Raw genomic sequence first — 72089 nt, 5'->3', positions numbered from 1 at the left:
AAATAAAGACTCTGTTGCTTTGTTTTTAAAATCATTTTTTATTATATATACGTTTTATTACAAAATTAATATGTGAGATTAACTTTGAGGTTCTAATTATTTTAGTAGTTTAAAATTAGAAATAATTTTATTTAACTAAAAAAAATAGATGGTCCAAACATCAACTAGAAAGTTAGCTCCAACGAGTAGCCCCACTTTGAACTACGTAGCCATCCCATCATGAAACAGATGCTTATTTTCTTCCATTGCACCGTAAACAATAAAAATGCATCTAAAGAAATCTACTAATGCAGCATCGAAGCATATACACAAGCATCAAATTCCACTTTCATGGCTACCATTTTTGCATTTGGGTACGCCATATATGGCCTCTTTTAATTTTTAATGTTTATTTGTAGTCGGGGTTTCACTTTTTTTGCCGCGTTCTTTGCCACTTATTTTTCTTTATTTGACCATAACAAATCTAATTATTATATTCGTACAATAATAAATATGTATAACAATCCATATACATAAAAGAGAGAAATATAAGATACATTATGGAGAAAGAAAAAAAAAGGTATTATATAAGTTATTGCATAATTTTATCATACAAATATAATATAATATCTGTCCTGTATATTCTCTCTCTTTTTTTCTCTCAATAATTAGGGAAACTTCCACGTCTATGTCCCACCAAATTTAGGTCTATTTGTTTAGCAATGGAAACATTCTTAAATATGTGCAAAATTGGATTTGCTAAATGGAAATGGTACTAATTCAGCTTAGAATAAATTCCGTATCAACCAATAGCGGATAATAATTAAATCAAGACGCACTTTCGAAACCTTTTTCTTTTTGTATTTTTGTTTTTGGTTGTCAGATGCACTTTTGTTTTAGCTTATGATATTGTATATTCTCCTTATTAAAATAAAAAATTATCCTTCTGGACGATCCTAAAAGCACATTTATACACGGAATAGAAAGTTGAATAACATAAATTGTTATTTTTTTATAATTGAAAAACATAATTATATTTTACCTTCTAAAATGTACACCGATCACCTACAATAAAATGCTACGAATACACTATTAGAAAATATGGATTTAACATCATTTTTTGACAAAATCGATGTGAACATAAATATGGTGACATAATTGTAAATAATGTGTATTTGTTAACATCGATTTTCTAAAAATCCGATGTTAATGAACTGAAGTTAATATCGGTTCTTGAAAAACCAATGTTAACATTACTTCGTTAACATCGGTTTTTCAAGAACTGATGTTAACTTCAGTTAATTAAGATTTGGTTTTCAAAAAACTGATGTTAATGTATGATAAGTTAACATCGGTTTCTTCCAGAAAACCTTCCAGAAAACCAATGTTAAGGTTAACATCATTTGATTAACATCGGTTTTGTATTGAAAACCGATGTTGGACTTACATTTAAAAATATTAGAACGCGAGCCCTATTTTGCTCGCACTCTCTTTTTTTTCGTCTAAGGTTCTTCTTCGCGACTATATCTCTCTGTCTCTGCAACCTTATCGAGACATTGACAACCCGCCACTTTTCACAACTCTGTCTTAGGTACTTTTTGCAACTCTGTCTCAGGTATTTCTGATAATGAATGTAGCAAACAATGCCCCAGTGAGAGGGGCTAGCGCTAGCTAGATAGGGTTGTGTTGCTGAGCTTGTAGATTTTGTGCATGTTTATAACTTGCTTTCTGGGGATTGATTTATTTGGGGAAATTTCTGGGGTTTCTTTGAGCCTTGATGATAAGTGTATGTATATTGGAATTTGGGACGGAACTTATGCAAGCTTGCTTCAGTATAATAGGAAGCACCAATATAAATATCTTGATGCCTACTATTAATATATAGCATTGACCATACATGAAACTAGCTAGAGAGAACAAAAACTGCTGATAATAGTACACTCCATAGGTAGTCATGTTGTGTAAACCACTACTACAAGAAAACACTTTAAATTATAGTATTAGATAGTAATTTCTGTGGTTGTGTTGATCATGCTTGCCCTCACATGACTAACAGGTGCCCTCACTTTAAATTGCCAATTGGTTGGTGCCACATTGAAGCTTGTCACAATTCTGCCATCACTGGTGGTGACTTGAAAAGAGAGGGATTGTCCATTGAGGTATAAGTTGCTCTACGAATTTTGCCCCCAATTCATCAACATGGGTTGCCACCCAATTTTGGACCCTTTGATGGACACTGAATTCACATCACCAACTCCACCCACATTGGTGATCAAAACTAGGTTGAAGTATGAGTGGCCATTGATTGTGAACCTTATTTCTCCCCTTTTTCACACAAGGAACCCTGCCATCATCACCAAAAGTATAGTTTAGTTTTGTAGTAGTTAACCATATGAAAATTGAAAATTTGAATTCTTTAGTGAGAAGTCTATGATTCACTTACCAATATTAAATCAGCATAACAGTAGAGTCCAATTCTATTTTAAGCACTTTGTTTACTTCTCGTGGCCTTTGGAAAACATGGTCAACTGAATGGCCAATCTTTTAATTTCGATTCATGGTTATCAATAGCAGTGTTTTCACAATGTAGTGTTGCATTGCAGCCATTCCCTGCTACAGAAACTACATCACCAGAAGGTTATTGTGTCGTGTGTCTTACCCATAATCATGCTTAAAATCGTGGCAATTCACAGTTGTTGCAGCCACTGCTAAATAAGGGGTGAAAAAAGTCTTTGCCCCTTGCCCAATCTTTTGGGATTATTTTCATGATTTCATCCCTTTTTTCATAAGAACAACATTCAAAACCTTCTTTGAAGCTTTATTCACACAACATACACTACTCTCTCACCTGTTTCAATAAGAACCACCCAGACCAAGTGTTTGCCAAAACATACCTACTTCTCGATTTTGCACAAAATGTTATGTTGATAGTTTGCACATCCTTTACTGCCAATTCTCACAAAAAGTCTTCTGAGAAGTGACAAAAAGGTACATCCCTTTCTCTGACTCTATTTGGTCACTCACACTTTTTTCTTTTCTAAATCCTCATTCTGTTGTACTTGCTCACCACTATACCCTATCTTCATTGGTCAAAGATCTGAGTCTTCTAACTTTTTTTAACTTCATTGGTTACCCTTGACACAATTCTTATATCATCCACTTGGAGGCTTAAATTTATTTGACTTAAGACTTATTGTTACTAACTTGTGTGAATATTGTATAGCTTAAGAATTTGACTTTTGATTATATAACTTTCACTTTGTGTAACTTTTTATATTTGAGTGTTTATATAAGGGTAATATAAATTATAAAGCGCCAAATAATATGTTTTTTAAATAAAAAACTGGTTGAGAATTTAGTCTATAATGTTCCTCCAATTGCCTTGGCAATGTATCCTTAGTTATGCAATAAATGAAGACAAACAGTCTAAGCATAGTGTGGTTAAGATTTTGATTTTGAACTCATCAATGTTGAAGCAAAATTGGAACTGCATAATCCCTTAAAAATTGCCACTTCTGTTCTTTCCTTTTGTTTTACCCTACAATCTACAAGTCTGCTAGCAAATTTGAGGTCAAGTCTTACAACAAGTGATTCATCATTTTAAACTATTTTAGAAAAAAATCTTAAATTGATGACACATTGTTTGATCATTTAGAATAAAGCAAAGGATATTATGGAAAGCCAATCATGTCTTCCAATTCACTTGAATATATGAAAGCAGAATTAGTGAGATAATATCAAATAACTTGTATTTCCATTCAGGATCCTGTTAGTGGGGGTGCACATTGTGCATTGGCACCCTACTAAAGTAAGAAGCTAGGGAAGTGTGATTTCAAAGCTTATCAAGTACTCTCCTTCTCCTTATTGGGATTAAGGATTATCTTTATCACTAATCAATATCATATTAACATGTACATTACATGTGTGCAAGCATCAGCCAGAAGGGGAGTTCTGAATGTTCATCTTGATGAGCAGAACCAAAGGGTGCTTTTGCGTGGGAAGGCTGTTAAAGTGATGAAAGGGTATGTTCTGGTCTAGTCCTGTTCTTAGCATTGTAGATTATATTATTGCATCAAAGTATGTTTCAGATGACTAGAATTGTAATTGAAATTCTAAAGTGTTACGATACTTTATTTTATCACATAAAATAGGCAACCTCCGAGCATTATGTGTTTTAGTGTTTGATGTCCACAAACATGGTATAATAATAATACTTGTTGATTTGAATAAGATGGTCAGGTCAATGCTTCTTTAGTTTGCAGAGTGATAATCATGCACATGAATATATCAGAGTGAAAGGAATCAATTTGAGTGGTGGACAAAAGCAAATATGGTATAATAATAATACTTGTTGATTTGAATAAGAAGGTCAGGTCAGTGCTTCTTTAGCAAGAGAAAAAAATACTGAGACAATAGTAAATTGACTAAATGCTGGTTTTTGAATTCTTTAGTGAGAAGTCTTTGATTCACTCACCAATATTAGATCAGCATAACAGTAGAGTCCAATCCTGTGAGGCTATAGCTGTAAACAATATAATCTGTAGCAAAACAATATAGTTTTGGTAACATAGTACCTTAAAGAGATGGGATCTTGTATGAGCATCCAATGCACTGAAGGGATCATCAAACAGATATATATCACAACCATGGTATAGGGCACGGGCTATTTGCACTATTTGCTTCTGTCCACCACTCAAATTGATTCCCTTCTCTCTGATAGTGGTTTGATCACCAAATGCTAGAACCTCAAGGTCTTTTGTCAAGGAACATGCTCCTAGCACCTTATCATACAATTCAAACACCATAACAAAAGGAATTTCCCTCAATTTTGTATTGTTGTGCACTTGCACAAGTTCATATTCCAAACAACATCCGTCTCTTCATCACCACACATCAAGTCAGAAAAAATAGTACAATTACCGCTTAAGACCCATATATTCATGTGCATGATTATCACCCTATAGAAATATGCTACATAATAGAACATTTATTTTTAAAAAATAATAGAATTATAGAACATCTATACATAATTTACCATGCCAAAATTTAAATTGTGGAAATTTTTTATTTGAATTTCTTTGACTGTGTTTATTGCAATGTATGTGTATTTCCCTCATGTTCCTCAATATCTGACTTTTAATTGAAATATTTAATTTGTAGGCACTATTTGTGTTAGTGCTTGCATCGTCATCACAACATTCATTGTTCGACATTATAATGATCATCATCACAAGTACGAAAGTTTTTCATCAACTTTTGATGTTCATTTTTGTTATCAATGCTTTTGTACATTGTTGTGTGTGTTTAATGACCAATGCATCAAATATACAAGTTTTGTTCATCATGAGTGAACCTTAGATTCCTGTTTGAGATTGAATATAATGATTCTTGCGGATAGTTTGCATTAATCATTGTATTCAATCTTAAATTGTCTGTTTGGACAGTTTAGGAGACTTATATTTTTATGGTAGATTCATGTGTTAAGGTTAACATTATTTTGTTTAATTTGATAAAATTTCGGTACAATGCATTTCTAGTTGTTCTCTGAGTGCATACTTGATTATCGAGAAATTAATGTCACCGATTTCATGTTATGCGAAATGTTGCTGAAATTTTATCAAATTTAATAAAATAGAATAACCTTGACGTATGAAGCTACCATAAAAAAAATGTCTTCCTGAATGGGATAGGGCCACACCAATAATGAAAAAGTGAGATTTTCATGCATCGAATAACTTTGTTAGTATGACAGAGTTATTATTTGGATGGATCGAAGTTGGATGAACGAAAGTCAAATGAGCTCTGCATATGAGGAAGGTGTCGAAGAGTTCTTGCAATTTGCTTCCGAAAGAAGTCGATCGGATGAGGACGAAATTTTTTTTATCCTTGTATAAACTGTTTGAACGGGAGACGACATACGGGAGCATATGTTGTGTGATGGGATTAAGAAGAATTATACAATGTGGATATGGCATGGTGAATTGACAGACATGCAGAGTGGGTCCCAATCTGAACCGTTTGATGTAGAAATGGGAGATCGCTTAGAGGATATGATTCGTGACCTTAGACAATAGTCTTTTCTGCAAGCACATGCCCCTATGTGTGATACATTGCAAACTGATTCAAAGAAACCTTTGTATCTGAGGTGCAAGAATTCCTTGACGTTGTTGTCAACGGTGTTAAGTCTGGTTAATGTGAAGGCCAGATATGAGTGGAGTGCCAAAAGCTTTAGTTCACTGCTTCAAGTAGTGCATGATATGCTTCCAAAGGAAAACACGTTGCCTAAAAATTACTATCAGGCCAAGAAGATACTGTGTCCGATGGGTATGGAATATCAGAAGATTCATGCTTGCCCGAATGATTGCATACTGTACCAATGGGCATGGATTGTTGTTAAAGTAAGTCATTTAAACAATGCTTCTAGTTATATTTTAAAATTGTGTAGACTAATTTGTACTTAACATTGAATATCTAAATTACATAATGTATTTAGTGTAAAAGACAAAAAGGAAGCACTCAGTGTGGGTATTACGTCATGCACTGGATGTCAACTATGATCTTAAGAAGTTTCAAGAATAATTAGGAAATGGTAATTGTTTGATTCAAACTAATTTCATTTTGTTATGATTGGTATTATATTATTAACTTATATTTTATTATATCATGCAATATTTCAATTATGCTAAACCATTGGAACCAGAGAGATTGAAGGCGTTTCGCATCCAGTGGGCAAAATATTATTTGAAAGTTAAAAATGAAACAATTAGGAAGTGTTTGGTTTGGTTGTTTTCTGTTTTCATTTTCACTAAAAATAGAAAATGGTGATGGAAATGTGTTTGGTTGGATTTCTGTTTTCATTTTCAGTAAAAATATTTTTCCAAACGAACCAAAAACTGAAAATAATAAAATCTCATTTTCAGTGTTTTCAGTTGAAACCAGGAACCTCATTTTGGGTAAAATGAAAATGCGGTGGCAATGAATGTAATTTTAAGCAAATCTAAAAATACATTTTCTTTTGAAAACGCATTTTCAATGTTTTGATTTCTTGAAAGTAGAAAACAAGAAGCCAAATCAAACATATTTTTAGAATTCTAATCTTTTGAAAATGAAAACAGTTTTCAGAAAATGAAAATAGGAAATGAAAATAGAAAAGGAAAATGCAAACTAAACACACCTTAAAAGTTTTTAGGCAATTTTGTAATTGTAGTTTAGTTACTTTACAATTTTTTACAATTCATGTCTCCTTAACATTAAATATTTTTTTAATTCATAGTAAATAATAAATTTATGATGGAATTTCTAAAAAAAAAAATTTGTTTCAAAATAGAATGAAAATTATATTCTATGATTCTACTTTTAAAATTTGCAGATTAATTTTGGGGTTATTAAAAAAATAGACAGCATATTAAAAAAATCCTAAAAAATAACATTGGTTTTAATAAATAAAAAATCAATGTTGTTTATTATATTAACATCGGTTCTTTTAAAATTTGATGTCAAGCTTTATCAATAACATCGGTTTTTAATAAAAACTGATGTTGCTGGTAATAAAATAACATCATTTTTTTAAAAATCGATGTTGTTTTATTACCAGCAACATCGATTTGTACAAAAACCGATGTTAATATAGACATACAACAGATGTTGTCTTCATATAATTTTTTTTTATTAAAAATCGATGTTGATATGAATATATATTACTTTTTTATAATTCTTATTATATAACATTGGTTATTTAAATAATCGATGTTGTAATTTTATACTAACATCGGTTTTGAAAAATCAATGTTAACGATATTACTTTTAATGTTGATACTTTTAACATCGATTAATAATCGATGTTAAAAGTCTTTAATAATCGATGTTGAAACTCTATTTTTTAGTAGTGATAATAATATTGTCAAAGCAAAGAGGCTACAAACAAAATTAATTATTCAAAGTAGTCATGTCATCAATTTTAATAAAGAGTGGTGTGGATGCATCATTCATCTAAAAGTTCACAAGCATATGTTTACTTTTACTTAAAAAATCTCCAAAATAAGTCTAATTGTGTGCGTTTAATTTAATTTATTTTCAAGGAATGCTTATTTTTATATTCTATTTGTAAAAAAAATAATGATTATCTATGCGAAGAAATTCTAACCAATTAACTATGCGCCTAATGCTTGAATTTGACTAAAAAATAATGTTTAAATGCTAAAAGTTTGAAGAACTATTTATCTGACACTGATTTATAAATTCGTAACTATGTTTTTGCTCTAAAGTAACTTTCATAAACTTTCAATCTTTTTTTTTTAAGAAATAGACGTTCAATCTTAAAAATATAACTTTTTAAAACGACACCACCAAATCTAACTTATATTTATTAAAGACTTTTAGAATATTTGATTGGCCTCTAATTTACGATTCATATTACATCTCATATCAATCAATGTACCTTAGACTCACCAAAAAAAAATGTACCTTAGACTAATTAGTGAGCCTTGGACTACGTACACCTTGGACTTTTGGACTAATAAATACACCTTAGACCAATTCTAAGATGTTTAAGGCAGCCTCACCCCATCTAACAAGACTCGTATAAACACACATTACAAGAACAATCTTACTCTGTTTAAGAGGTAATAATATCTACTCACAAAAGTTAGTAACCGTCATTAGCCTTAAAGTCAATCATCTAGCCGGAGAAACCTCCACATTTGAGTGTGGGTCAAACATCTAAATTTGACCTTAGATTTCATATTATAAGTTTTGGATCAGTGCCTGTGAGAAACAATGAATGTATTCCCACCTGTACCTCTTTCAGTTATCAAGCTTTTGCCTTTTTCACTACAATAAATAATCAAATTCGCAATGACTTTTCTGAGCCACAATTAAATTGTTGACAAAGATAAATATTTGATAGTGACATTTGATTGTTGTTAGGACAATTTTTTTATTTTGTCAAGAATAATTTTGTAGGAAAAATTATACTTGTTTTAGCAACAAAATTTATCACTACGAAAAGAGTTTTTCTATTCTAATGATATTTACTATCGCGGCAGACAATACTACTTAATGTCAACAATGATTATTATCGTTATGAAAAGTTAAAATCATTATATGATCCCAAAACATCACAAATTTATCACTAATCCAACAATTGCCTCCGTAATAAGGGCTTAACTACCTTTATTCCTAATACTCCAATAGTCTCCAAAGCCATATTTCCACATACTCCAGGGGCATGGGGGAGCCAAGTCACAAAAGGACCCTACACCCACATTGTGAATACAAAAAGGGTTAATGTGTACTCAAAAAGATTGAATACTTCAAAAACAATTTTGAATCCCCTAGAAAACTTTTTTTAAAAACAGATTGCAAAACACTCCAGTCTTTCATTTTTAATGGATCGTTAATAATTGTCTTTGAGGTTACAATAGGATATTTTGAATATAATCTTAAGTCTTAACGTATAACTCAAAATTCTAATGCAATTTCAATGTATGATGACACAAACTTATGCATATATGTCTATCTAATAATTATATGATATGTAATATGTGGTCAATTGAAATAATGTAGTAATTGTATGATAGTAAATTTGGTACAAGATAAGAGCCAATTTTACATATTTCTTTATGTTACAGTTTAGCACTTATCTTTTTCTTGCTTTTGACACTTGTTTGACCTTAATTTTGTTAATAATTTATCCTTAATTTTGTTAATAATTTGTCCTGTAGAATTAGGAAGTTGTCATTTAGTTAGCTTTTTCATAAAACTGCATATCCTAATAACCAGCCACCACTTCTTATCTTTTTCCTTCGTGCAATCACCACTGTCGCCTCCATTTTTCATACCAACTCTGCCTCCATGCTCTGCAACCATGCAACTAAGTCCCGCACCATTACTGGCTCCACTTTCTATGGCGACAGTGCCTCCATGCCCATGCCGATGCAACAATGCCAAGCACCCATGCTTGCTCCTCACCTTGCCACCAACAGCAAGCACCACGTGCCTCATGCGTTGTCCTCTGTCTTCAACCAACTCGGTCACGCTCGTGCCGTTGTTTCCCGCGACAACCTCTTAAGTGTTGTTGTTCATTATGGTCATGCAATGGCTCCTCATGACAAGCTTTTGGAAAATAGAGACATGACACTGTTTAAGATGGGAGTTGAGTCATATGGGTCTGCCATGGTCGCACGCAAGCGCCAACCAGGTGCTTTTGCACTATGGACAACTGCTAAACAAAGTGAGTTTCATCGGGACAGACCTTGGGATCCTGGTATTATTTTTGGAAGCCATGGTTTGAAGCCCTAACACCTTGAGGACAATGTGTTTTTGATGGGCCAAGAAATGTTAGGAATTAGGAACCAAGCTCTAAACGTGCCACTCAGAACATGCACCAACAACCCAAATGCAGGAGCAACCCACCCAAGCACTTGAAGGATTACATCTAACCGAATCTATTAGAAGCGCTGAGTTGGCAGGTCCTTATTGGTGGAAGGAACCATGATGTATGCTGCTTGTCTCCATCTTCTTTGTCGCGCCATGCATTCTGTTATTTCATGTCTATACTTTATGTTATTCCATTTCGTGTATTCCTTATCTCAGCATTCTTGTATGATGCTTATAAATACCACCTAGTATGTAATGAAAAGACAACAAATGAATTAGAAAATCTCTTTTTTCTCCCTTTCTTTTTTTGGGAGGTCCCTGATCCTCGAATTCTAGGATTATCCTTTGCTATGTTCATAACATTTCATGTATTCCTTATCTCAACATTCTTGTATGATACTTATTAATACCACCTAGTATGTAATGAAGAGGCAGCAGATGAATAAGAAAGATATTTTCTTATTCATCTGCTGCCTCTTCATTACATACTAGGTGGTATTAATAAGTATCATACAAGAATGCTAAGATAAGGAATGCACGAATTGGAATAACAAAAAGTATAGACATGAAATAACATAATGCATGGCGCGACAAAGAAGATAGAGACAAGCATCAGACAACATGGTTCCTTCCACCAATAAGGACCTGCCAACTCAGTGCTTCTAACAGTTCGGTTAGATGTAATCCACCAAGTGCTTAGGTGGGTTTCTCCTGCGTTTGGGTTGTTGGTGCATGTTCTGAGTGGCACGTTTAGAGCTTGGTTCCTAATTCCTAACAACTTTAGTCTTAATTTTCAGGAAAATAAGAAGAAAAAGAAGTCATTCTTGAGGAGATTAGAGAATACAGATACTTAGCGCAAGAAAGTCACACTTAATGTCAATTTTCAAGATAACTAATATGAAAAGTATGATCCATGTTTATTCCACATATTATTTGTAAGTCTGTAACAATTTGAGTCTCAATCATATTATCTATAATTGGTGGCAACAACCTGCATTTAACAAAAAAATATATTCATAGAATTAAATGAATGACTTAAAAGGAAATTTTTACAAATTTCATTGATGAATTACAAAGAAGTTATCTTGGAGGACTGTAATTAATAAGCGTTAATATTTGAAATACCAAAGTATGAATCATATGATTGTGAAGGTTTCACAAATCATAATCAATTATGGTTAGAAAAAGAAATAAAGATAAATAAAAAATAAAATAATATTTATAAATAAATAAAATAACTAATAAAATATATTTTTATCTTATTCTTCACGTATATTCTTTTTTTATTAAGTTATTGGTCTGACAGGTACTGGGATTGATCATCAACCAAATTGATAAATACTCTACACTAATATCATGGTAATTCAAAACATATCCTTAATTTTTTTCCTTCAAAAATTGCTCTAGTGACTATTTAATTGATCGAAATAAAATATAAAAATATCAGTAGACTTAGTTACATTTTTATATTTTTTTTAGCTTGACATTTTTAATCCAAACTTCATAAGAGTCCAAAACTTGACGTAAGAACCGGAATTGGAATTGGTACGTAAGTGAATATGATAAAATAATATACATCACAATCGCAAAACTTTTAGTTTAAATGTATTATATTATAATATGAATATGATAATATATCTTGGCCGTTTGACCTTTTCTTGACCAAAAAAAAAGGACGATAATGTAAATTTATTTATTTTTAAATTAAAATATAGATGATTTAATTATACATGGAATTAAATTAATTTCAAAACATTAATAAAATGATATCATACTACATTTATCGCAAAGTCTCCAAGCTTCCTACTTTTGATATTCTTCAAACCGTTTCCAAGTATGATGAGGAATTGGATTGCTTAATTACTATTCAGAAGTTTTGTAATTTGTTTTAGGATTATCCGTGCATTTCGTCTTCACTGAGTTAACAAAATTAATTTCAAAGGTCAAAATTAGAGCGTTTAAAAAATATAAAGAACGCCTAAAAAATATAAAGAATTTTTTTTTAATTAAAGTCAAGAACAAAATCTAAAATTTAAATATTTTCATGGACCAACATTATCTTTTGTTTATGTTGTCTTAAAAGTGGTGTAAGAACATGAAGATGAAAGTATGGTAACTTTAGTATGATTTTTAGGTGGTCATTCAAAAATTGAGGATTGAACATCTTTTTCATTATTTTATCATAAATATAAATATGAAAAAGTTTTTTTTACTTCTTTATTTCTTAATTATAGATTTTCCATTAACAAATTATCGATTTTTCATTTTTTATTTTTTAAAATGTGTCATATTTTAACCTAATTTTTAACTTGATCAATACCATCTAATAGTGAGGTCCAATCAATAAATGACACATCATCTCTCCCCTTCCTCTTTTTATATCATACATGTATGATGCGTTGATTAATCTTATTTAAGTTGGATAAAATTATTATTAGAGAAAAATTCTCCTTTTAAGTATTTAATTTTGCTGAATATTCATAATTTAAACTCAGTTATAAGTTGAGTTAAAATCTTTTCCTAATTAAAACTAACATTTAATATTATACCCGCACAGGGATAAATAGGTCATCTTCTTTCCTAGCTTGCTTCTTTCTCCAAGTCCATTTCTTCTAATAACCTATCAAAGATATTTTGACGCTCAAGTCAATTCCTGGACGAAAGTAATAAACAAGTGTTTAATTCAATGAACAATGTCTTATCTTACTTCAATATTTTCCTTGTTATTTATGCATATCTTCGTGGACTTTGGACCTTATGGGCCTTTGTACATTATTACCATATTAGGTAATTCTTACATAATTGTGATTACTGATCTTGTAACCGTCTTAAAAGTCTTGTGATAACCTTATCTTATTACTCTTAATTATGTTTTACTCATTCTGGACTGTTCGAGAACTCGATTTGGTTGAGTACCTAGATGCTTTTAGAAGGGATACATTATATATGAGATATTTGGATATTCAGCTAGATCTAGATCGAGTACGTGAATACCTATTATAAGAAAATATGCACGGTATGGTATTCAGATATTTGGCCTAGCCAAGTATTCTAATATTACATATGGTCATGAATCCTGTATACAATGGTTCTCTAATATTTGGCATGTATGCCTACTTGAACACTTGTGCTTTGATTCTTCAATCTTGAGAATGCTTTAAGTATTTAAGTACTTGGTCAAATCGAATACTTGATGTATTATCACAAGGTCATCATGCTTCAATGACTTAAGGGTATATCCGATACTTGGCTTATCCAAATGGTATAAAATATTATTTGTCCATAAACAAAAATTAGGTTAAATTAGTTTTTTTCTCTAATTTATTATTTAGATTTAATTTGATCCTTTATTTTTTTTGGTTTGATTTTATCTTCTAATTTTTAAAGTCAATTCAATTTAGTCATTCAGTCTAAATTGTAAAAAAATTATATTTAATGACGGTTCAAAAACTGTCACTAAGTGATTTTAAATTGTTACAAAATATATATTAAAAAAATAAATAAATTTTAAAAATTAGAAGATCAAATTAAACCTACAAAATTAAAGAATTAAATTAAACTTGAATAATAAATTAGAAAAAAATAATTTAACCTAAAAATTAACCTGCAATCACGAACTCGGTGGTCATCCCACCTCTTCTAATGCTCTTCCGTGGCGTTACATGTGTATTACAGACTTCATCCGTGCTAAACGGTACTTGTAAAACGATAAAACCGACAAAATAGTTACCACAGTTGTCAACAAGAGAGAGGCTCTCTGGCCTCTGCACATATGAGGCATAAAATCACTTTCACAAAATCCACATAACATCAGTTTTGCAATACTGATTGTGTAAAACATCATCATAAAACTTCAGACTCATTAAATTGAGACGAAGAAACATCCCGTGCACCACATCAATTGTGTCCAACACTTGTAGGTGTGTGGAGAACATTAGTTTTAACTCTTGTATTTTTTTTAAATGCCTTTTCAATATTATGTAAAAAGAAAAAAGTATAAAGAAACTAAAATTTAAATATTTTCATAAATTCTAAAATAAAAACTAGTAGACTTAAAAATTAAGAACAAAAAAAATACTATTTCATTAATTCAAAATTATATATCGGTTATGTGGCTTCTCATTAATCCAAGAGGCAAGTCTTCCCACACATAAAAGAGAAAAGAAAATAGAAAATTCATTATTTTTTTTAGAGACAGATTGTTTTTTATTTGAAAAAATATGTTAGCCACTTAGCCGCCAATTCTTTTTCCAATTCTCTTTCTTTTTTGCTTCCTTTTTTTAAAAGTAAAAGTTAAATTAGCATTACAATAGAATTCCTGCCTACAAGTTAAAGCAAAGAATATTTTCTGAACCAGTAAGTATTGGTAGGAAAAAGGTTTATTGAAAACAAAATTATTTTAGCTTTAATATTTAGTAAATTAAAAAAATTACAATATGTTCCAAATTAAAATAAAAATAAATACTCCTGTTAGACCTTTTATTGAATTCAAACTTATCTTATATTAGACCGAATGCAGTTTTTAATTTTAATTAAATTGTCCACACTTAGAGTATATAAAAATGCGTGCCTGTGAGCCTGTCACGACCTAGTTGTATTACTTACCCCACGTGTTGCCATTTCACAGTGTTAACACACACGTGTATCACTCACGATGCTGACGGTGTAGTTGCAGCAACATTCTGTCTTCGTAATATCAGAAGCTTCCGAGTTTCATAATATGCCCACCATTTTTGGTTTTAATTACACGATGCCACACTCACCGTTTCATTTAAGCATTTTTTTTCAATAGAATTTATAAATATGTTATATGTTTAAGCAAAGTGTTTTATGTTTAAAATTGTAATTTAATTAGAATACATACAGAGTATAATTTTCTTAGCACACTCATTCAATTATAAACAATCATATATATATATATATATATATATATATAATAAAATTATTAATTTTATAATAATTAATTAATAAATTATATCCAAGACAATTTATAACTGATTCAATGTTGTAAATAATAATGATTAATACACTAGTACATAAATTTTATTAAGATACTAATTTATAATCAAATTATGAAAAATACTTTGTCAATAAACATTTAACTAAACTTGGTAGTTCTGCCATAATTAAAGCAACATAATATTATACATTTGGTGTCACTGTGTAAGAAGAATAAACGAAAATAGAAAATTGAATTCTCTATTCATCGTTTGATAAAATAGAAATATTAATGAGTGGCATAGTATTTTTTTTTTCTCATTGACAAAATGAGAGCAATTAAGATAGTTCCACGTTACAATAAAGATAAATAAATGATAAATTTAAAAAGAATTGATTGTCTCTTGACCACCTTTTACATAAATTTTACTTTTTTTTTCACAAAGGTCTTGCCAATCAGGCACCGGTCAAAAACTAAAAGGATTTTTTTAATTAAAATTTACATGATAACACATTTAAAAATTACAGGAAGTGCATTTTGTACATTTATAAAATATTTTTTTTCTTATACTTATATTTGAGTGAATTTAGAGTATTTCTTGATCAAAAGTAAAAGACTAATTTTTTGTTATAGGAACTCCTAATCAGCATACTTAATGAATAAAATTAGCTTAATCAGCATACTTAATGAATAAAATTATTTGTCAACCATGAAAGTTATAACATCAGGTTACTCAACCTTTTTCCTTATTAAATGGAAACTGATTGGCTATATAAGAAAAAACAATATCTCTTCTCAACATCCTCTTGGAAAAACAAAAGGTATATGAAAAATAATAAAAATTGAAGAAATATTTAATTCTATATGCTCGGAAGTCATAATTCATAAACAGAAGTGGTTGTTCCTGATACCGAAGGTGTCGGTGGCATCCTGGTCTGGAACGCAGACTCCGTGGATGCTATTTCTTTAGTTTCTACTTTCAAGAGGTCTCCTAATCATGGTTTTTACCAAATCAAAGTCTTTGCAGCTGTCTCAACTCATACCCCATACTTTTCTTTATTTTACTTCTACACGTACTTTATTATATTTTATGTCATCTATGATTCTTTACCTCTATTTAGAAAAAAAAAATAAACATTTATTTGAGAAGGAAATTACAGATATTTTTTTTCTGATAAATTCAAATTCAGCTTTAATATATTTTTTATTTCTATAATTTAATTTTTTTTTTTATATTTGTTCCTATAATTTTTATTTATTTATTTTAATCTTTATAAAATATGTTTGTTTTATTTTTTTTAAATATTTAAGAAAGCATTTTAAACCGTAAAAACAGTATTTTTAACGGTAAAAAAAAATACTATTTAAAGCATTTTAAAAACAAAAAACAAAACAAAATATTTTATAAGGAATAAAACCATTTTTTTTAAGGATGAAAATAAAAAAATATTAAATTACAAAAAAAAATATATTTAAACCTTAAAATTAATTTATTCATATTATGCATTTTTTATTTACAAATATTACTTATTAATTGTTAGTAAGAAAATTTAAACTCATGATATTTATCATGTTTTTTTATCATCAAATCAATCTTATATTTTTAGTTTTAATTTGATCGGATAAGTAAATTTATAAAATAAATGCAATATATAACACTAAATACATATACTAGATTATTCAAGTTTTCAATATATGATTTTATGTTAAATATTTAAAAAATATTTTCTACAATGATGTTACTTAGTTTCAACAAACTCATCTCTCGTAAAAGATATATGGACGTAGTTTTAAGAAAAAAATGTAATAGCTAATGAAGCCGTAAATGCATGTTGGTTATTATAATTTAAGAAGAAATTTGACAAACTTGTATTAATTAATGACATCTATTCCCCTAAACGCAAGTTATTAAATACTAGTTGGTCGTTGAAGTCGTTGTTGCATGCCGCGAGGGCAAGATTGGGAATGGTGAAGTTTGACACATAACAAAAATCACCAAAAATAATCATTTGCTACAATTTATTTTTAGAGAAAAAAAAATTACATGATATAAATTTTTTTATACAATCATCAAATTACAATTTATTATATATAATAAATTTATTAATTTTTAAAATAATTTAAATAATAATTTGTGATTAAATTATTACGTAAGGTTTATATTAGTTTTATTTTAAAATATATTAAAAATAAAATAAATTTATATTTTCTTTTTTATCTCATCCTAAAGACGGATATCTTCCTCTCTTGCTCGTTCAAAGTCACTGAACAAATAAAAACATATACAATATGGCAATGCAAGTAAACAACAAACATCAAGATAAAATGTCAGATATATATGTATATGTAAAGAATAAGACAACACAATGTAGCATAGACTTGCTATATCGCTATCCACGGTCAAAATCAACCGCTGTCTATAGATTAAGAAAAACGAAAGAATTTCTTAGAGTATGTTTTCTTTATAATCAATTAAGTTTTGCGAATACTATTTGGTTAATATGGTGTGGGGTTATAAAACCTAATTAATAAATATTTCTATTTTTATAAGCCAAACTAATAAGTGTTGATAAGTGGGAAAAGGGTGTTATTTACGTACACTGTAATTGGTGAAAATAATAATAAATGTAATACTTTAAAATAGTATTAAATTATTAATAACAAAAACGAAACGGCATGCAATCTATAAATACTAGTGTGATACATGGTAGGTTTTCTTTATCAACAATCTATAAATAAAGAAAAACGAAAGAATTGCAAATGGTAGGTTTTCTTTATATACTAGTTATTAAATACATCTGTTCCCCTAAAGGTAAGTTATTAAATACTAGTGTGATAAACCATTTGGTACGTTTTCTTTATAAACAATCTATAAATAAAGAAAAATGAAAGAATTTCAAATGGTGGGTTTTCTTTATAATCAATTAAGTTTTGCGAATACTATTTGGTTAATATGGTGTGAGGTTATAAAACCTAATAAATATTTTTTTTATAAGCCAAACTAGTAAGTGGGAAAAGTGCATTATTTACACTGTAATTGGTGAAATTAAATATTAATAAATGTAATACTTTAAAATAGTATTAAATTATTAATAACAAAAAAATATGAAAGTATGGAGATACGAGGGCAATAGGTAGAATCATTGCTTTTTTAGCAGCCCTAGCCTTGAAAGAAATGTTGATTCTTCGTTTAAGAAACGCAGACATATAGGAACCGTTCTTTAATTTCTTTCTTTGCTTATATTTACCAAGTCAACTTGTTCGAGTTGGTAAGGTAACATTACTTCAAACATAGATAAAATAATTTTTTTTAAAAAGGAATAAAAGAACATTAAAGCAACACTTTTAGATTTTACGAAAATACATATTAGCATTTTCTTCTTCTTTAGAATAGGAATGTTTGAGTGCTCAAGTTTTATTTACTGTGAGTCTGAAATTTCCTTATACATACTTTTCATTGAATTATATATTCAATTATTAATGAAATATTATTTCTAACATAAATATTTGAGAAGGAAAAATTCTTTTAATAATATGTTAATATAGTAATTAAGTGAAAATTCTATAGACAATAAATCAAATATAAACTATTTTAAAACCATTTTCATTCTTATAAATGCTACTTAAATAGATTGAAGACTCATTTTAGGAGAAATACAAAAGTCCAAAACTTAATTTTAAAATCTGTTCTTCATTTATCTTTTTTTACGCACTTCATTTATCTTCTTTTGTCATGATCGAGTTTAGTGATCTGAGTCAATATGAGTTTAGTGTGATAATAAGTACTCTTAAAGACCATTTTAGAAATTAATTAAAATACCACAATGTAATATAATTTATAAATAATATTTTTTTTTCTATACCATTGATATCCTCTATTGGAGAGACATTCATGTTAAGTTGTTGGTATTATTATGAGTAATAAAGTTTTTTCTCTAAGTATTTAATGTAATTACATACCAGAATTTAAATTTGAAACCTTTGATTAAACTAAATAATTCTACATTAATTGATCTACACATTTGATGCTTCATATAATATATCATTTTTTTTAATGAAATTACATTTAATTTAGGAATTGAATAAGATGATATATATATATATATATATATATATATATATATATATATATATATATATATTATAATATAAGTGTAATTAATTACTCAATTTTACCTAATTTAGATTAGATAAAAAAGTTATACATTGATAATATAAAATGTTTTGCACAATTATTTAATTATAGTCTATTATGTATAATAAATTTATTAATTTTTAAAATAATTATCTTAAAGTAATTGAAGTAGTAATTTGTGATTGAATAATAGTATAAATTTTTTACACAATAGTCAATGCACAGATATTATACTCATTTTTTATAATTGTTTCAACTAACTTATTATTTTTTCCTGTTTTAGATTAATAGATTCACTTTTAATAAAAATGATAAATCTCTCTTTCATTTATTAAATAGATTCATGTCCAGACACACAAAAAAATCATTTCCTATAATATTTTCTCCCAAAATAATTAATATCTCTCTTTTCTAAAAAAATATATTTAAATAACGTAATTATATTTATGGACTTTTTATTTCCTATAGTATTTTACCTCCAACAAATAATAATTTTCCTACTTCTGAAAAATAACATTGGAAATGATAATTATTTTTGGTATTTCCTATAATTTTTACTATCTCAAAATTATTTTTGAAATAGGAAAAATTATTTGTTTTGGTGGGAAAATATTATAGCAAATAAAAAATTCATGAATATAATTATGGTATTTAAATATTATTTTTATTTTTTTCAGAAATGGAAATTATTTTTTGAGGAAATGATATTATAGAAAATGAATCTATTTAATAAATGAGAGAGATATTTATTATTTTGTTTTAAACGAATCTATTAATTTTAAAAGAAAAAATAAATAATTTAAAAATCATTAAAAATAAGTATTAATCTAAATTAGTTAAAATTAAATAATTAATTATTTTTCTTGTGTACAATGTTGTACGTGTTTGAAAAATCATTTAAAAAATTATACCTTTGTTTATATAGGCAAGTCTATGTAATATAAAAATAGACTTGAATAATAAAAACTATTTATAAGTTTTTAACATTTTTTTTTCTGAATGCATAAGTTTTTAACTTGTTGCCTATTGCGCTCCTGAAAGTATGCAACTTATCAAAGTGGTTTCTTTGTAATGCCCTGTCTTGATTTTCTTTCTTTCTTTTTTTTTACTGAATGCCTTGTCTTGATTGTTCATGTGATATTTGTTGTGAATGTCTTGACATAATTTCTAATGAGTTGTATGGTCATATAAACTTTTAAAAGATAAATTGTTTGACAGAAAAATTGACTTTAAAATAAACCACGCACTTTTAAATTAGAAGCATCAGTGCTGTGAATAATCAAATTAGAAGTAATCAGTGCTGTGAGTAATCAAATTAAAATCGTTCAATATTTGAACTTATTTCATACAAATGGTTATTTATTCCATACACAACCAATGTGTGTGATAGGGAAACGGATTCCAAACATTTACAGATTCATAAACTGGAATGATTAAATGAAGATTAGACAATTTATAATTTTTTTATCCATAAAAAAAACTCATTTATCATAAAGTTTGCAAACAACTCACATACCCGGCCTATTTTTTTTTATATATATAATTCAGATTTCATTATTTTATATGTATATTTTAAGTTAAATTTATTGACATAAAATATAAGTTATTTAATTTTCATTCAATAATTCTAATTAACCGAAAGTGTGAATGCCAGTCCGTGAGTATTAACCTCTCTCCCATAGTAATTTGGAAGGGTAAGTAAAACTAAGTATGATTTAGGATGAACTCTCCCTTAACCCTCTAAGTCCTCAAACTAAGGATGGGTTATATTTTCAACTGCTTTTTTAATATTTTTATTTTTTATAAAATTATTTTTATAATCATCCATCTCTTTCAATTTATCTTTATTTATCTGTAATTTAAATTTTAATATATATTTTTAAAATTATAAATGATTAAAGATAATTTTATATTATAATTTAAATTATTTAATTATAAATGTAAAATAAAATTATATATTTTAAGATAATTATTATGTTGTTTATCACAAGAAAAAATATTTTTTCAACTTTTTTTAATAAGTGTATATTATTAAATAATAGGTGATTGATATAATCAACGCCGGATAAGACTATTGATGTAAAATTGAAATAGTTGATGAAGGAGGCAAGCAAGACTTTCTTTCTCACTGTGATTCCAAAAAAAAAAAAAAAACGCGGCTAATGAAATTCGCGGATAGCGCGGGGTCAAATCCGTCATTTCGGAAACCTGGAGGTGCTATTTAATTTTGGATTTCTAGAGAGAGAGGAATGAGAGATCGTGTCGTGAATTAGAGAAACCAAACCTGAATGCCGCACCGTTCAATAATCCATTCTTGAAACAATGGCTGAGGAACATCTTCGCCCTACTACGCTACTTCTTTTTCTCGATCTTCTTCCATAATCAATCATCTCATCCTCCGCAGCATTGTCATCGTTGTTCCGCTTTCGCGTTGTTGCGGTTAAGTTCCTTTCTGTGTGGGGCCGGGTCGCATGAATGTCGGGGAGGGGACATTTTCTTCTTTTTTGTTTTTGTTTTTGTTTTCTTACGGTGGAAGTTATTTTCTTCTTCTTCTTTTTTGTTGCATGCTATAACCGTTTTTTTTTTTTTTTTTGAATAATCCTTTGCAGGTTGGTTGCGATGGGCGAGGTGGGGAAGATACTGTACATAGTGGTGGTCGAGGACTCCGAAAAGAAAGAGTCCTTTCGCTACTCGCGTCCCGTTCTGCAGAGCACGCTCCAGCTCATGGGATGCAAAGCGCGTCACGCCTTCAAGGTGCTTTTTTCTTTTTCTCTATTTTCGATTCGCCATCCAAATTATTCTTCTTTCATGATTTTGGATTCATATGTGTCCATACTTTCGAATAATCTCCCAGCTTTATTTGTTTGTTTATTCTTTGATCACCGTTTAATGTTTGCAAAGTATTCATTGGTTTTGCTAATCAGTAATCTTCGTTAGGAACATCTGATTGTCCACCTTTAGAGGAGTCTCTTTTCTTAATCATGTTTTTTCCATCGATAATGCTCGAATCCGATCTCGGAGGTTTTATTACCATTTAGTTGAGTTTTATTAACTTTTTCTCGTAAATTAAAAGACTTTGTTAATATATACGTATAAATTGGTGAGGGTGATGGACACATGGTTATTCTGGATCATTATTCCGGACCATAGGACAATTTCTTGTATTTTAGGTTGGTGATCTATATTCAGGTTCTGGATTTGAGGGACTCTAGTGGAAATTTTGAGGACTGTTTTTTTGTTTTGTTTTGTTGGGGGAGGGGTCTTTTTCACCTTGTTGACCGAAAGTAGTTTGACATGTTTGTTCTTTTGCTTTGCCCGTTTCACATTTTCTGGTCCACGATTGTGATTAGTTTTGTCTTCTTTTCGGTTCGTGTTTACTTTGACTGCGTTGCATTTGGTTCTGGGCTTTTTTTTATTCAACGGCGTATGGAGACTAGAAAGGGTTTAGCATGCGTTTGAAATTTGTAAGAAATGGAGAAACTGTGTTTCTTGTATTATTTTGGCAAGGTAAACCGATACTTTGTCAATGCAGTGGATAACTTGGCAAACCATTGACCAAATGCTTTTCTAAGTCCATAGATTAACTAATTTAACTTGGAAACTCGTTTGTAACCTGTCTTGAGCACATATAAACTTCATGCAAATCTCCATGTAAAAAGACATTTGTCACATCCAACTGAGATTAGTCCCACCTTTTGCGGCAGCTACAATTAAGAGGCATCTAACAGTACAGTACCGGGGCTAATGTCTTTGTGAATCAGCACCTTCAACTTGCGTATAACCCTTGGCAACAAAGCAAGCTTTATAGCCTTAATTATGTACACCCATTTCGACCCAACAGGCTTCTTACCAACTGTGAGTGACATTAGGGATCAAGTAGTTATTGTTTTGCAATGCCACGAGCTCAATATCCATTGCTTGACTTCAATTGGGATCCGTTTGTGCTTGACTCCAATTGAGATCTGTTTGTGCTTGACTCCAATTGAGATCTGTTTGTGCTTGAGAAAAGGTTTTAGCCTCATCTTGAGTAGAGATGGCTGAGAGAAAAACTTGGTGTGAATGGGAAAAACGTGAATAAGAAAGGTGTACCTGATGATGCTGAATTAGAGGCAGGTGCATTAGAGGATACTACTCTAGGAAGATTGTACTAACAATCATTAAGATGCCGTGGGATATGTCTATCACAGTGTAGTCTTGCATCAATATTCAACCTTTTTTTTATTTGTTTTATTTAATTATGTTTTAGTGAGAGATGATGCATTCAAAGTGTACTATTGTAGTTAAATATTGGATTACTACTCTGAATTTTCTTTTTCTACCTCTATCCATTTGAATGGAATGAGATTTGAATCTTAACGAGATGTGGCTAAGTTGGAGAGAAAAAAATGCACTTTTGATCAAATATAATCTCTAAGCCTACAACCAATCATGGTAGGTCCTTATTTGATACAGAAAACTTGTCTTTACTGCTCTATCATGATCATATCTTGTTACTTAACAATAGGAAAGGGTACCAATTCATGGATCATAGTTGCTTATCTTTATTCAATTATAAAGGGAAATATATATTGATTGGAAAGTCTTTGTTACATGTTAAGAACCATCAACCTAATATGAAGTGTGGATACAACAGAAGACATAGACATGACATGGATATTGAGATTTGTCTACTTCTAAAGTTATAAGATACAGAATTGGTCGGTACTGCAACATATATTAATATAAGATTTTACTTATTGCGTACATCTTAATGAAATAGAAATACTATGTTTTTTAAAGTTTAAGGACAAAATTCATCAATATAAAAATCCATGGATCTTGACCATGTTTGACCGAAAGTTTAGAGATTAGAAACACATTTTTTTTGTACTATTATTCATCTACCAATTGTTATGGTACCCTGCCAGTATTGGAACAAACATTTTAAAGAAAAGTAACAAATAATGAAAGATGCAGACTAGAGGCATTGTTGATTTTTGACGAGTATTTGACATGGATATGGGCTTAATACCAATATGATAGATGTGGATATTTGATATACAATGTGTTTTTTGGTTATTAGTTTATGCATTTTTTAATGAACTTTTACTGGTTAATTCTTACATGTCTTGTGCAGAGACTTCGTATAACATCAGAATTTTTCTAAAACATTATTCTGACTGTTTTTCATTTTCCTCTTATCAGATCAGCCAAAGAGTTTTTGAACAAACAAGGAAAGAGAATTCTACTGATATTTTGAAGCTGGAAGTAGAGGCTTTATCAGGTTTTGATGCTTTCAAGAAGAATTTTGTGAAGAAAGATGGTAGGAGTGTACCATTTGAGTTGTACAAAAGGCGCACATCTGCATTTGTTCGGAGAGAAACTTTTCTAGATATTGCCTGTGATGCTCTGGCAGAGTACAAGTATGTGGGTCCTAACCAGAGAGCAGACTTGGTATTAGCCTGCAGGTACTGCATTGTTTATGTTTATTCCTTTATGAGGTTATGATCTACAGTAACCTTAATTGAAGGGGGAAAATAATTCTGACCACTTGTAGCATATGCTCTCTTGTAATGGAGTTTATTAATTCTGACCACTTGTAGTATATGCTCTCTTGTAATGGAATTTATTAAGTTGTATGACTTCATAGGGTTTGCCATGGTTTCCATTTTATTGATCCAGATGTTCTAGTAGTTGTACCATGTTCTTACTTAGCATGATGTATTTATTGAATCTGGATTACATTCGTTTGATTAGGCATTTTGCTTTAGGTGTTATAATGTTATATGAATTTTGAAAATGTCAATAGATATCTACTAATAAAATATTGTGATTTACTGATTTTCATGGACTTTCATTGTATGTCTTGTGAATTGTGTTAGGGGGCTTCCTAATCATTTATCTTTTTGTCTTGCCCGCAAAATATGCTGTGCCTCTCTTCTCGAAATTGTTGGTGAACTCTCAGAATTTGGCATCTTTATGTTTGAAATACAACTGTTTGGTTTTATGAGGAATGTGAGTATCCTTCCCAGAAATTTGAAGAACTGAGAATGGTAGATCTGAGTTTTCAAAACAGCTTGCATACTGATTTGGTTCTAGTTACCTGATTAAAACCATACCTCTTCATTTTCTAAATAATTGTTTTTGTAAATATTTTCTTCCACTTCTGGTTTTATTTCCATACTGAAAATCAGAAAATCTATGGACTGAACATTCAATTGTCCCTTAATAGTTGTTTTGGAAGATTCTTTTTTTCTATCCTAAGTGAATTACCAAGCTTTAACGTGAATTACAACATACAGGATGCTGATAACTGATATTTGTAGCACCAAAAATTTTACTTAAATTTTATACTTAACCTGAGGAGTTTTTTTTTCTTCAAAATATGGTGCAACTTACCCTCCTATATTTATGATGATTTTCTTTGGTTGCAGGATCCGTGAAAGGAAAGAGTCGGTGACAGTGTTACTATGTGGCACTAGTGGCTGCGGCAAATCTACATTGTCTGCATTGCTGGTATCTTGACAAAGAGAAACAATTGTTTGTTTTTCAAATGCGAAAAATCTTGTATATATGTGAGAAAGTTGAAAATGAGTAATATTTATACCTTACAGTTTGATAACTATCATTTATATCTTCACTTCAGGGAAGTAGGTTGGGAATCACGACAGTGGTATCGACCGATTCTATTCGGCACATGATGAGAAGTTTTGCTAATGAGAAAGAAAACCCCTTGTTGTGGGCTTCTACGTACCATGCAGGGGAGTGTTTGGACCCTGTTGCTGTTGCAGAAGCAAAGGCTAGAAGGAAAGCAAAAAAGCTGGCTGGTGTGTCACATTCAGTTTCCAAGGAAGATGTAACTGAGGGTCACAATTCTAGCAAATTTGATGTTAGGACGTTGGAGATGAGCTCTGGTCCTACTGAACTGCTAAGTCCAAAACAGATGGCTATTGAAGGATTCAAGGCACAGAGTGAGATGGTGATTGACAGTCTTGATAGGTTAATCACTGCATGGGAAGAACGAAAAGAGTCTGTTGTCGTGGAGGGAGTTCATTTGAGCCTCAACTTTGTTGTATGTTTGATTTTCATTATTGTGTCCTTCACTATTTCTTTTCTTATGGATATCAATTTATTTTCTCATTAGATAGCAATAAAAACTTGAATACTCATGCAGATGGGGCTCATGAAGAAACATCCTTCAATTATACCATTTATGATACACATTACAAATGAGGATAAACACTTGGAAAGATTTGCTGTACGTGCAAAGTATATGACTCTGGACCCAGCTAAAAACAAGTATGTGAAGTATATTAGAAACATCAGAACAATCCAGGAATATCTCTGCAAGCGTGCTGAAAAACATTTAGTTCCCCAAATAAACAATACCAATGTTGACAAGAGTGTAGCAGCCATTCATGCAACGGTGTTCAGCTGTCTTCGAAGGCGTGAGGTTGGGGAACAACTATATGATCCTGTTAGAAATACTGTGACTGTTGTTTATGAGGAATATAGAAATCAATGTGCAGCCAATTCTTTGAGCTCGAAAGGAATGTTTCAACTGATCCAAAGAAAAGGTTCTTCAAGGAATCTGATGGCTCTTGTTAATGATGATGGATCTGTGGCAAAGGCTTGGCCTGTTAATTTAGTTGACTGTAATGGGAAGCCTGTATGGTGCCATGGACCTGAGAATGGAGTTGGACATCCAATGTATGGTCCCTTAAGAATTGGCAAGGCAGAACCTGTCAATCTTCAGTTTGGTTTTTATGGGATCAGTGCATGGCCAAGTGATGGTGGCACTAGTCGTGCTGGAAGTGTTGATGAGTCTAGAGCTGATGGGACTGATACTGGTAGTAGATATGTATCCTCTTGCTGTAGCTCGCCAAGGATGTCGGATGTTGCTGCAAAGGAGGTAAATTTAAACTTTTTTCATAATTAATGGCTTGTTATTGTCAATGGTGATAATAATGAATAAGACAAATCATTTGTTGATTTTATTATTATTTTTGTATTTTTTTTAGCTCAAGGAAGATTTCTCAGTGCATGGTAGTGATGAAGAGATTGACGATCAACCAGAGGTGGGCAGTGATGAGGATTTTAGTGATGATGGCGGCAAACATGCCCTTGAAGAGGTAGACTTCTGTTTTCATGTTTTAACTCATTTACCTATCTGTATATGTTATGAAATTTTCCCTACAGTTTCAAGTCTTTTGGGTTGATTTTGGTTTTGTGCTTGTTAGCAACAGCAATGAATTTACAGTGAGTGTGTTTTGAGCGTTAACAAAATTTATTTTAATCTTTGTTCTAATGTAAAAACTACTCAAAATTACTGTAATTCAATATTAGGTTCGAACCCAAAATAATTTTTTTTAAAGGTGAAACCGAACATGTGAATATTTACTTAAAATTACTTTAATTGGATTCCAATGTGCTTCTGAGTAATTCATGAAACTTAACACGCACAATGTTGTTTTTTCCATGATGGTGAGTTATCACTTGGAAATGAATTGTTAGTGGTATGTAGTAAACAAGAGTCCTGGGTCATTTCTAATGTTTTCAATTGCTTTGCAGGTAGGATCAGTTGATGAGGAATCAACAAAATCCGACGAAGAGTATGATGATCTTGCGATGCAAGACGTGCTGGAAACTGGATATTGGTCAGATGATGAAGAGTATAGGATCAGGGTAGATGGTGTTTCCGGTGAACTTGGAACTAAAATGCATGGGGGGTACAAGTATCGTCGGAACCTGGATATTTTCCTTAGAAGTAGAAGCGAGTTGGCAGAGCCACTATGTTCTTATTCTTCTTTGCTCGTGGAAAAGAATGAGAGGAAATCCAAATTAAGAACACGTTCTCTTAGTATTCCTGCATTAGGAAAGCATCGTTCAGCAGTGAATGATCCCATCCTTTCTGGTGCTCCTCAGAGGTAGCACTACCTACTTTCCCTCTTCAACAATACTCGTAATGATCAAATCTTTTTAGTGTTTTTTTTGGTTGACTATATCTTACGATGTCCCATGTGTATATAGTAGAGCGTTCAAAACCTTACTGGTCTTGTAGTTATTTCGTTGATTTGATATGGATGAATCAATGTTTTGACATTTTTCTACAGATGTATAGAAAGAAATGCAACATCGCCCTTATCTCTTGAATCAATAAAGACTCTCCAATGAATCGAGTGTTCGTGGTTAAGTTGATTGTGATTTTTGCTTATTTAGATTTAGATTTTTGTTGGGTAACAGAGTAACAAAATAATATTTCACAACTAAAATTAAATGATAAAAAAAATTAGAATTGACACAATATATTTGAATACATAGGATAGAATAATTATACACAATCACATGCAAGACTAGAGAAATATTTTTGTTAAGTTGAAAAAAAATTACAGCCTCTTTTTAAATACAAAGAGAGAATAATGATACAATCTTTTCTCAGGATAATATACACTCTCTGTATAGTAGGAAAATTCTCATGAATCTTTCCCTTAAAATGGGATGCATAGATGAGCAAAATGGCTTGTTATTATTGGCAAAGAATTGTGTATACATTGAATGCCATGACAAAATTTCTATTCTCCAACCAATTTTACAGGCCTAGCTCTGTAGAGGTAAATTTTACTAGCCATTTTTGACTTTTTATGCCACAAAAGTGAGTTTACCATTTGGTGGTTTCGCAATTTTAAGATAGACGGTTAGATTTTTATACTTTTAATTAGTTAGAATATTTTAAATATTATTATAAAAGTCTGATAATTTATAAAAAACTTCGTATCCCATTGCCCAGAGGCTCTTCGCTATGCGAAGGTATGGGGGAGGGATGTTGTACGTAGCCTTACCCTTGCATAGGCAAAGAGGCTGTTTCTGGATTCGAACCCATGACCAACAAGTCACCAAGGCACAACTTTATCGCTGCACCAGGGCTCGCCCTCAAAAGTCTGATAATTTATAATTTGATAATAATTAAAAAAAACTATTAGTGTAATTTAGTGCTTGTAATCATTGTTTTCGATTTATATAGGTATTATTTTTTATTTATTAATCATATAACTAATTGGGATATAGCTATTTTTTGATAAAAAATAAAAACTAGTTTTTTAGTCCACAAGACTGCCGAAAGGCCGAAACAAACACAACTATCTGTAAAAAATTACAGCTTTATAAAATATATTATTATATTATTTTATATTTAATAAATGAAACAGAAAAATGAAGAAAAAAATTTTCAAATGAAAAAGGAGAATTAAGCCGTTAATGGTAGAACATTTCTTTTTCTCCTTCGTGTGTGTTCATCGTTCTTCCATCTCTACTGTGCATTCACCCAAATCGTCTCTCTCCCTCCATTGTGTATTGATTTCACCACTCCTAATTCTCAGTGACACATTGTGAATGATTAAAAGAGAGAAGAGAACATCGCTTAATTAGAAGATCTGAAATTCTTGTTTCGTTCGACTTTGTTTGAACTCAATGTATCGGATCAGAATTTTGTTGAAAATTAGTTGTCAAAGGTGGTTCACCTAAAGCTATTGTCGCGGCTGCATTCCGTTCTCTTAGTTGCATATCGTCTAAACCCTTGTCACACTTGATGTGAACGTTGTCCAACATTAATCATTGGAGTTACTTTACCTGAAACTATTGTTGCGGCTGCATTTCTCTCATGACCTAGAGGAATGTTTTTTCTTTTCTTTATGAAACATTTGCAGAGAAATTCAAAGTGTTAACTAATGTGTGATCCGTGGTTAACTCTATTAGGTATATAGTTAAACATAATTTTACTGATAAGTGATTAACACTATTCATTAGAGTGGTTAACTCAATAGTTTTTGTTATGTGACTTGATATAAGTGATTTTTGTATAAATACATATGTGTAACACAAGTATTTATACAAAAATTTCAAAACTTTAGGCATTATTAATTTTTTCTTATGAGACGATGGTTGTTGTGCCTGTGACAATTGTATTTGTGTGCTTCTTTAGTTGTTTGGATTTACAGGTATCTAGATTATGAGTTATTGTGCTAGAAGTTTAAGGTTTTTGAGTATGAGATTTGGGATATGTGTTGATGAGACCCAATACACCACAAAGTGCAAATGGGTTTGTGCAAGTAAAGGAAATTGTAAAATTACAAAGAAATAATACACATTTTTTTCCTTATTTTAATCCTTGGCTTTTATCATATTGAACTTTTGATACACACTTAAAAAATAGAAATTAGTATTATCTGTCTCACTCTTTGAATTAGTTCACGTTGTTAAATCTTATTCTCTTGTTTAAACTTTTTTATTTTTTAAGATTTTAATACAAAAGGAAGTTGTTGTAGATTCACAAGCATGACACACACACACACACCCCTTTCATGTTGTTTTTATGATTTAGGAATAGAGTATGTGTGAGGATTTATATTAAATAAAGTCACGTACTAACTTTGACAACTCTCATATGTAGTGACCATAACAATGACATTGTGTAAAATGGTTTTCATGTAGATAAACCTCTTATTGTGAAATATTTCACATAGGATTCATGAAGATGAAGACCTACTTTCTCATGATGATGATATTGACGATAGAATTGAGAAGCTCAATTAAGAATTAATTGAATGTTATTTTGAGGATAATCGTGTGATTAATTGAATATTATTTTGAGGATACAAATAACAAGCATCCTTTATTTTAGAATAGGGTCTTCAATTATGTTATATTATACATTTGTGATTAATTGAATGTTATTTTGAGGATAGTTGTGTGCATAGAATGGTTAAATTAGAATAACATCAAAATAAACTTTTGTCATGTCATCCAAAAAAAAATTCTACTTATAGCAAGAAAATTACGTAAGCTGCATTTACTGGTTAGTTATGTGCAAAATTAAGATTACATTACTAACCTAAGTGATTACATTCAATTGGATTTTATTTTAAAGTCAAACTTTCATTATAAACTACATAAAAAGCTGATCGAAAATGATTTGATAAGTGTATAATGCACATGTTAACTTTTACTATTGTTTTAAATTTAGGCACACCATTTGAAAGAAATTTGTATTCATGCTATGAATAAGGTGGTTAAGTCTATAATAAATAAAGGTTATTCTTTTACCACTAATGGTTAACTCTAACTCTTCTAATATTATTACTCAAAAGTCACATGCATGTGAATAAGATTTTCTTTGGCTCATGCCTAAAAGACTAAAATTGTATAAGCAAAACTTATAGCATGTCATCTAAGGGAATAATTCTATGACACCAAGGGAATCATGTAACCTATATTTACTAGTTAGTTATGCGCAAAGTTAAGGTTGCATTAGTAACTTAAGTAATTACATTCAATTGAATTTCGTATTATATTCAAACTTCTATTGGTTAGTTTTGCCAAAAGTTAAGGTTATTTTAGTAACTTAAGTGGTTACATTTAGTTGGCTTTTGTTTTACATCAAAACTCTCAATGGTTAGTTATACCAAAAGTTAAGATTACTTTAATGATTTAAGTGGTTACATTTGATAAGATATCGTTTTACATCCAAACTTTCACTGGCTAGTTATGTGAAAGTTAATGTTACTTTAGTAATTTAAGTGGTTTCGTTTGATTGAATTTTGTTTTATATACAAACTTTCACTTGTTAGTTATGATCAAATTTAAAGTTACTTTAGTAACTTAAGTGATTACATTCGATTGGATTTTGTTTTACATTTAAACTTTCACTAGAAATTACAAAAAATGATCATCCTAAATGATTTGATAAGTGTATAATACAACTCTTATTCTCTTATAATTGTTTTATATTTAGGACACATCATATGATGAAAATTTCTATTCGTGCTATGGATAAGGTGATTAAGTCTATAATAAACAATGATTAACCCTTTTTCATTAGTGGTTAACTCTAATCATTCTAATATAATTATTCAAAAGTCACGTGAACAAGAATTTGTTTGTCTGATGTATGAAATACTAACTAAACTTATATGAGAAAAACATGTGTCATGTATTTCGAGAATAATTCAACCTTTATCATACGAGGATCATGAAAGCTACAATTACTGGTTAGTTATGCCTAAAGTTAAGGCTACTTTCTTAATTTAATCGGTTACATACGATTAGGTTTCATTTTACATCCAAAAATTCATTAGAAACTACACAAAATGACGATCTTAAATGATTTCATATTTGTACAATACACATGATAATTGTTACTATTATTTTAAATCAAGACACATCTTATGATAAATATTTGTATTCATTCTTTGATTATGGTTTTTAAGTGTATCATAATTGATGGTTAACTTGATATTATTAATGGTTAACTTTAATCTTGTTAATATTATAACTCAAAAGTTGAATTTCATTTTACTTTCAAACTTTTATTAAAAACTATAAAAAATGATGATCCTAAATGATTTAATAAGTGTATAATGTGCATGCTAACTCTTACTATTGTTTTAAATTTAAGCACACCTTATGATGAAAATTTGTGTTCATGCCATGAATAAGGTGGTTATGTCTATAATAAACAAAGTTTATCCTTTTATCATTGGTGATTAACTATAACCCTTCTAATACTATTATTCAAAAGTCACATGTGAACATGATTTGGCTCATACCGTAAAGACTGAATTTGTATGAACAACGTCTGTGTCATGTCATATGAGGAAATAATTCTTCTAAGGAAAACACACAAATTACATTTACTAGATAACTATGCGCAAAGTTAAGGACTTAAGTTTACATTAGTAACTTATGTGGTTACATTCAATTGGATTTTATTTTACATTTAAACTTTCATTAGAAACTAAAAAAATGACTATCCTAAATGATTTGATAAGTATATAATGCACATGTTAACTCTTATTATTATTTTAAATTTAGGCATACCATACGATGAAACTTTGTATTCATGTTACAAATTAAGTGATTTAAGTCTATCATAAATAATAGTTAACCTTTTATCATTAGTGGGTAACTTTAACTCTCCTAATATTATTACTAAAAAGTCACATGTGAACATAAATTTCTTATGCATCAAGGACCGAACTTATATGAGGAAAGCACATGTCATCTCATTTGAGAATAATTCAACCTCTACTATACAGGTATCACACAAACTACATTTTTTGGTATTTTTTTTTTCATTTTTGAGGTAATTATTATTCACTTATCATTTGATAAGCCAAAAAAGTGGTTAATGATAGATACACATCAACAAATTTGTTGCATAAGGGGTTGACTATTGAGACCTTAATTTATGCTTATTCATTTTGTAGGCAATGGTAACCATAATTTTATATGTAGTTAACCATAACTTACAATATTAATAACTTTTTAGTCAAAATTAACTATCCTTGCAAATGTAGTTAACCATAGATAATATTGAATAACCTTATGAAATTAATCACTTGTGATACATGCATGGAATGCAGATCCATGGCTAAAATTAGTTACTCTTCATTTCATTATCATCATTCATTTTCTTAAAATTAATTTGGGGGGGGGGGGGGGGGGGCAAGATTAGTTACTTGAGTAGTAACTCGTAAAGAACCACATGGCCTAAAAGCCATAATATTTAAAAGAATCAATTATTTACATTTCTAAAAGAGAAGCTCCGAAAAGCATGGTAATAATATTTACAAAAAGTGGACATACTATAACTGCTAAAAGAAAAATGAAAAAAAAACTCATTAACAACAGGAAAAAAAGAAAGGAAAAGACATCAAAGAATTTTACAAACACTTGTTTTGAACTATTTTGTACTATTTTCACGAGGATTTATTTGAGATCTTCACAACAAAATCAATGTTGCATACCAAGATTGGCCTCAGGATAGTTCTTATATTAGCACTAAATAAATAAAAGCCTACCCAAATGTCTGATTCTTTTTCTTTACCTGGTTCATTCTCTCTAGTTTCTTCTATTAAGCATCTTCAAACCAAGCCAACAAAAAAATGTCAATTATATATTAATGAAAGAGATCATATGCAAAGTTCAATGGCAAAGTATTTATCCATAAGTCATCCAGTTCACAAAAGTATTTGCTTGAAATTCATCTGGTGTGTTGGACCGTGTATTACTGTAGGATAACTCAGATTCAATTTGTTTCCTTCCCTGAGAATATTGCATAGAATTAGTGTGTAAATTTTGACATATATACAGACAAGGTAATTTAACAAGTAAAACACACTTAAACTTGTTAAAAGTTTAAACTCACATGCAAATACTAAATAAATGATAAAAGATTATTGTATATCATTACATACAATTATACAAACTCAATGGAGTAAATTAAGCATAAAATGGAAGAACACACCATCATGCAAATAGGGAACACAAGTTCCAATTTCTATGAACACAATATGAGCTCATTGAACATTTTACCTTGATCACTCTTCTCCAACCTCTAAACAACTATTTTTTATGAACTAGATGGGGAGCCGTGGTTAAAATTTGTATGAAGAGCTTGACAAGATGAGGGAGCCATGACATGTAGGACACACCATTTTCTAACCCACATACTCCCCATCTTCACATATATAAGGACTCATGAAAAACAATGCATGACCAAATCAAAATTAAGTAATCCTCTATGTCTGTGTCTCAAATCAAGTCTTTCTCTTTGACAATTTTTTTTCCACACAAACATAAGAAGGAGTACAAATCAAAAAGACAATAAGAAAACTTGTAAATGAAGGGAAGTGTATGTTATTAAAGGTACAACCATACAAGTAGATTTATAATAACTTTTTTTTTTTACTAATATAACTATCGCATAACAAGTCTCAAATTTTCTTGGCACCTAAAAAGAAAAAGTGGGGAGGTTGAGAGTGGAGTGGAGCTCATATGCATTCCAAACCACAAGTTTTGTGACAGAGAGCTATCCCAAGAGCTTAATTAGAGGACAAATTCTTTTCAAGAAGGAGGGGATGATAAAGGGCTATCCAAAAAGCATAAGGGACTATAAGCACTTCATGAGTTGAAGGGTCCAACGACAAGATCCAAAGCCAAGTGTCTACAAGAAGAGATGGCCAAAAGGATCAAGGATGGACTACTCATCAAAGGCAAGGAAGGAGAAGATCACAAGGAACTGAACTGGAACACATTGAAGATTGTTAAACAACTCGCTTAGTCTCACCAGCTCGCTAAGTGCAATTCCAGTAATTAGGCTTAACACGAATGTCTGACTTAGCACAATTCCAACCTGAGGAGAGATTGGGCTTAGTGCGAGACACCTAGCTTAGCACAATTCCAACCCGAGAAGAAATTGGGCTTAGCACGAAGTGTCTGACTTAGTGCAAACCTTCAACGTGAATTTATGAAAATTCTTAATTCTTGTTTATTTGTGTAATGGGCTTGAGCTTGATGTAAATAGGCCTTATTAGAGGCTTAGTTATCTTCTTAAGCCTAGATCTATAAATACTCAGGAACTCTTAATTATAGGAACTTTTTGCATAATTAAAATTAACTTTGTGCTTAGAAAGAGCTTAGTCTCTTCTTTGGTTTTTGACTAAAAACCAAATTGATTCTTATCAAGGAAGCTATTCTTTTGTGGCAAATTCTCCTTCAGCTTATCAATTCTCCGTGGATCATGGCATCATTATGTTCATCTTTGGGAACTAGAAAAGCAATTACAAACAAACTTTCCACCTACTAGTGAACAATAAAAAATTAAAACATTTGACACATATGCAACATTTCATTAAAAAATCAGGATGCAGGTATGAAAAAATATGATGCAACACATAAATATACCTGAAATGTAGATAAGATAAGCATAAAGTCGTGGGTAAGAAATAGACAAATACACGACCAACAAAGGCTGGAAAACAACCACCAACAAGCTGGTGCCAAGCACTGCATCTAGGATTCTTGTCCATTTCAAGTTTAAAAATAAATATGGACAGTATTTTAAACAAAATAATTTAAATAAACAAGGCGTTATTATCAAATCTATATTCCAAATCACTTGAACAACAGAAAACCAGATCGAAATGTTCGTAGAATGCCTAACATACATGCAAATCTAAGAATCAATCGAAACAAAATGCAAAAAATGTTTGCATAAAACACAAAGTACATACATATATGTAAATCTCTAAAACAATACAAAATGAAACACAAATAATACACATATACGACAAAAAATCATGAAGAAACGCATAGTTCACATGCAGAAAGAGAACTAATAGCATAAATGGATCCATATTTAACATCTCAACAATGCAAACAAATGAAATCAAGAAAATGTAGGTTAAAATATTTACAGTACAAAGATTTAGGGTTGAGGAATTAGACTTGGATGTTGCGTTCGAGGCAATAAATAAAGCTCCTAACAAGCATTTCTGACTTGGATCTTGGTATGGCTGTTGCGGATTGAAATGCACTCTCTCATTTTAGCGAAGAAGATCGAAGCTTGAAGCGAAAAGGAAAGAAATAGATTTTCTTTACAAAAACAACCATCAGAAATTAGGTTTTCTGACCCCTCTTTCCTTTTTTCAATATTTGTTTTTCATTTTAAATTTTGTATTTTTAAATAAAAGGATATTATATTTTAATGCCAACTCATAGGTGTCTATTGAAGGTGCAACACTGTTGGGGTGTTCATTTAACATTGTCCTTCATTAAATTAGACAAACATGACTAAGATAAGATGAAATGAGAAAAAAATAATTTGAATTGGTTTTTGTTAACTTTTCAAATTTTAAATATTTTTATTTTGAAATACTACAAGTATTCAATTATTTATTCGATAAGATAGTAATATATTTTTTATAGCTTGTTGGTTCATACTTAACCTGACTTCTTTTATACCTAGTAGATGAAATAAAGGAAGTGATACATTATTCTGTTCTTAAATTTTACTTTACATTAGTTTGATTGGGAGGAGAGAAATCCAATAGATTAAATAGAAAAGAGATAATTTAAAAAAATATATAAAGTTGTTTAGTTTAAATGATTGGAGGAAGATAATTTAAAATACTTTTATTCTCCTAGCATATGTGTGTCTTCTAACTGAATTTAATGGTTAAAATTAATACATAATTAATTAAATTGTAAGATTTAATCAACAAGTCACTTCACTTTAACTTTGCACAAGTTAATCAATTAGCTACCTTGAATAATTTATCAAAACAATAGAAAAGAAAACTAGAAGGGTTATTAGTACATCACCTCAAAGATGGTCACATGTTTAGCTCAAAATTGAGGAGAGAAAAACAACTCTTCATAACTCACGTATGTCAAATTTATTTTCACACTCAAGACATCTCCAATAAGAGATCTCATTTTAGGTTCTTAACTACTTTTTTAATGGATCCCGTAATGTCACATCACTCTTAAGATCTCTTAAATATTTTACTCTAATAATAGATTTCATTTTGAGATCTTAAACCATTTTTTATAAACCTCACAAGGGACTCACCTAATATTTATTTATAATTTATCTTAAAATAATTAATTATATATTTTTTAATTTCAATTTTTTTCTTTCCTCTTCCCTTCCCCAATCATCCCACCCACCCCCTCTTTTCCTTCATTTTTTCCTTTCTTCTCCCCACCTCCTTCTTCCCCTTTCTATTTTATCTCACACTCCTCCACCCCTCACCCTCTGTCATGCCACCCAACCCCACCCTTCACTCCCTTTGCAAACTCGACCACCACCATCTGTTCCTTCCATAACCCCCCACCCCCACCCTCACCTCCCTCCGCCTGAAGCATGCCAAATGAAGGTAGCCCAACAATGGATCTAGTATAGACTTTAATACCATATTATAATGTGGGTTATGAGCCTAACTCAACCCTACAAAATTGACTTGTAAGATAAGGGTTTTCCCTCATTTATGTACTTTAATATAACCTTATCTCTAATCAACGTGGGACTAAAACACCACCATCAAGGTTACACTTTAGGCAACCCCCAAAGAGGTTGTAACAAAGGCAGGCTAAGGGGTGTTAACGTGCATGAGTTATGACAAAAAAAAATATCATGTCACATTGTCATTCATCATGGGCCCACAACATTATGCTTATACTCCTTAGAGCATCCCCAATCGGAGGTGCTTCGTGGGTTTCTTAGCCTAAGAAACGATTTCTTTTGAGTTCTTTGGTGTTGGAACAAAGTGATGTGGCAGAACCAGTTTCTTCAACGAACAGTGCATTCCTTATCTAAGGAATCGTTTCTTACCAACAAAAAAACTATTATTTTCATAGAATCCGTACTCCCCAACCACAAGAACAACAAAGTGATGAAGCGAAGGAAGAAGATGAATAATTCCAACAAACCAGGTTAAACAGATGAAGCAAACGCAGAGATGAAATTTCAAAAAAAAAAATTACATTTTTTCCAAACAAATCAAATCACCCAATGCAATCTCAACTCAAAATAAAATACAAACCAAATTAAAGAGTACGAACAATGACCAAGAATGGAGTATGAATAGTGATCGTGACTCCAACAATGTCGTTACGACAAACTTTGAACATCGTGGGTTGCGCATAACTTTGAACATCGTGGGTTGCGCATGCTAGGATTGTGGGTTGGGTGGCTGGGCAATGAGTTATGTTGTGCGTGACTGACGTTTGGGTCTGGGTTGGGTGGTGGTGCGATGAAAGGACACGACGGTGTTGGAGGATGGGATGGGCTGGCTCGATGAGAAGTTTAAGGAAAGTGAAGATATGCTAGGGTGAGGTGGCGTTGGAAGTTTGAGGACAAGTTAGGGTGGGGAAGCACTAGAAGCTTCTAGGATATTTTTTGTTTCTTCAAAAATTATTTAAGCAAAATAAAATATTAGTATATATAAAAACTGAAAAATTATTTAAGCTTTTGGGAAGCACTAAAAACTTCTTCAATTATTCATACTTATTATTTTTATATATGAAAACTGAAAAATGAATTAATTATTTTATTTGAATAATAATTAAGTTATAATAAAAAATATAAATGTGTGAATTTTTTGAAGTTTTTTGTGACTTCTTAACATTTTGAACAAAATTCTGTATAAATTTCTTAGAAGTGATATAATACTGGAAGGACAAAAAAATATTACGAAAATCATAACAAGATAATTAAGAAATTTATATAAAAAACTTACTTTTAATACCCTTGGTACAAGACCAAAACACAACGATTCAACAGAAATACATATACACCAACAAAACGAGTTTTTCAACACTGTATATAAACCCCATGTCTCACCCTCACACCAACACAAAACCTCACCTCTGGGTGCTCCGTGTTCCTTGTAAGGGAACACCAACCCAAAGAAAAACTAAAACAAATTAAAAAAAATCCCCAATCCCTTATCGAATGTTTTTTGTTTTTTTTTTTTAGTGTTTCGAAAAGGATTGAATTTTTGAAAATGAATGGCAGTGGCAGCGATTTGTGCTTCGGCGGTAGCAGTTCCAGCGATAACATTGAACGATGCGCAATTCGAGAATGCCTCTCTGTACATTGATGATCTTGAGGGGAATGTCAATGAGGAGCAATTGCTTGATCTGTTCGGCCAAGTGGGCTAAGTGGTTTCAATTAGGGTTTGCAGGGATCAAACCAGACAATCTTCTCTTGGATACGCTTATGTTAACTTGGTCCACATTCAAGATGTTGCGAATGCCATGGAACATGTGAATTTCACTCCTTTGAATGGAAAATCCATTTTATTATGTTTTCTCATTGAGATCCTAGCATTCGAAAAAGCAGATGTACAAATGCGTTTATTAAGAACCTTGGCATGTCAATGGACAACAAGGCATTACATGACACTTTTGCTGCCTTTCATTTTGTACTCTCTAGTAAGGTAGTCATCGATTACAATGATCAATCAAAAGGGTATGGATTTATGTAGTTTGACAATGAAGAGTCTGCACGAAATTCTATCAAAAAGTTGAATAATGACATGTGGATAGATGATAAAAAAGTCTATGTTGGACTCTTTGTTAGGCGCTAGGAAAGGGGCCAAGCAAATGGATCACCAAAGTTCACTAATGTATATGCGAAAAACTTTTCCAAAACATATATCGATGAAGACCTTAAGCAAATCTTTGGTACCTAGGTACAATAACTATTGTTGTGGTCATGAAAGACATATGAGAACTCTATATGTTTTGCTACGGTTGAAAGGTTAAACGGAATCACAGTCACTGATGATAAGGTTTTATGTTGGGAGGGTTCAAAGAAAAGAAGAAAGAAAGGCAGAGTTGAAAGCCAGATTTGAGCTGGAAATAATAAGAAAATATGAGAAATTACAAGGTGCTAATTTGTACTTGAAAAACCTTGACGATAACGTCAACGATGAAAAACTGAAGGAGCTATTTTCTAAGTTGGGAACAATAACATCTTGCAAGGTGATGCTTGAATCATATAGGCATATCAAAGGCTATACTTTGGTTGTCTTTTCTACTCCTGAGGATGAAAGTAAACCGTTGAATGAAATGAATGGACAAATGATTGGATGAAAGCCTTTGTATGTAGTTGTGGCTTAGCACAAAGAAGAGAGGAAGGCTTGTTTGCAGGCTCACTTTTCTCAAATGCAAGCCCCAAGTGCAATTACATATTTGTCTGTTGGAATCCCTAGATATCATCCAAGGGCACCAAGACTTACCCCTCAACAGTTGTATTTTGGTCAACGAGCACTTGATCTGGTACCACCTTAGCCAACAGGATATGGTTTAATACAACAACTCTTGCCAGGCATGCGTCCTGGCGGTTACTCCAAATTTCATTATGTCGTACCACCTATAGAGACAGGGTCCTCATGGGCAAAGGGTGGGTACTTGAAGAGTTGGAAATCTCCAACAAGAGCAGCAAAACCAGATGCTACATCCTTAACTCCAACCAACCAAGGGTTTAGATACATGGGAAATGGTAGAAATGGCATAGATCTATTAGTAGTTCCCCAAGGTATAAGGGATCACATGATGCCATTTCCTTTTGATGGTTTAGGAATTTCTTCAGCTCCTACTGATAATCAACGTCATGGTGGTGCATTGTCTAGCACACTAGCCTCAGCTCTGGCTTTTGTCACACAAGAAAATCAGCGCCTAATGTTGGGTGAACATTTATATCCACATGTGGAACAATTTACGTCAAATCACTAGACTACAAAGGTGACACAATGTTACTAGAAATTGATCAGTAAGAGGTAATCCATCTTATTGAGTCTCCTAAGGACTTGAAAATAAAGGTGTGTGAGGCAATGCAAGTCCTTCATGAAGCCACATCAGGTTCTGAAGTTGTTGGTGATCAACTTGGCTCAATGAACTTTCATTGTTTATGGGGCCTTATTGCATCTCAATTTAGATCGGATTTACAGTAAATGATCTATTTTTTTAGTTTTTGAGAATCTTTTTTGTTTAGACCTACATTATTTGAACTGAGACTTAGGAGGAAAATAAATCTTAAAATGTGGATTATGGGTCTAACTTAATATTACAAAATCAACCTATAAGATAAAGGTTGTTCCTTATTTAATATACTTTAACTTGGTCATATATCTCTAATCGATGTGAGACTAAATCATCACCTTCAAGGTTTCATTTCAGGCCACCTCCATAGAGGCTTCAACTAAGGCCAGCTAAGGGGTATCCACAATTAAAGTAACTTTTTCAATCCTCCCCCTCATGTCAAGGACTTCTAGCCTAGAGTGTGCCAAATGCGGATGACCCAACAATGAATCTAGAAAAAAAAAATTAATACCATTTTAGAATGTAAATTATAAACCTAACTTAATCATACAAAATCAGTTTATAAGGTGACGATTGACTCCGACTTATATACTTCAATTCAATCGTATTTCTAATCAATGTGAAACTAAACCATTAAATCACCACTTTGAAGATTATACTTCAAGGCAACTCTTAAAAAGGTTGTCATTAAAGTGGACTAAAGAGTGTTCACAATTAAGATGACTTTTCTGACACATTTATATTTTTTGTGCTTTACTAGATTTAAACTTACATGTTTGCATGAGTGTTGATTTAAGCATGATAATGAAAATACTTAAAAGAGTACATTTAACATTTAACATAATGATAAAGAAAATAGTTGTTATGATAAAGAATAAAAAATGAAACGAGCTTTTAGATATTGCTTAATGAAAATAGTTATGTTACATAGTTAAAGAATGAAAAAAAGAAATTAAGAAATAGCGTCGATTTGCAAATTAAAAAAAAACTAATTATTATGACGAATTTATAATAATATTATCATGTTTATGAGTCAAAAGTGGGAGAAAATATTTTTAATTTTTTAATACGTTAGTGATTTAGAATAAGTAAAAAAAACTAATAATAATGTTTTTTTTGTCTGCAAAACTGATTATAATTGTAGAACTTGTAAGTTAATATTTAACACCAAAGCCTCTCATTGTTTTGATAATTTTATTTTAATAAAAATCCTAAAGAAAATTTAGCTTCGTTAATTTAGTAGTGTTCATACATGAATATAAAATCTTTTAATTAATACATGTGCTTGATTCTTATAAATAAAAAACCATTCATTATATCTATATTTTTTTTTTCTTTATCTCATTATTCATGTTATTTCTTTTCACTTCAATTCACCTTATTTTGAATTGAACATTTAATCTTATTATGATTTTAGGGAGTATGTGATTTAAGGAGGTGAATGTGAGCCGCAAGTTAATTGAGCTACACCTTAACTGTGTGTTTCGTGGAAGTCAATTATTGGTAAAATATTTGAAAAATATGTGAGTTTCATAGGTATATAACTCATTCCAAATTAACAAAGAAAAAAAAAGGTAAAAGTACAGAGATAAAAAAATCATAAAATGATAAAAGAGAGAAAACTGACAAAGAGAGAGAGGAGACACACTTTTGATATCAGCATAATTAATTATACAGAAAATGCATAATCATTTATTTCTTTTTGTTTATTTTTTTTTACTTACTAAAAATTATTCTAATTCAAATCTTTCATTAATTTTACACTCTTTTTTATCCTTACCAAATTATTTTATTTAACACTATCATATTTTTTATTTTTCACACTTTCATTTTTTTTTCACTCCCTCTACCAAGTACATCCTTAATAACAATAATATATTTTATATGGTAATATTGAATTAAAAATTTGAAATATAATAAAAAAAGTATATTACAAATTTTAACTAAAATGAAAAAGGAAGATATTGGGGTACAAAGAGATCTAGTTGATGGGGCCCTAGGTGGTCCTGGAGTTGCATGCCTGGCAAAGTAAAATGGCATACAGTGGGTCATAATGTACGACAAGTGGGGACCACAAACATTACACGTAATCATAATCATTACTCTTACCCAGAGAACACAGACCAACCACCCTACTGATCTGCCCATAACATGGCATATGCCACTTGTTGCAATGTAAATTACAATTTTCTGCAGTTAGTAAGAGAAAAGAAAATTCAGAAAATAATAAAGGAATGAGTACATTTTTGTAAAAAATTATGAAGCCTAATTCAGTATTTTATCTAAATTTAAGAAATGTTAAATCGAGTTGAAGCTCAAATTTGAAGTCTAAGATCAATTTTAACAACATCTATATCCATTCTTTTTTCATTCAATGGATATTGAAGTCTTTTAAATAGATTGATAATTAGATGAACCGAATTTTTTTTTTGCCAAGTATTCTAAATGTACTTATTAAGAAAAAACTAAAAATTAAACGAGATAAGTTGTGTTTCTAAAGTAATATTATTGTTCCTTTAAAAAAGTGATAATATTGTTTATTTATATCTTCTATTCTTATTTAACCCATCAGTTCCATAAATATTAAAATTAAGGATGAATTGATCTTCAAATTTAGTTCAAGGAAATAATTTCACAAACTATCTTCAAAGTTTTACTCAAGTTTTCTAATAATTTCTTTAGTCGTATATTGGGCAGTGTGAGATCTTGACAGACTTCCTTACATCCAAGAATGAATACAAAATGAAATTTACATGTGACCTATTAAGATTAGATCATAATACCATATTAAAAATTGAGAATAAACTGAGTCCAATGCGATAGAAGTTAGTTTCCTAACAGTATACTCCACTTGACTATATATACCAATTCAATGTGAGATCTTAATACACCTGCTTTAAACCTAAGAATATATGTTTAGAATGTAATTAAAGTTTTTGTCAATGTGACTATTATCACAATATTAAGATTCTAGATCACAATGTAACAATTAATCTCTACTAAAAAAACATTGCTGTCCAGTTGTTGTCGGCATAAAAGTAAAATTAAAAATAAAATAAAAGTAAGTTCCAAAACCTCCCAGCTTGCATTATTGACAAGTAGAAATCCGAAGCATGATAATGCCAAATCTGCTCAAAAAGAACACTCTGCTTCCAAAATTTGGATACTGATTGGTCTGTTGCGGGCAGAGTATGATAAGCCTCACGATCGTACCCCCAATGCTAGCCTACCTAGCTAGCTCTTGTTTTTTATTATTACTATTATTGAAAGAAGTACTTATTTTACACACTAATAAAAATTCAATTAGGCTATTCATTTAAATTTAATTTTATTAAAACCATTTTTTCAATTTTAAAATAACTCTTAATCCTCAATTTATTAGTACAAAAGGAAGAAAAGACAAATTATGGGAAATCATTTTTTTTCTTATTTTCTCTTTAACTGAACAAAAATATAATGCATGATGATAAAAAATGTAATTAATGTGAGGGTCAGTCGTACACAAAAGCCATCCTTCCATGACACTAGTGTCCTCCAAGCAAGCGACAACTTCGGGGCTCATCTGCAAAGTCGTAAGATCATATATAGGGGTTGACACCTGTTCAAGGTCGGAAGGTCAAGGAAGTTTGTAATCTGATGATAGGAGAGTCGACGATCGAAGTCCCGGTGAACGGCGGCCATAACTATAACGGTCCAAAGATAGTGAAATTCATTGTCGGGTAAATTTTGATCCGCACGAAAGGCTCCCGATATCATATTAAAAAAAGAAAAGGGAGGTTGGAATGGGGATTATGTGGTCCCCCATTTTCGATATATAGAAAACCTGGTTAAGCGCCAATTTATCAAAAGAGAAATTTTAAGAAGAATTCGGTTGGAATAGGAAGTAATTTCCTATTTTATTGGATTTGTAGAATGACAAGTGTTTTTGAGAATATTTTTATTAAAAATATAAAGTTTTTTTTACTAGAAAAATTCTCAAATAAATTCTTCTTTTTCACGTTAATTTGATTAAAATTTTGGTTAGATCGAAAATTTAGAATGAAAATACACTGTAAATTTTTATTTGCTTAATCAAATGGGTTTCTTAAGCTTTAGAATTTTTACTTAAAATGTGTGATACAATCTAAAAAATAAACATTTTGCTTCCATGTAATAATTGTCTGTAAAGTGATTAAATAAAATAAAATGTATTTGTACTGTATTTAATTTATAAGGTACTGTTATTTTAATTCACTAAATTTTAAAAGTGCATACATGTTTAGTTGTTTATTTTCAAGATAACTTTATATTAGAAGAATTTTTTTCCAAAACAAAACATAACCAATAATTGATGGATTATATCTTAAACAATTTTTTCTCCTACAATTCTAATAGTTACCGCTCATACTTTATCCAATGTATACTCTGCTTTTCAGATAACTAAATCCAGAATTACTGTGTATTACAAACACCATCCACCAATTTTAGATTTTTCGTCTCAAAATGGTGTCATATGCTTGGACTATGCGCTGTCTGGAAGAGATATTGAAGCATATATAGCTTCAACATTATGTTTGATTTTCTCAGCAGATGGCCAGTTAATGTTAGTTATAAGAAAATAAAATAAACCAACTAATATTATCCAGCGAAAGAAATTCATCCTCGAAATTGCTGACCACTATTTTTTTTTTAAAGGCTTAGTGCAAACCACTATTTGAATCCTACATGGACAAGTGTAACATATATGTATTCTCGGTTAAACTTCTTCGTAAATATTTATAAAAAAAATAAATTAAATTTCTCATAAAAACTAAATGACACTTAACTTTTATAATAGTTTTATGGTTTAACTTCCTTAAAAGCAAAAATGTATTAAGTTGATTTTAGTTTATGAAAATAGTTTAATTTAATATATTTTACTTTTTTATTTTCTTTTTTACAAATACTTAGGAAAAAATTATCTAAACATAAGCATAATGCATCACAATGCATGAATTAAACAATGATGAACACACGAAATAATAATAATAATGATGGCGGCTTGAATTCGATAATTCAATTAATGATATATCTATTGCAAAATGTGACTGAACTAGTCACACTTTCATTGCAAGTTTCCCAAAATTAGTGGTTGTAAAAAAGAGAATTCACTTCACTCACCAAAAAGTTAGAATAGAGCAAAACGTGGCCTTCAAATGTCTCTATACTCAAAGTTACAGTGTATCATTAAAAGGCAGAAAAGCAAAAGAACCATCTCCACCCCCGCCCCTACACACACAGCAACACATGGGAATTTTTCTATAGCTATTCTCATTTTCTCCAAATAATTTCTAATGTATATTACCTTTTAATTTAATCCCCAAACTATACTATCATTTAAGAAGTCATGTTTTCAGAACTCGACTTCTTACCTTGGTTTCTTTTCTTTTTAGTTAAGAAGTCAGATTGGGCCAATCAAACATCTGTATTGGATTTTTTAAAAAAAATATTATTTTATTAAATTTAATTTAAAAAACATTTTTTTGTTTATATTATTTAATTTTAAAAAATGATAATATTTTTTTGTTTGGTAATTTATTTATATCAAAATACATCATAAATAAAATAGCAATAATATTTTCCTAAGGAAAAGCTGAAGATGAAAATATGTTGGGACAATTTTTTGTGTTATGGCCTTGTTTTGGCAGATTCCACATTTTTTTTTCTGGTATCCCATTCAATTTCTTCATCCATTTCAATGGGAATGCGATTTGAAATCGAACGACCCTTTGCACTCCTCCTTCTCATTGGATCGGGACTCCACTGATATCCTTCATATTCTTGTCACATCAATTGTGTTCTCGTAATATACCTATTCACGTATAGAAATATTGGATTGGCACATGAGTACATCAATCCGTGAACCAAATCGTCTGTAATTTGACCATGGTGGTGAATGACAATAGATATTTCCTTACGTGGAGCCATGGGTGATGTTTGGGGGATGTGAGTGGGAAGGCTATGAGAGTTAGGAATAAATGTTAATTTTGTGAGGATGTTGTTGTGTGTGATGTGTTGGGAAATGGTGGGATAATACAGTGCACTTGCGCACGTCACAGACAAAAGTTTGTTCGTTGCATAATGACTCTTGATCGCACTATTCGACATCGCTCACTGGGCCCACATAGATTATTAACATCCGTATTAATGCGGTTGTCAGTGCATGTGAGTGAACAATGTGCACTTTCGCACATCATAGATAAAAGCTTGTTCGTTGCGTAGGGGCACACCTCATGGTGACTTTGTCGGGTATAAATCTCATATAGATCATATGGAGAGTCATCAGGTATATTACTATTATCAACCGCACCATCAATATGTACATATTAACATTTACTAATGTTGCATTGTTAACATATATTTCAGTTTTCTTAGATCCCATATAGAGGATTTGAAGAGCACCTACCAATACATGCATATAGAGTTAGAGACATTTGGTTTGCATGTACTGCAATTATTTTTTTCCCATCGTGGAATGATATCAAAAAAACTGGGTCAAGCTACAATTTTAACTACATCAAGACATCTTTGTTAATCCCATGAATCTTGATCGACTACACCAGATTGACATGCAAGACAATCATTACGGTGATTAGATGAAATATCTTGCAGGGTGAATTAATATTTGGAAAAATAAATGCAATGATGTTTTAATGAGACAATGGGTTGAAGGGCCAGTCACACATACACAGGGGTATATTGAATGGTATAGGAAAAACACTACTTAGTTCTTGTTTGTTGCACAACAACAAAATGATCCACACACAACAATTATCCATAATGTTGTAGGAACAACTATTGAAGAAACATATTTCCTAGTTCCACATCCTCAGTCAACATTTTGTACTCCACATGTTCATCAAACTTTTGGCTAGACTTGCGAGTTAGTCAATGGAACTAACCCTGAATGGATGACCAATTTATTTGGTGTTGATTTAAATACACCAAATTCTGCGGTATCATATTTAGTTTCTTTACAATAGTTCGATGCACCATATTCCTTTGAAGAGCAAGGAAAAAATTCTTTAGTTGTAGCAACCCACAGTAAAAACCCTGAGAGAGAACAACAACATCATCATCATAAGGGAGAACTAGTGATACAAGAGAGAAGAAATTCATGACGTAATCGACGTACACCACTCTGTGGGACTGGTCATCATCTTAGTCATTAAAGTATAAAAAGTTGTGATAGTAAAATCAACTATGTTTAAGTACCCTTCTAATGTAGTTTTTAAAATTATGTTAAAGTGGTCATGCCAAGTTATGTTAGGTTTAAGTGATCATGTTATTCAATTTATAAAATTTATTTTCAATACATCAAAAATATCTGTGACAAATTTATTTCATAGTTTTCACGTTAAAGAATCCAAAAAAATATATCATGTAATAATTTCATCAAGAAGAACCTCAATTCAATAATAAAAAAATAAAAAAACGATGTTTTCAACCCTCAAAAATATGTTTAAGTGGTAATGTTATACAATTTATAAAATTTATCTTCAATATATTAAAAATATATTTGGAAAATTTATTTCATATCTTTCACGTCAAAGAATCCATATATATATCGTATAAAAGTTTTATCAAGAAGAACTTCAAATTAATAGTAAAAAAAAAATGTTTTCGACCCCTAAAAATATGTTTAAGTGACTATGTTATGCAATTTATAAAATTTATTTCCAATACATTAAAAATATTTGTGCCAAATTTATTTCATAATTTTCAAGTCATAAGAATAAAAAAAAATATTGTGTAATAGTTTGATCAACAAAGATATCAAATTATTCCTCAAACATTAAAAAAAATATGTTTTCTACCCTTAAAATCTCGTATTTATAGTTTATGAGCAATTTTAATAATTTTAAATTTAAAAATCGTTTGTTACTGGACTGACCCTTATCGCATGCCAATTACCAATGCATGTGATCGCACAGTAAACACTTGCATGCAACATACAAAAGACCGTGTGAACGATTCAAGCTATTTTTTCATTATTATTGTTCATCACACTAACCCTTATCGCATCTCGAGACCATGTGTTGGACAGGCTCACATGCTATTTACTAGTGCATGTGACTGCACAGTGAACACCTGCACGTAACCCATAAATTTTATAAATATCACTATCAACTAAAGACATTTGTATAACTTTCAAATATTCATCTAAACCCTTACCATTATGTCTCATCCAACTGCATATGTTTGTGTTTACTACAACGACCAAATTTGCAACACTAATGAGAGCACCACCTTCATTAGTAACAATGCAAAAGCTTTCATGGTCAACAAGGTCATAACCCTTAAACAATTAATTGAACTTGTTCAGCAAAAAATAAACATTAAACCACATCAACATATTCAACATCTTTACTTTCGATGTCCCATATTTGAGCCAGGACAATCACATATGTACACATGTTTTATTCTAGGACATGATCATGATGTTGGAAAAATGTTCAATATTTTTTACAACAACTCAACACTACCATTTGTTGAGTTATTTGCCACAATTTGTAACAACAATAACCCATTAAACAACCAACATGACTCAACCTTTAACCTTGAAAACCTATTAGATGAATACGAGAGTAGTGTAGATTGCTGGATCAAAGACCATGGTAGAGATAGTGACTCTTCTTTTGGATCGGAAGGATATAACATATCTCCTTCCCACAAACCAATAATCAAACGAGGCTGGTAATCTAGGGATGTTTCGTGTGTTAGTTGTTTTTGCTTTAAGGTTTTCCTATGGTGTGTTATGTTGGTGTTTAGTGCTTTAACATTAAGTCATCGTGAGTTTGCATTGCCCACTTCGTTTCATTGTTGTTTTTTGCAGTACTTATTTTATGTAATGAAAAAAATCATTTGTTTTAGTTTATGTTAACAACGAAAATAACAAAAAATGACAATTCTTTAAAGCGCAAACATTTGAAATTGATAAGTTTGTCTGAATTAATCAAGTTTCTATTATTTACAGAAAACTGACATTGAATTGACAACTCACAATTTAAATTTAAAGTATGAAAGTAATAATGGATGTCTGGTGCATCATGTAGCAAAATAAAAGGGCATTCGAAATTGACAATATTTTGTAATTTACTCAAGTCTCTGAAAAAAACAATAGATGTTTTACCGATAAAACTAGCATTAATTGACAACTCACAATTTAAATTTAAAGTCTAAAAACAATAATGGACTGGTACATCAGGTAATAGGGTAAAATCACAATCGAAATTGACAATACTATGCATTATATCAATAAAAGTGAAATTGGAATAATGACATGTCTCAATCAACATTGGATTCCAGACAAACCTCCATCAAAAAGACAATTCTAACCTTATGAGAATCCAATACACATCAATGAGACAAATATTCAAATAACTATAAATAACACCAAATATCCTTAATACAATTACACACTTTCACACAATATACCTTCATAAACAAAATTCAATCTCAATATTATGACATTTTTGGAAGAAACAAGCAGATAAATCATTGCTAACTCGAAATTAACATTCATTTTCCAAATGGATTAATCAAACACAACCAAACTAGAGTTTATTTTCAATGTCCTTCTCCAATACCAATGCAAGTTCCTAATGAGTATTCTTTTGAGACACTAAAGTGTAGAATACAAAACACTTTTCAGCTAACCAATGACCAATTTGTACATGAAATTTACTATCGACAGTCATCCATAGGTGCAGGTCAACAATCTTTTTTTCATTCTCTGCAATTAAAAAATGATAATGATATTTGCACATTGTTAACGTCCAATGAGCAATACCCACTTGTTGGGCCTATAAAATTATTATGTACTATCAATAGAATACTTTATGATATACTCAACATACTTCGATCCACCATCACTCCTACTCATGATACAATGTTGTATTACAACGACAAGTAGAAGATACCACGACAATGTAATTTTTTGGGTTACTCCTTCACTAAAACAAACCCAATAAGATTTAAAATTCCTCCAAGATGCAGCATCGAAACACTCAAGGCTATCATCAAGCAAGTTGCGTCCCTAGGGATTTTCCCTTATGGAATTCACGAATCACAGGTGGTCAGAAAATTATTCTTTTGACAGCCATACCATATAAAATATTCAGAAAAATTAATCATTTACGAAATAACAGTATTGAAAAATGATGAAGATGTGTTAAAGGTGTTAGTAGAATCCAACTAATTCAAGTGTTTTTGTCCAATAGAAATTTTGACTATTTTAAACAAACCAGTAATCCAACCAGCCCCAATAATCGATCAACATGTTGCAATAACCGATGCAAAAGTTGTAAATGATTAACAACTCACTAAAATTATTCAAATGGAAGAAGACATGTTTGTTGCACAACATCTTTCAAACTATGGTTAATTTTGTCATTTTTGTATTTCAATTGTTATTGTTAATACATTCTGTTATTTTTGTTTTATTATGTTTGTCTCTCTAATTGCTAGTTTTTTTGTTATTTGAGTGTTTTAATTTCTTTATATAATATAACTAAGATGGTGTAATTATATATTCACTATGTTTTTAATCACTTCCTCTTTTATTTATTTATTTTAAGACTATTTGATCACAATGCAACAAATAGACTTTGTGATTTGTGCACGTGCGCATTGTTCATTCACATGCAGCGACAATCACATTAATGTGGATGTCAATAATCCGCATAAGCTTGATGAGCGATGCAGAACAGTGCGATCAAGAATTATGATGCAACAAATAGACTTTTAACTGTAATGTGCTCAGGTGCACATATTATATAATCTCATCATTTCATAACACATCACACATAATAACATCCTCACAAAATAACATCTATCCCTAACTCTCAGTCTTCTCACTCACATTCTTCAAATACCACTCATGACTTTACGTAAAGAAATATCAATTGAGAATTAGTGTGGTTTGAAAATTATTTAGAGGAAAGTAGTGTAGATAGAAAAAAATTAATTCCTATATATGTGTTTGCATGGTAATCAATGTGTACCTGAAACATCCCAACATGTCCTGATATGGGAATCTCATCAGAACATTTTGTACCAAACATCAAAGTATAGAACATAGCTAGGGTCAAACTAAACAGTTTGAGCATCTTTTATATATATATATATATATATATACTTCAAACAAATGGATTCTTGGTGACGTACGGTTTAGATTGTAGACAGACTGAACGGATTCCATTTGTGTTGTTCGATTCCTCTTTGCCAAAGGAGATATAACCAGACACAGAATGATGGAAGCAATGTATATAGTACGCAGTGGCATGTGATTATGTCCATTTTGACGCAGAATATAATGCACAAGTTATATGCATGTGCAACTTGTGGCTGAAAATTTGGAAATAGGGTAATTGTCATGACATTAATAAATCTCAGAAATTACCATAGGATATACTTTTTAAACACACAATATTACTAAAAGTAATATTTGATAACCAAGATTGACGGATAATCTTTTTCTTTTAAATGTGGTTAAAAGTATGATTCCAAATTCATATATATATATATATATATATATTATCAAAAGAAGTCAATTTTTAAAAGGATCTCAATACTTCATGAAATTAATCCCTAATTCTCAATTGAAGAATACATTGGGTTAAAAAAAATATTTGATAGCTATTGGATATATTGATAGTAAAGAAAGATGCCATCAAGATTATAAGCACTTAATCGTTATGATATCATTGCAACATTAACAAATAGAATGCAGGGAAATCAATAGGAAAAAATTAAGCCATATAATCAATTAAAAAGTAAACCTATTAGGACAGAATTTCTTTGCTCAATCATGTCTCTTTAGGATAAGCCCAAACTGCCCAAGTAGAGAAACGTTATATTTATGTGTATTTGATAATGTTTTTAAAACCGCACCAAATCTAGTAAAAATACTGGTTCAAGATTCAATTGTTTAATTATGGTTGAATCGTTTTTATATTTTTTAATATTATATAATATTTTAAGTAATTAAAAATTTAGATTTATGAAAAATTAGGATCTAAAAAATTATAAATTAATATAAATAACCAAATTATATATTTTTATTGATAAAAATTAATAATAATAAAAAAAATAATTCATATATCTGTGAAATATTTAAATCATATATTTTTATTTATCTTAAAAAATTAGATTAAATAAAAACTTAAAAAATAAAATAAAAATTAAGAAGACCGGTTTTCAACGATTCTTTACCGGTTCCCACCATTTCTAAGATGTCATAGGTTTCAAGAATGTCCGGACCAGTGATCAGGCCGATTCTCGTTTTGATGGGTTGAACCAACCGGTTCGGTCCAATTTTTAAAACATTCATATTTAACTAATATTAGGTCGTGAACAAAATTATGTAATTAGTATATATGTATTACTATGAGCCTAGCAAGATATAGGATACATATATACCCTTCTGTAAGAAGAAAGGTACAGAGCTTTTTTGTATACTTAGGGTTTCCCACGAGCAGATATCAGATATGCTCTGATAATTAAGTTCAGCTTTCGTTTTGTTAATTTTTGAAAAAGAAAAACATACAAGAGTATTAAGTTCTAGCATCAAATATGAAGTTCGACTCAACATTAACATCACAACAACTTCTGTAAGGCTAAGCATGATGAGTTCGTACAGTTAACAAAATTAAAGTTCAGACTTGACTGAATAATTTTGTGTCTAAACCATCACGATGCTAAGAGAAAGTACAAAAAAAAAATCACGATGCTAAGTAATTAATGAGCAAATATGAGCATATACTTGCTTACAATTTTGTTTGATCTTGTGTTTATATATTGTATGAATAATTGGCAGGGACCAAGAAATTTCATGAAATGTATACATCACAGGAGAGATAATATAAAAAGGATAGGGGAATGATAAAAAAAAAAATACATTGTGGAGGGCTAAACCATTACTAAGCAAAGTAAGATCAGACAATGTAAATAAAGATACAGCAGATGATGAACATTGGTAGCAGTAAGACAATAACATGATCATATATATATGATTTTTTTTAAACCTATTTACCATATACAAAGGTTAAGGAATTAATATTGAATGGATTATGTATTTTCAATAAAAACTCATTTTTAGTTTTCTTAACCAACAATACCCGCTATAGACGAATTATTTTATTGACAGAAATAACAGCGCTAACGTATCCTTTGAAAATTGACTGCATCATATATTTTAAAGAAGAAGGAAAGAAAGGAAAAAAATATAAATATGTTATTTAAAATATAGCTATATTATATTGGCCAGAACAAATTAAAATGAATGCATCAGATATGCATGCTTTAATATAAATTGCTTGAATCTATTATTTCAGTTATTAATTTATTATTATTGTTCTTGTTAACATAGCAATAATCACAGTCTCAATCAGTTATCAAGTTAAGCAATTAAATAGATAGCAAAAGATTGCTCAAAGTAACAACTAATTAATGCAGCTTATAGTAATGCAATGAAATCACTGCTGAATAATTACAAGTGAGGAAGAAGTGTATATTCCAATATATATATATATATGTAATGGACACTTACAACAGATCCATGTGCAAGATTCAGAAGCTAGCTAGTGGGAGAACTTCGCCCCCTGAAGTAGAATAGAGTCAAGAGACTGTTGCTTTAATTTAAACGATCACCTGCAAACAAAGATCCATGTGTACTGCCTGAAATTAAGCATGTACTTAGAGTATTATCTGTCTGTCACTTTCAATAGAAATAATATAGGCAAACATTTAACAATATAAACAGATTAATCACATGCATCCTCTTAGATTCTTCTTTTAAGTAAATTATTAGAGGAAAAGTACATAAGTGAATTCAGGAGAATCTACCATCATTTTATGTAGGTTTATTAAACGTGTGTCTTTGTCTTTCTCTCTCATTTATAACTTGTAAAAGAACCAAAGTCTAGTTTGAAACTTGTACACCATATTAATTAGCATCACATATATATATATATATATATATAGTTATTTATACAACAGGCGACATTTATAGCTCATGAGATCGACATTATCCTTATCAACTGCCAATGTAAAAGTCCACAAAAATTATGTGGTTTTACCAATAAAGAGAGAGAACAAGAAAATCAGTGGGCCTAATATGGATATATGCCCCCACAGCCTTCTCTACAAAGAGAAATAGGGCAAGCTGTTTCCATATTCTTTTGGAGTGGGGAGATTAATTTCGGGCACAGAAAGTGTACACAACACAACATTCATTATGATGGAGCAGCGAGAATATGTGAACCAAGAGTTGGACAGTGATGGGGGCACACAGATTTCCAAGTGATAAGATCCTGAATATACTGAATGATCACTATCATGAATAATGAAGATACACATAGGAATATAGTTGTTTTTTCAAAAAAAAAAAATCTACTATTTAACTTTGAGCATTATTACATAGATAGAGTACCTTGGAGGGTCCAACTTGTAAGAGGTTCTTGGTCCACTTAACCAGAGAGCTACGGGTAACTAGTCCATACTAAAGCCAAAGTCTTCACCATGGAACTAAGACATGTCCATTATATGTCCATGTTCATGTATATCCATGTTCCCAAGCCAGTTTCCATTCTCAATAATCTGCATTCCAAACTGCGCAAACCAACTTGGAAACAATATCCACTACTAAATGCATACACACACATACATATACTTAATTCTTGTGTGTTTCCTAATGTGTAACAATTTACAAGGCCAAATTAATCTTGTGGGGATGAGACCCCAAAAGAAAACTATTTGGTTAGTAGAAACAAAATCACAAGGGTACTGATAATCAACAAAATCCTTCCTATATCTCATTTTCACTCACTCTATATATGCACGAAACTGCATGCCTTTGACAAAGTTTTTGAACATCAGCGCATAAAAAATTATACAAGTTAGTTATATATATATAGCATTCTAGATATGAAATATTGCTAGATCTGATGTAAGGAAAATACTCATCAAAAGTAAAAGTTACCGTCACAATATCAGCATCAACATCTAGCTAATTTTAACTTTCTCTCTGTGCTTGTCTCTCTAACATTCTCTACAGATTTGGAAAAAGTCATCTATATATAGAAACTGAAAAGACACCATTTAGATCCCAGCATTTCTCTGTTGAAAAGGGAATATTCATCATAGATCTGTGAAGTCAGCAGCACATAAAGGGCCAAACAGCCGCTCCTCTCGGCCTCCAAAATAGCCTTTACGAGATAACCTAGGATTGTCTCTGCAAAACGCCTGAAGAGCTAATTAATGTGCATAGCTAGCTAGTAATAATAATAGTAAATAACAACAATGGTATATATATATATATATATATATATATATATATATATATATATATAAAAGACAGAACAGAAGCAGAAACAGAAACACTGCAAGGCCATGCCTATATCCATTAATATTGTACCAATAAAAAATTAGTACACCATAAACTGAAAAAACAAAGGGCAAAACACAAACACAAAAACCCACCTGACACCAACAAAAGCCAAAGTTGGAAAGGTCACCTCTCTTGGTTTAAATGCACAGATCAGATCATGTCTGAAGGTTTTGGCTGTGTCATGTGTGTATCCCCCAACAACAGTTTTTTTGGTTTTTCAATTCTTTTTTATATTTTTTTCTTGCCCACTTGTTGAGGTTAGAATAGTCCTTATCCAACTTTTTAAAGTTGAAGTCGTTTATGGCTGATGCAGCATCATCAAGATTCTCACTTCCAAAAGACCTATGGCTTTGGTTGGCACAGTAGCACTTAGATTGCATCACAGTCCCACCCACCACCTGCGTTTGCATGTGAATCTTGATGATGCTACATCCGCAAATAACGACTGTTAATCTATCTGTCCATGCAACTATAGCTCCTAAACACAAAGTAACATATATAGAAACTATATATGTAGCATATTGTCCACTCTCATAAAAAAAAGTACTTATTATGGCTCAATATATGGCACAAGATACACAAAGAAAAGGCAAATCTAACGGAAAATTGTCCAAGGAGAAACTGAAAAAGGGGAATATCATGAAACATAAGACTGATTAAGGGAAGAGTAAAAAATAAAAAATAAAAAATCAAACAGAGAAGAAAGTGGAAGGAAAATAGAGATTTTATGTGCAAATTTATGTTTGGTTTTGGTGTACACGAGGCCACTTTAGGAAAGGAATCTATCTACCCAGAGGAACTCATTCCTCGAGAACCAAAAGAAAAAAAAAGAGAAGGAAATCCAATATCCCTATGAAAAGAAAAATTGACCAGAAAGAACAGCAAAAAATCGTGCTTTTAGAAACTCTAGATCGATGAAAACTGAAACAAATGTGAGGATTAAAACACATCCTTTTCAGTTCCAGCGAATGAAAGAAAAGCCTTTCTCCATGAGAAGGAGAAGAAAAGAAAACGAAGTTGAGAGTCAAATCTAAACATGAATCTCTCTTAAGAGTCATAGTAGGTAAAGGGAAAGAAAAAGTGCTTTGAAGAAATAAAAGGTATATACAAAGATTGCTGAAGTGCTCAAGTATGAGAAGAATCAAATATTTATATATAAATATGAATGTATTGCCTAGAAAATATATACATAAAAATTATAATAATAATAATATAACGTGTGAGATCTACAGTAAGGATAAAAGCAAAGGGAAAATGAGGAAGAAAGAGAGAGAACCTATTTGGATTTTGGAGTTAGATGGTAAGTGGTAACAGTAGGAGGAGGTTGGGTGCTGATATATAGTAACGCAACGCGTGACTTTATTGGTTGAAAAATATTGCTATGTGATTGATAATTGGTGGAACATAGCTCTCTATATATGGTTCTTTTACTAAGTCCGATATGGCTAACTACACTGTGTAAATGTAAACTCCCCTTCCTTAGAAACCCTACGGCTGATTGCCGTTTTGTTTTAAAGTTTAAAAATTCATTTTCATATTTTTTCCGATAACAAAACATATTCAAAGGTAAATTTATTATCAAAATTAATTTATATATATATATATATATATATATATATATATATATATATATATATATATATATTCTAGTTATGTTCAACAATTTTAAATTGGTTATATCAAGATTAATTTTATCATTTTAAAATAAATATTTTAATTATCTTCAAATTAAAGTGTGTAAATCAACCGACATAAAATTATGTTATAAATGATATCATACAATTTTTTTTTTCTCCTCACTCGAGTACAATTATCTTTGGTAAAAGATACATCTAATATATCTACCAAAAAATTAATTAGCACACACCATTGAATTGTGACATGTAACTAAATTTTTCAGTACTGAAATATATAGTTTCATTAAGGCTCAATTAATAATTTAATGGAGTCCGTAATAAATTTGGCATTGAAATACATAAAAAAAATCTAAATTTTACACATGATTTTTCAAAAATAAATTAAGTTGGTTAACTTTTTATAATAATATTTAAAATAAATTATATACACAAATATATTTTTTAAATGAAAAATCATATACAATATATATACCATAATATAATATGTTAAATATATTAAATTTTTTGTTACTCAAATACAATTCATTATTTATATAGTAAGTTTGTTGTTACCTTAAAAGTTGTAGATAGAGAAAACATTATATCTATTTGGTTCACAATGTAAAAAAAATAAAAATCTGGAAGTGCATACTTGTTGAACTCGTCTATTATTTATCATAAGAGAGTTTATTTAAAACCATTTTTGTTATTTAAAAAAATAAAAAATTATGAAAAGATATTTTTAACTTGTCAATGATATTCCCTTTACTCTTACACATTTTGTAATGCAATAGAAAATTAAATGCACATAGTTCTCACAATGACAAAAGGCAAAGTGGATCCAAAATTATTTTCTCTAACAACCTATCTTTATAATTTGAAAAAATTGGGGATTATCAAGTTTTCATGACTCAAACATTCTTCAAATTATGAGATTTTTGCAATAACCAAGAAGAGAGAATCTAAAATAGTTATCACTAACAACTCATTTTTTAGGAAATGTTTAATTTGAGTAAGATAATAATTAAATTGTTTTATGAAAAATAAATTTAAGAATAATAAAATTTATGCAAACTTTAGTTTCATTTATTATGTATATTATTTAATTTTATTATTACTATTTTTCTAAATGAATTATGTAGATAACATGTAAAAAAAGGATGTATTTTATATACATAAAATAACATTTTAGATAATTTATTGTAACAATTTTGTTCATAAATGAGATAAGTTTTAAAAATTAATTAATTCAAGTCTTAGGATTGGATAAAATGTATTATAATAATATTTTCTATAAATTTGGAAGTTATGAAAAAGGTTGGTGTGGTGTGATTATTAATATTCTTTTCTTAATTTTTAACATCACAAAATTTTTCATTCTCTCTACCTTGGATTTCCTTTTACGTTTTCTCATAATTTATTTGTTAAATATTTAGACAGTGATATTCTTAATTAAATCATTTATTAATAAATTATTTGACTATTTTTAAAAGAACTAATAAATAAAAAAAGTATAATATATAATATAATGTATATTAAAAAAAGAAAAATTATATATTTTATAAATTATTTTATTTTAAAATTATAATAAGTATATTGAGACATTTGTTAGCCATTTTGTTCTTAATTTAATTATTTATTGTAATGAAATATTTTAAAACTTTATTTAAGTGTATTAAGTGAGCTAATTAATAAGGGTATTGTGATCTTTTTAAATTCATAAAAACTTTCTTCTGAATGTTGAATTCCCACCTTCCTCCTTGAGAACAATTTTATAGAAAGCATGAGTGAAAAACATCCCTAGGACAGTAGGACTCGATGTTTACCAGGAACTAGGAATTTTTGTTAATATATTGTATACCAAAATAGGAAACTAATATTCTTAACTTTAAATTTCTAGAAACTAAAAGAAATTCCCTTATAAGTAAACGCCCTCTTTATGTTAACTTCGATCTCTATGTGTAAAAATTCCTAATTCCCTCATGCGTCCTTTTCTAAACCAAAGTTGAAGTTGCTACCCTATGTGAACACAAAGCAAATTAAGAAACTCGGTGCGGAGTCCCCCATTAGCATGGTTACTATAGTCATTTGCAAGTGCCACAAGCTTCATAAGGAATAATTGAGGATTATAATGTGATTGTAAGAGAAGAGTCAAGTGCTAAACTTTGAGGAACCCTCAATGTCCTAGCAGAACATTTCATGAATTCTAGTTGTGAGGAATCTCCATTAATAGCTACCTGTTTTGGCAAGAGCAATGGAGTCATATATAATTCTTATTGGTGTAAATCTCTCTTGTATTTTATCTACTTCAGTTGTTCAACGGTTCATAGCTTTTTCAAATTTTATTCATTTTATTTCCTTTGTTCATTTCATATTCTTCTTACATAAGTCTTTAAACCGAGTCAAAAATTGTTATCATTACCCTTAAGGATTGCGATAGACTGAATATACACACCATTTCTTCTGGCATGTGATAGCTTTAACCACAGCCTACGATTTATAATAATTTACTTTCTGTTTGTCTATAGAACAAGTGACAATCGAATTCCTCATGGGATATCTCATACATCACAATTATTGCAAGTGTTGTAATAGTTGAAAAATTATCTGTTTGGTTTGGCGAGGGGTTCAATTCTGTGGGAACAAGGATGGCAAATTTTGATTTTGACGTACGCCGTTGGCCCATTGCAAGTGGTTTAAGGTGTATGTTTGACAAATTTCTCGTACATAATGAGAGAAAGAAAAAAGAGAAAAATATAAAAATATTAAGTAGCATGTGATAGAAAGAGTAAAGAAAAGAGTAACGAGAGACATTGATGTGTTAAAAAAATGAGATGTATGACAATTACTACTGCGATGAATTTGGTAAATCTTCAAAGCATGTTACCATGCCATGAAACCGGTGAGAACTCAATTATGTCTAGTTCTAAAGATGCATGAAATTATTATCTCTCGACAAAAATAACTTGTAAATTTTTTATACAAATTCTTCGATTGTTTTGGAACTAAAATGCAAATTGCGAAGTTCACTTGACTGTATATTATGTTATGATAATTTGTGAATTCACTCTATGCACTTAAGATCAAGGCTAGATATAAATATATATATATATATATAAGAGTGTGGTTTGAGATTGTTGATAGATTTATTTTTCTTAATTATTTATGAAAGTAGTAATATGTAAATTGCACATCTAAAAGATGGCACCAACTATGGTGGAGAAGTAAATTTTTTGGTGAATGACAACACAAAAAAATATTGACCTTTAGGTTCATCTTATTTTATGATACACTTTTCACACCTTACAATCACCTCTTTTCTTCTCCCCAACTATGTCATCAACCACCGTTCACTGCACACTGGGCTTTGTCTATGCCACCACTGTGGCCCTTGAGGATGTCATATCAAGCTTCTCCAACACCGACCACGCCAAGTGCGGTGGTGGTGCTTACCTCCACGATCCAAAACAACACCTACCACCGCCAAAAACACATAAACAACAAGACTAACATCATCAACAACACAGCCCCTACGCCCGGCGGTGCTCATTAATCGACGAGGAGAACAACAAAGTAATAAGCGGGTTTCAAATCTGTTTTTTGGGTTTCCAGATCTGAACAACAAAGTTTGGTGCTTGCATGGGTGTCGTTAACAGCCATAGTCGGAGAAGAGGAGTTGTTGTAGGTGTAGCGTGCGGTGGTGTTGGAGCGTGCACATGACGCCCGGTGGTACAGGGTCGAAGATGGTCGTGTGACATTGTCAAGATCGGAGGTGATGCCAGAAGCGCAGATCTGGTGGCGTCGAGGTTGATGCATTTGCTCATATCTGGGTAATGTCGGAGGTGGCGGCGCACGGAGGAGGTTGGTGGTGCTCACGGTCAGAGGTGGGGATGATGGTGATCAGCAATAGTGCAATTGAAGAGAGTGGTGATAAAATGTGGAGAGTGCACCGTAATATTATGAAATGAAATATCTAAAGGTTAATTTTTTTTGCATACAAAAAATTTTATTTTCTCATCAATTTTTTTTTGTTGAAAAAGTGGGAAGACTAAGAGTTTCACTCTTCAAGTTGTGTATTATAAGTTACTTATTTCGATTTTAAATATAAGTATAAAAATTTAATCCAAGCTAATTAAGTTGGTTAATAATATTTAATTGTATTAATTTTAATTAAAAAAATAAATTATTTTTCTAAACTAGAGGGTATTTTGTAGATGATCTAATTATATGAAGATCATTGGACTCTTAATAATTGAATTTAAATACTCATCCTATTGAATTATAAGATTGACTTGATAATTAAAAAAAATGAGAGAAAAAAATTATGAATTCAAATCTTTCTTATTAACTAGTATTTATAGAAAAATTTAAAAGAAATAATTATGATTAAGTTAAATATGATTATTATTGATAATAAAACTCTTCACCTAAGTTTTTAACATATGTAAAGGTTGGAAGTGATGATTACTAATTAAATTGGAAGCTTCCAACAACTCATTTTTCATTTCTAACATTAAAGACCAAACTAATTAATAAAAATGAAATTAAAGGCCAAATTTAATTATTGCAAAACAAACTCATAACAAAATAATCAACATTGAATCATTTTAAAGATTAATTTTATATAACTCTAATAATTAAAACAATTGGTGATTATAATTTTAAAACGTAGATGTTAAATAAAAGATTAGGAGGATAAATGGAATTACTGGGATCCTGGTCCCCAAAGGTAGAGTGGAGGGTGATTGAATGAAATGATTGTTCACTAACTTTGCAACCCACATGACCCATCCTACCATAGCATTAGCTACTAGCTTCAGTCCCATATGTGTCAAGACTGGGCCTTCCTAGTTTCTTCTTTCGAATACATTTGGTATCCACGTGACACCACACATCATCCTGTTTCCACTTGCCACTCACATCCATGAATCAAATACAGTATCATTTTCCATTTTTTTTCAACTATTTTATTTTTCATGTTTAGGGTATCCTTGGTTTAAAATTTGATACTAATTTTTTAAGACATCAAAATTCATTTACGGTCATTTTATAGCATGGAAGAGAGAAGGAAGAGCAAATAAGTAAAAGGATTTTGGACTTCGTGTTGTTGTATGGTGATGAGTTAGTAATGGTGGCGATGATTAGGAATATTCATGGTGCAATTTGTTATTCGTGTATTTGTATAGTGACAACACTCAAAGTCGGCCCTAAGGTTAAGTAACTAAAACTTAAGTTTTTAGACTCCCAACAAAAAAATATATTTGTTGTTAGTTCTTATAAAGCAAAAAATGTCACATTTGTAGAAAAAAGTTACATATATTAGGAAAAAAATCACATATATTGACTAAAAGGTCCAACATATTGCTTTCTCATTTAAAATAAAAATTTCTCTTAAAATTTATTTTTGATCTTACTTATTATTGAATCAGTCCTCATGATACTAGTGACAATAGTAATGAGAATGCTAGTGACAATGATGTCGATAGTAATGATTAACAATGATATATAGTGATGATAATAGTGACGGTCTCAATAATAATGGCTAATAGGGGTGATAATAGTGTTAATGGTGGTGTTGATGTTTGTAGTGATAGTGTTTATAAAGTGATGGAGGTGGTGACATTGGTGTTTGTGGTGGCAACATCGATAGTGCTAATGGTGATGATGGTGTTGGTACCAATGGTGGTGGTAGAAGAAGAAGAGTAAGGACCATTGTTAAATGTAAGGAGAGTTTGTTTTTCAAAACTAAAAACCAATTTCATAAATAATTTTTTCTTAGTTTTGAAAATGAATGAGAAGATATTTTGAAATTGAGTTTAAATTATTTTAACTATTTTTTTTGTTAAATGTGTTTTGTTTTGAAAATTACATGTAGAAATATATAAAAAAAAAACTCACAATAATCTCAAATGAACCCTTAAGTAATATCTTGATTTCAAGTTTTGTGAATGAAAATAAATGGAATTAAAAGAGAAAATTTCATTAAACATAAATAGTTAGGTTTCTAGCAAAGACTATTTTATTGACAATAAAACAATAATTCATAATTTGATCTTTTACTTATATGTAATTTTAACACATTTACAATTATTAAGTTTTTAATTCTTTTTCTCCATCAAAATTAGGAGATGTACTTTGGCAGGTTGAAAAGTGTAATCCCAACTAGGCTGGCACTACAATTGTCATAAACCAAAACATCACACTCCACTATATTATTTTCCAAAAAGAAAATCAGGAATCATAGGGGACCAAAACCAAAACCCATGAACAATCATTTGATCTTATTACAAGACAGATCATATCTATTCCTAAAAAACTATTCCCAAATAAATGAATTAAGATAGTTCTACCAAACCAAACCATTGACGGTAACACCATGTGAGACAAGTAATATGAGATATAAAAAAAAGACATAGAATAAGTAAGATTTATACAATTTTCCATCTATTCCTAAGTCTCCGATGTATGACTTTATCCAACTTGAAAGCTTGGATAGGAAGCATGGAGTCATCCTCAATCCAAAGCTTTCTCCACCCTCTAGCAAAAGTTATCTCTATAGCTATCATGATCCCAACCAATTCAGCATGAAGAACAAAAGAAATACCCAAGTTGGAAGAAAAATCACCTATAAAAGCAGCCTATAGTCCCTGAAAATGCCTCCACATCCAGCTGGACCAGGGCACCCTTAGCAGCCCCATCGGTGTTGCATTTCACCCAATGACAGGATGTCGGTTTCCAAGTAACTTGAAAATTTTTAGGAGCCGCCTATTTATAATGTACAGGGATCCTAAAAGCCTTCAAAATCTGGAATTCTTTCATGTCCGAAAACATAGAACCAGAACTGTGTTTCCCAACTAAATTGACGCTAGCTTAAATACAACTATAATTTACTTTAAAAACTAAATTCATAATTAGTAAAAATAAAATCATTAATAACACATACTTTTTCTTAACTAGTGTAATTAGAACTTTTGAATTCTCTATATGACTCCAAAATAACCCCCACAGACCTCAATTATACGGAATAAGGTTCATACCCGAGGAATTAGTGACATATGCCTAAAAATTGAATCTTTATCTTTCTAATTTCCATACAAGCAACACCAGTGTCCCCAACCTACATAATGTCAATATGATTGAACATGTGATCTGTTTATTTACGTATATGTATGATTTGAAGAAGAAAAAAACTGATAATATCAGTCTAGTCAACAACTAATCCATTAGTACAATCTTTTCCAAGTCACTTATGACATATATGAAACGAATTCAATCATCCACATAAATTGCAGCATCTTAGAAAAAAAGAATCTAACTGAATCAAACCAGAATGAAATCTTTAGTCAAATCAGACCCATCCCATTTTGAGCTAGCTAGTGTAAAATGTCATGGACAATTGCTAAAATGATGGAGTCGATTAGCTGAATTTGATCATTTGACACCCACCACCATCACACTCACTTTTTATCAGTTGTCTATCCAAATTCTTACTGTTGTGAATTGTGAACCACAATTATTGGCCAAAAAAAGAAAGTCAATGAAATAAATCAATAAAATCAGACTTGATCGGTTAGGAAGCAATTACATACCTCTGGTGTAATGTTTTCTAAAAATTGATATATCCTTAAACAGGTCTAAAATCGTTAAATCTGTCAAAAATTAGTAAAAATCAATAAACCCGGTGAGTTAACCGGTTTCACTTAATTTTATTTTATTTTTTCTTTTAAAATAACTCCGTTTTAGTTTTAAAAAAGAAAAAAAATTATTTAACTTATAACATTTTTAAGTGAAATTTAGTTTTTATTATTATCAATTTATATATATTATGTTATTTTTTGTTTAATATTACTAGGATATTATATTAAAATGTTAAAAAATATTTTAATTAAAACCGGTTCAATCCTAATTTGACTCTATTGACCTTTAAACAAATATCTTTACCAATTTGATGACCAATTCGATTATAAAAATATTGATCAATATTAAATTTTTTTATCTGACATTTGTTACCATTACAATTTATAAGTATTTTTCATTCACTTAATCTTTTAATTTTATTTGAGTTAAATAAAACTATTTTTTATATGTTAGGATATTTTTTCTTATCCTTCATTTGAATGGGAACGGATAATAAGTGAATTGTCAAGTGTGTAGCATTGGGCTCATGCATAGTGTTACACTATATATGTAAGTGGTGACTGATTTAACTTAGCATCAAACTTTTTTATAAAATCAAAATGGACAGCGTGTAAGGCGCTCCTTCACTCCTTCCACCCACGCTCTGTTCTCGTGGACCCGTCCGTACAGTTTCACTTCATGCCCACGTGAACACCTATCATTCAACTTTCCTTTCCATTTCCTAACTCCAGGGTTTTTAACCCAATTTAGCATTCAAATAATCTTTTGCTTCTTCAAACAAAAGTTTAAACGAAAAGCTACAAGAACCCTCCTATTGCAAGAACGCCAATTACAATGATTCGACAACGAAATCAAAATAAAATTAAAAAATTAAGAAAAATAACTAAAATGTTATGCACCATAGCACCCACTCTACCAGATACTTAGATCTGAGAATCGATTTGGGCGGGGTTATGGTGCTTTCTTCCTCAATTACTCCGTCATCATTTTTAAAAGCCTAAGCATATTTTTTTGTAGTTGATTTAATTTGAATCGGATGATATATCATCTAATCAATATAGCAAATTGAGACAATCATTTTAGCTTATATAACCTACCAACCGATCAAGTTAGTTGATTGGGCCAAGTATGATAATTGATGGTAAATAGATGATAATCAACCCAAATTAAATTACTGGGACTGAATTATGATTAGTTAGTTTGATCTGATGATCCGAGCGTTTAAAAAGATCAAAATTATGTGAACACATAAGTTAAAAAAAAAAGGAACAATAATGTTATGGGATCATAGGCATTTCCCTAAAATATAAGTGATTATGGAAGATAATAACTCTTTTTTTAATAATATATTTTGAATTTAAAAATTGTTTCAGAGAAATTAGGCAACACAGCTTAGAAACACCCCCCAAATCCCTATAATTTAGTAGTTATGACTACCTGAAGCAGCTGACCCTCGCTCATGTAGGTCAATCTGTTGATCACAAAAATATATATGTGGAATGCACAATAGAGAGAAGTCTGTCAATGGGTGCTGCTAGCAATTAGGAATTAACAATGTCTACTCCTTAATCAGGTAGGAGAAAATTTTATTTTTGTTTTTATTTTCATCCTTTTAAAATTTAAAATTATTTATTCCGATTCCTGTAAAATGAACCAATTTTAGTTGTCTCTGTAAAATTCTTTTTTTTAAAGTTAATTCCTCCAAAATCTAAAATTACTATTTTTGGTCCTTCAAGTTAAATTATATTTGTGTCTGTGTGATAGGCTAATGTGTGTGTGAAAAACTTGGTTTAATAGTCACACTTTTAAGGATAAAAAGAAATTAAACTTAGAAAAACAAAATTAAACTAAAAATTAGATGAAAGAATAAAATTGTATTTAAGCCTATTTATTTATATTTATATCTATATTTATATTTATTAACATTAATTAATATTATATGCAAAAATGTTCTTTTTCATCTGTCATGACTTTGTCAAAAGTTGGATCGAGTTTTATGAAATCCTCTTATACATACACTTAATTTACAATATCAGTTATTAATATGTCACATGTACTCTTAGAGCATCTTCAATGATTTTCATTTAAACAATTTAATTTAAGTCACCTCAACTTTAAGTAATCCAATTAGTTTTCCGTTTGAGTTTTTATTTACAAATTATTTAACTCACAAATATATCATTTCTCTCTTATATTTAATACAAAATTTATATGTGTCCATTTTTTACTGTAAAAAATGAATATTATAAAAATTAATGAATTAATAAATTAAAATTTTCGATCTTACTCTGTTGTTCATTCTGTATAAAATTATGAGAATCAATTTATATAATATGCATAATAACCAATAAATTGCATTCAAAAATCAAAACAAAATTTCTTGAAATTTGAGATGATAAAGGTGTTATCATTTTCAATTTTCCCTTGACTAATTTGTGTGTATTAAATTATGTTTGTCATTATACAACAATAATATACATTTTAATTATAACTTAAGGTATGTTGCATGCTCAAATTTTTAAACAAGTTCATAAATATATTTATAAATATGTTGAATTTTATTAAACTTTAAATCTTAAGTATAGAAATTTACATGTAATTAAATTATTTTTTTAATATAGACAGAATCATGTGGATCAACTGATGACTCACTGGATCGACCCTAACCCAATACTCCGACCAAGTCTAATAGCTCTGCCTGAAAGTGTAAATAGTGTAACAAATCATTCACATCGTTAACTTTCCTATGTGACACACATGGACCAAAATATTATGAAATTGATGCTCACGTTGTCATAGGGACTAAAGCTATTGACAAAGATAAAACCCTAACAGGTAACTTAACTCAACATGTCAACCATTAAGCATATATATCAATTCGTGTGAAATTGTTCTATCTTAATTAGATATCTCGAGTTTGAGTTTGTATGAAGTTGCATTAAATACTCAGAGAAAAAATTTGTTGCCTATAATGATCATACTCGACTTAAACAAAATTGTCTTCAATGAAAGAAATTTGTGGTCTAAATAAAAAGAAAATCCAATGTGTCATGTACCAAAAAATAAAATCCAACATGTCATCCGTCTTGGATTTATTTTTAATAGGACAACTTTACAATAATTGGTCAAAATATGTCTTAAAAAAGAGAATCGATTTTTGTTCTATTGAATTGTTTTTTACTTGAGTCATGGTTTTTGAGGTTTTGATTTTGCATGGGGCAATGAAGGGTATTGCTATTACCACTATCTAATTTGCTATTGGTACTACCCAATGAATGCCTTTTTGTGATATTCCAAAATTGCCCCTATGATAAACCGAAATGAAAACATGTTTCTGTTTTTCAAATGGGGGTAAAAAAATTTAACAATGGAACTTGATTCCATTGTACAAGCATACAATGAAACTATAATTTCGTTGTTAATTTTTTTCACCCCTATTTACAAAATGGAAACATATTTCCGTTGTACAATGATAGTTATACAACAAAATGTGTTTCCATTGTGCTACTTTTTTGCCACTCCAATTTTTGCAATAGAAACACATTTCATGTTGTATACTTGCAAAACAAAAACATGATCTGTTGTGTATCAAATTCGACACACAATAAAATCATGATTCTGTTGTGTTTTAAAAAAAAAATATACATAATCATGGTTTTGGTGTTGGTTAACACAACAAAATCATCATTCTATTGTGTAAAAAAATATTACCAAGTTAGGTGGTTTAAGGGAGAGAGAAAGAATAAAAGATGTGGAGAAATGAGAAAGGAAGGGAGAATGGTTGGGTATGTTATGAGAGAGGAAGGGGAAAGTGAGAGAGAGGAAGGGAGAAGGGTTTAGGGATAAGGAAAAGGAAGAAGGATATAATGGTCAAATGACTATAATTAGTAGTGCTAATAACAATTAAGGTAGTGAGAATAGTTGTTCCCGACAATTGATCATGAGCGCGCTTCGTGGAGGAGGAAACTTGAGCCCATAACGAGGTATGGACCTCAAAGAAGTTACTATCTTTATTTTTGGGGTTTCCACTTTCCACTAGTCTTCCATGGGTGTACTTTTTTTGAATCAGAGGACGTGGAAAATGAATTTTGCCTTGTAAAAAATGTGGAAAATGAATTTTGCCTTGTAAAAAATGTGGAAAATGAAATACAGTAAGGATTAGTGTGGACGTGTGGTTCATTGCCAAGTGAAGTTAATGCCATTGATTTTTTTTTCCTTTTGGTGAATATTGAATCTTGTTTCTAAATTTTGATGGGTCAACGGTAGTTAATGGCTCTAAATTGACTGTCCATCGACTTTCATTAATCATAGCGTAATTGATTTATGAGTATACAACATATTAAATATTTTTTATTTTTTAAGAGAAATATTTTTATCTAATGAATGATAACTATGGTGTTTATAAAAAAAATCATTCCTATTTATACAAACCATAGAATATTTTTATTAAATAATTGGTTTATAATAGTTATTAGTACCTCCATAGTCCATTTCTATTTCTAAAACTTAACCTTTTAAATTTGCTTGTTTATTTAAAAGATCCAATGCATATTGTTTCATGTATTAATATTTTTAGATTAAAAATATCTTTATTTAAATAAAAAATATTAATGATAATGATATTTTTGAAAAATAAGTATTAATTAGTGCACTTAGGATATTGGTCAAGAAATTAAAAGATAAAATATTTTTATTGAAATGCATAAAATTATATTCTTCAAGATATTTTTTATGCTTATAATCTTCACAAGTATTTTATTCTTTTAATTCTTTAATAATGTCTTAAAATACCGGTTATCAAGATCCTTTTTTTTGAAAAAATATACAAATTTAAGATAAATTTATAACTATCAACTAAATTAATTACTTTTTTTTTTAATTTTGACGAATTAGATAATTAAATGTTATAAATAAGAATACAAACTAGATTTACTTGAAGCTATATAAGGAATATTTTCATGAATTCTGTAATCCATATATTAATAAAATGTATAAAGATATAAACAATACAACAATTTTTTTTTTTACTTTATGAAGAAGTATATTCCTTAGAAAATTTGAATTAAATGTAAAAATGTTTTTGGAAAAATGTTAACATCGTTTACGGATATATTAGTTTTTGTTACAATTTTTTATAGTTAATGTAATAAATATTTTTTTGTTATTATACTTGAATAATAATATAAAAATATTTTATATTATAATTTTCCCTCTCCCTCCCCCCACTATATATATATCAGAAACTTAAAATCATTAAACATGTGTATTTTATAAGAATTAAAAAGATCCACGTGTAATATCAATTTTGCTAATTTATTTAATACTATTAATACAATTGAAAAATTATTCAAATTAAATGTTAATAAAAAGATTGAAAATGTATATCATGAAATAAAAGTTAAGATTCAATGTTACATTTTTTATAATATTATATTAATGTTTTATATAGAACTATTAAATACAAGGTTAATGTATTTAATGTTTTAAACAAAAGGCAGTAAAAAAAAGTTTTGAAATAAATATGTTCAATATTTGTATTGAATTAATCAGAGGTCAATATTTAACAATAAGAATTTATAACAGAATTTCCTGTTATGAAAAATAAGAAATATGAATTAAAATAAAAAATATTTATTATATTAAAACATAAGTTTATCAAATATTACTTTTAATTAAAAAAAAGTAAATAAAATATATCAAATTAGTAATAAAAATAATTTAATATATTTCATTAATATTTTTATTGTTAAATAATTAAATATCAAATGTTAAAATTATTAATCAAAATATTTATTTATTTATTTAATAATAAAATATTTAGAATTGCTTTTAGGCTTAAAATAACTTTCT

At 30.2% G+C, this 72089-nt stretch overlaps 2 protein-coding genes, 1 long non-coding RNA gene and 1 pseudogene across 5 annotated transcripts; 3 read left to right on the top strand and 1 right to left on the bottom strand.

The window, feature by feature from the left end:
* Positions 1-9912: 9912 nt before the first annotated feature.
* On the top strand, positions 9913-10278 carry LOC114376719. Its single transcript, XM_028334963.1, has one exon. It carries the CDS (start codon positions 9913-9915, stop codon positions 10276-10278), a length of 366 nt encoding a protein of 121 aa, XP_028190764.1.
* Positions 10279-21673: 11395 nt separating this feature from the next.
* LOC114376786 (P-loop NTPase domain-containing protein LPA1 homolog 1-like) lies at positions 21674-28566 on the top strand. The gene is made up of 8 exons (XM_028335063.1): positions 21674-21869; positions 22040-22184; positions 24615-24877; positions 25844-25925; positions 26056-26481; positions 26584-27321; positions 27431-27541; positions 27981-28566. Exons 2-8 carry the CDS (start codon positions 22050-22052, stop codon positions 28338-28340), a joined length of 2115 nt encoding a protein of 704 aa, XP_028190864.1. The 5' UTR covers positions 21674-21869; positions 22040-22049; the 3' UTR covers positions 28341-28566.
* An 11056-nt stretch (positions 28567-39622) lies between these two features.
* On the top strand, positions 39623-41707 carry LOC114372982 (annotated as a pseudogene).
* Positions 41708-48272: 6565 nt separating this feature from the next.
* LOC114375176 lies at positions 48273-58298 on the bottom strand. Of its 3 annotated transcripts, XR_003658726.1 has the most exons (8): positions 57078-58297; positions 56578-56840; positions 56029-56207; positions 55147-55274; positions 52764-52943; positions 49770-49844; positions 49609-49685; positions 48273-48647 (listed from the first exon to the last, which is right to left on the bottom strand). It is a non-coding gene; the product is annotated as an uncharacterized LOC114375176 (long non-coding RNA). The 3 variants fall into 3 exon arrangements; XR_003658725.1 differs by having other exon boundaries at positions 56029-56829; positions 57078-58298; XR_003658724.1 differs by having other exon boundaries at positions 56029-56840.
* Between the last annotated feature and the right edge of the window lie 13791 nt (positions 58299-72089).

Source organism: Glycine soja, chromosome 11 (genome assembly GCF_004193775.1).
Source record: "Glycine soja cultivar W05 chromosome 11, ASM419377v2, whole genome shotgun sequence".
Taxonomy (NCBI): domain Eukaryota; kingdom Viridiplantae; phylum Streptophyta; class Magnoliopsida; order Fabales; family Fabaceae; genus Glycine; species Glycine soja.
Note: the sequence above shows the minus strand (reverse complement) of the source record. Positions and strands in the feature narration are given on the sequence as shown.

What these genes read in the sequence shown, in the direction of transcription:
- LOC114376786 (XM_028335063.1), top strand. Translation starts at nt 22,050, where the DNA reads ATGGGCGAGGTGGGGAAGATACTGTACATAGTGGTGGTCGAGGACTCC. An exon ending in GACTTGGTATTAGCCTGCAG is followed by an intron (nt 24,878 to 25,843) that starts GTACTGCATTGT and finishes CTTTGGTTGCAG; the next exon opens with GATCCGTGAAAGGAAAGAGT. An exon ending in CGGATGTTGCTGCAAAGGAG is followed by an intron (nt 27,322 to 27,430) that starts GTAAATTTAAAC and finishes TATTTTTTTTAG; the next exon opens with CTCAAGGAAGATTTCTCAGT.
- LOC114376719 (XM_028334963.1), top strand. Translation starts at nt 9,913, where the DNA reads ATGCAACAATGCCAAGCACCCATGCTTGCTCCTCACCTTGCCACCAAC.